At 38.5% G+C, this 72089-nt stretch overlaps 1 protein-coding gene, 1 long non-coding RNA gene and 2 other non-coding genes across 7 annotated transcripts; 1 reads left to right on the top strand and 3 right to left on the bottom strand.

Annotated features, from left to right (window-relative positions):
• The first annotated feature begins 19890 nt into the window (after positions 1 to 19890).
• LOC112711501 (small nucleolar RNA R71) lies at positions 19891 to 19994 on the top strand. The gene has a single exon (XR_003157508.1). It is a non-coding gene; the product is annotated as a small nucleolar RNA R71 (small nucleolar RNA).
• A 27236-nt stretch (positions 19995 to 47230) lies between these two features.
• Positions 47231 to 48490, bottom strand: LOC140173424 (uncharacterized). 2 transcript variants are annotated; one of them, XR_011862179.1, is made up of 3 exons: positions 48287 to 48490; positions 47849 to 48050; positions 47231 to 47742 (listed from the first exon to the last, which is right to left on the bottom strand). It is a non-coding gene; the product is annotated as an uncharacterized lncRNA (long non-coding RNA). The 2 variants fall into 2 exon arrangements; XR_011862178.1 differs by having other exon boundaries at positions 47849 to 48029; positions 48287 to 48467.
• A 333-nt stretch (positions 48491 to 48823) lies between these two features.
• On the bottom strand, positions 48824 to 53547 carry LOC112801129 (uncharacterized). 3 transcript variants are annotated; one of them, XM_025843708.3, is made up of 4 exons: positions 53154 to 53542; positions 51090 to 51442; positions 49033 to 51004; positions 48824 to 48927 (listed from the first exon to the last, which is right to left on the bottom strand). In XM_025843708.3, the coding sequence occupies exons 2-3, from the start codon at positions 51437 to 51439 to the stop codon at positions 49048 to 49050; spliced, it is 2307 nt and encodes a 768-aa protein (XP_025699493.1). In that variant the 5' UTR covers positions 51440 to 51442; positions 53154 to 53542; the 3' UTR covers positions 48824 to 48927; positions 49033 to 49047. The 3 variants fall into 3 exon arrangements, with proteins under 3 accessions (XP_025699493.1, XP_025699485.1, XP_025699501.1); XM_025843700.3 differs by lacking the exon at positions 48824 to 48927 and having other exon boundaries at positions 48940 to 51004; positions 53154 to 53547; XM_025843716.3 differs by lacking the exon at positions 48824 to 48927 and having other exon boundaries at positions 48940 to 51004; positions 51094 to 51442; positions 53154 to 53510.
• Positions 53548 to 62617: 9070 nt separating this feature from the next.
• Positions 62618 to 62725, bottom strand: LOC112717126 (small nucleolar RNA R71). The gene has a single exon (XR_003160581.1). It is a non-coding gene; the product is annotated as a small nucleolar RNA R71 (small nucleolar RNA).
• Positions 62726 to 72089: the final 9364 nt, after the last annotated feature.

Genomic DNA, 72089 nt, shown 5'->3' with positions numbered 1-72089 from the left:
TGTGCGTTTCTTATGTTCTGCTTGTATGTCAGGTACAAGGAGAACCATACCCACCTTTCATGAACAAGACGAAAGAACTCTTAGGAGGTTAAGAAGAGCTGAAAGGGAGAAAAATATTGTTGGAGAAGAGGAATCCGAAGAAGAATTCCAAGATATGGAGGAACATTCAACCAATCCACCAGGTGGAGCAGACAACAACAATAACAACCCAACCCAGAGGAGAGTTTTGGCCTCCTATACTTTTGCAAATCCCAGACACTGTGGAAGCAGCATCTTAGCTCCAAATGTCAATGCAAACAATTTTGAACTAAAGCCACAACTCATTACTTTGGTTCAAAACAATTGCTCTTTTGGTGGAGGACCACTTGAAGACCCCAACCAACACTTGTCCACCTTCTTGAGGATTTGTAACACTGTCAAAACTAATGGTGTGCCTCCTGACAGCTACAAGCTATTGCTATTCCCATTTTCTCTCAGGGACAAGGCCACTCAATGGTTGGAATCTTTTCCAAGAGACAGCATCAACAATTGGGATGATTTGGTAACCATGTTCCTTGCCAAATTTTACCCACCTCAAAGGATCATAAGGTTGAAGACAGAGGTACAAACATTTACACAAATGGAGGCTGAACCCATCCATGAGGCATGGGAGAGATACAAGGCTCTAATCAGGAAATGTCCTCCTGAAATGTTCACTGAGTGGGATAAGCTGCAGAATTTCTATGAGGGCTTAACATTAAAATCCCAGGAAGCTTTGGATCATTCAGCCGGAGGTTCTTTGCAACTCATGAAAACTGCAGAGGAGGCTCAAAATCTCATTGATATGGTGGCTAACAACCAATATTTCTTCGCTTATCAAAGAAACCGCCAACCATCACAAAGGAGAGGAGTAATGGAGCTAGAAGGAGTGGAAATCTTGGCTCAAAACAAAATAATGCAGCAGCAAATTCAACAACAATTTGAGCAAATGACTAAGAGGATTGATAGCCTCCAAGTTGCAGCAGTTAACACTAGCCAACCATCAAACACATGGGGGCAGAATGAAGAAATTCAAGAGGAGCAACAGCAAGAACAAGTCCAGTACATGCATTCTAGTCTGAATGAAGTCTATGGTGATACTTACAACCCCTCATGGAAGAATCACCCCAACCTCAGATGGGGAGATAGTCACAACCAAAACCAACAAACATGGCAGAGGAACTCAAACCAAAATAATTCAAGAAACAATCAAAACTACAACCAGCAGCAAACTAACCAAAACACTTACAGAAAACCTCAAAACAACCAACCCACCTACCAAAATGCCTACCATCCACCACTCACATCTCACAACCCACCACAAGCACCACCTGAATCCCAAAGACTCACTAACCTAGAGACCTTGATAGACAAAATGTTGAAACACCAGGAAATGACAACCAAAAACCATGAAGCTTCCATGAAGAGCCTAGAGAGGCAGATCGGGTAAATCTCCAAGCAAATTTCTACTGAGAGACCTTCAAGCTCACTGCCCAGTGACACAATCCCAAATCCTAAGGAGGAATGCAAGGCAATACAATTAAGAAGCGGGGGAAACTTGATGAGCAACAATGACACTACAAAGAAGCAAGCAGGAAGCAGCAAGAGGCCAACAGAAGAGGAGGAGCAAATAAAGGTAGATGAAGCCAAGGATCAAGAAGTGATGCCAAGCAAGAGCACTGAGAAACTCAAAGAGAAGGACAACCAACCACACAGTTTAAAAGAAGTGACTCAGGGACAGCAGCAAGTAGAAAAGAGCATCACACCTCCACTGCCATATCCCCAGAGGTTCAACAAAGAAACTAAGGACCAACATTTTCACAAATTCTTGGAGATCTTCAAGAAGCTGGAGATCAATATTCCCTTGGCTGAAGCACTTGAGCAAATGCCTCTGTATGCCAAGTTCTTGAAGGAGCTTATCAATAAGAAAAGAAGTTGGGATGAGAAAGAAACTATACTGCTTACTGAGGAATGCAGGGCCTTGATTCAAAAAGGGCTTCCTCCTAAGCTTGAGGACCCAGGGAGCTTCTTGTTGCCCTGCACCATTGGGAAATTGACCATCACTAAAGCAATGTGCGATTTAGGAGCAAGTATTAACTTAATACCGTCTTCCTTGGTGAGAAAACTGCGTATAGAGGAAGTTAAACCGGTACAGATGTCTCTAGAACTGGTAGATAAGTCAATGGTATACCCCAAGGGTGTGATTGAAAACCTTTTGGTCAAGGTGGACAATTTCATATACCCTGCTGATTTTGTGGTTCTAGATTCAGATGAGGATGATGGTGACTCTATTATACTGGGAAGGCCATTCTTGGCCACTGCTAGGGCTATCATAGACGTGGAGGAAGGAGAATTAACTCTCAGAATGCATGATAAGAGTGTCACTCTGAAGGTGTTACCAGAAGCACAGTTTAGTAATGAGAAGAGAGACTATATGGAACTTGACAAGGAAAATCACAGTTAAAGGAAGAGAGTGACAAGGTGATTCACAGCAACATCCCAAGGCAAAAGATTGTGTAGACTGATGAAGAAGTCCAAGAGAATATTGGAGTATTAGCCACTGAGAAGAGAGATTCCCAAGGTAAGCCTATGGCCAGAGAAGAAAAATCAACAAAAGAAAGGATGAAACACAGAAACAAAACAAAAAGGGGTTGGAAGAACAGGAAGATTCCAACAGAGGGGCTTTCCAAAGGTGACAAAGTGCAACTGATATATCAACAGCTGGGAGCAAGCCAACAGACTGATGACTATTACACTGTCAGCAACATACTCTCATTAGAGCACGCTGAAATTGAACACCAGAGAACAAAGAGGAGGATCACAGTCAGGGGAGAAAAGTTGAGGCACTACAAGCACCAACCACCATAAAAGAAAGCCCCAATGTCAAGCTAGTGACAATAAAAGAGCGCTCCATGGGAGGCAACCCATGATTTAAGATTCATGTCATTTTAAATCCAATAAGCTATGATCATTTGAGCATGAATTTTTTTTCTTTTCATGAACATACCTACTGAATGCATGCACTGTTTTGAAACATATGCTGAGAATTCTGAGTTTGGTGTGTGCTGCCTTCAAGCACACTAAACCAGTGTTACAAACAATTTCGTGCTATATGCTTAAGTGTCTTGGTAAAGCATATGGCCAAACACTAAGTTTGGTGTCTGCAAGGGTGGACACTCTCAGAGGATTCAATTCATTTCTTTTCTCCTCATGAAAATTTAAAAATTCATGCATCAATGATCATACGATTGTTATTTTCTAAAACTTTACAAATGAAAAAATCATATTCTGTGATGAAGGCATCAATTGTGATTAATTGCTAGCATCTCACATTTACCCCTTAACAGGAAACAAGTTTGGTGTTCATCAAACCTTGATGCACCGATTTAGGGACACAATTGATCCTTCATAAAAAAAAAAGAGAAAAAGAAAATTATGATGAAAGCAATTCTTATAAACATTTAACTATGAGTGACATTGGGATTTCACTAGTTGGAGGAAGAAACACATATTTTTTTCACTATATGACCAAACATTAAGTTTGGTGTCCTCCAAGGAAAGTCACGGTTCAAACGGATATAAGAATTGATGATTTATATAGTGTTAATGAAAGAAACACTCTTGCCACGGTTTGATAAAGCTAATGTGTGTTGTCTTGTTATGATGACTAGGTGGTCAAAGAACACTCTATGAAAGAGACAAGACAAAGGAAAGCATAGCATGAGGACAAAATCTCATCACATGCCTCAAAAAGAGAATCTGCCACTCCTTGAGATGATCACGGCAAAGACAATTGAAGAAGCAAGCTTTGTCTCCATTCATCCTTACATGCACACCTTTGATTCACATAGTATCTAATTGCATCCTAGCCCTTCATTGTTCATTTAAATAACACACCACCTTCAAGCCATGCATATGACCGAATCCTTGCACTCCAACCATTTAAACTCCATTCCCTTCATCACTTCTCAACATAATAAGCTCAACCTCGAACTTCTTCTTGCTTCAAACACACATCAAAATCTCCAACACTCCTCACACTCCCTCTAACCTCAAGAGGCTCAACCAATCAAGTGATCATGGCCTCTTCCTCAAGAACCAAACGAAGAAAAGGCAAAGAGCCCGTGGTGGAGGAGAGCACCCCTGAGTATGACCGATGGAGATTCAAATCTTGTTATCATCAGATGCAAATTGAATGGATAAACGAGAAGAAGATATATCCTGAAGTTCCACTCTTACTGCCGGATGATGGATGCCAAGAAATGAAGGATAAAATTCGAAAGAGGAGGTGGGAGGAACTCATATCACCAATCACCCGGATCAATGCCAATATCATAAGAGAGTTCTACGCCAATGTCTCAAGGCTTGACATGCGTGAGGCCCCAACGTACAAGAGCTATGTGCGGGGAGTGGAAGTAGACTTTAGCTCGGATGCAATCAAGAAAGTTTTGGGACTAAAGTCAGTTCGCTTTAGTGAACCGGGATACCACCAAAGGGTAAATGGAGATCCGGATTATGATGGGATTGCTAGAGATATTTGTATGGAGAACTCAGAGTGGGAAGGAGATGACAAGAACAAATACAAGTATCTGAAGAGAGGTAACCTTACCCCGGAAGCAAAGGGATGGTATGAGTTATTGAAAAGATCAATTCTGGGCACAGTAAACACTTCAGAAGTTAACAGGAAGAGAGCTGTTATGTTGCATTGCATCATTGTGGGAGGAGAGGTAAAAGTTCATGAAATCCTTGCAAAAGACATTCAAAAGCTTGCCGAGAAGAATTTGGCCGGATCTTGGTTGTACTACCCAAGTACCATTTGGAGGTTGTGTGCAAAAGCTAAAGTGCCAATGGATGAGGAGAACCCAACATGGTTGAGCCAAGGCATGCCTATAACCATTGAAAGAATGATGATGGCACCCGAAGTGCATCAAGGCTGAAGACCACACGGAAGAAGGCAAAGAGAAGAACCAATGGAGGAAGATGAATTACAAGAGGAAGAAGAACCACAAGAGGAAGAGGAACAGCAATACATTCCTCCACATAACAACATGGATATGACTCAAATGCAGGAAGCAATTGGAAGATTATCACAACAGTACATGAGAATTCAAGAAAGGCAAGAGGAGTACCATTCACAATACATGAAACATCAACAAGAGCAAGAAGAATGGCAGCTGAAAATAATGAACCAACAAAGTGAGTTTGAGTCAAAATTCCTTGTGATGCAAGAAGAGCATGCTTTTCAATCTCACGAAGCATTTGGAAAGTTGGCACAAATGCAAGCCAAAACTATGAGGGCTCTCAATGAGTTTACAACCCTCCAAGATGCAAGATATGAAGTCCAAGCCGATTACAACATTAATAGTCAAATCAAACTGAACTATATTGGAGAACATCTGCACAACATGGATCCGGCATTCCCAACTTTCGATGAATTCTTCAAAAAGAGAAGTGAGGTAGAAGTAAGCAATGCTATGAGACTTGAAGATAGAGTAGAGGAGGCGATAAATAAAGCTGGGTTCTGGCGGGGTCAACAGACAACAAACATGGACACAGGGAACACCAGCAACCAAGTATATGAAAGAAGAAAGAAAAAGCATGACAAATGAAGGGTGGACTTGCTCCTTGTTCATCACTGCAAAGAAAAAGCATGCATTTTATCTGTTTGAAGTGTCTTTGCATCTTTAAGTAGTTATTTTAATTAATAGTCTTTGCATTATGTTTGTTTCTCTTAAAATAAGTAAGCTAGTCTATGTGTGTGCTTGTGTGTTTACTTTCACTTGACAAAAAGCATGTTCTGTCCCCTGCACCTTTAATTCAATAAAAGAAATGTTTGAAGGTGAAGTGAAATAGTTCTCTGTTAGATAGAAGTATAATAAAAGTAAGTGGTGGTATGTGTGTGTAATTGTATAATAGCTCACTTTTAGTGAATAAAAAAAAACTAGGATATCTCCTTCTAAGTATAAAGTGGCCTACTGTCTATGAATCTCAATCAAATAAAAATCCCTGGTTAGAAAGAAAAACAAAAAGAAAGAAAAAAAGGGGAGAAACAGAAATAGCCAAAGAGTGGCAGTAGAACAAAAGAAAACAAAAAGAAACAAAGCTGGACACCAATAGCTTGAACCTTAGAATATATGCCTGTGGTGTCTTTGTACTAGGATCTGCTTGGATTAGTAAGATCTTTGGAGTGCATCAACACTCGGTGACTTGGGTTAACTAACCCGGGATCATCAGCTGAAAGTCCACTATCAAGAGCAACCTAACTACAAGGCATTTAGTAACCCAAAGAGGTGTTGGGCATCAATGTTTTAAGAAGGAATGTGAGCCAAGTGTCTATAGTGAATAATGTGTCAAGTATAAAGAAAAGAAAATGAACTTGCTACACATGACACTCAAATAAAGCTTACGAACAAAATAATAGCCAAGGATAAAGGAATAATGAGAGGTCATAGCAGTATGTTACTTGAAGCTTGAAGGAGACTTTCTAGGCTTAAGAGTCAATAAGAAGTGAGTGTTTGCATACCCACATAAAGCCCCATGAACTACCAATAATACTTTGCTAGCATGAACATCCTCTTCCATTTCATTCTTTCTTCTCAATAAATCTTTTCTTGCTTGGGGACAAGCAAGTTTTAAGTTTGGTGTTGTGATGACAAGTCATCTTAGCCTAGTTTCACTAGTCTTTTTCTTTTATTTTCAATTGAATTATGCACTTTCTTGAGCCATAAGCAAGCCAATTGGGTAGATTTTCATGTTTCCTTTGATTTAATCAACCATAGATGAATTAATGCAATTTCATGAGGTTTTATGCCATTATTATCATATATTATGAAAGAATGAATATCTCATGATTTTGAGCATAGCTTTGATGTGTTTGGTTGATTAATGATAGGTGAAGAAAGCTTGGAGAAAGGTTGAAGCAAGAAGGAATGGCTAGGAGGAAGAGAGAACAAAAAGTTTGAGCAAAAGTTTGCCTCAAACTTTAGCTCAAACTTTTGGAATAAGTGAAAACGAACCAGGGAGCAAAAAGCTTGCCTCAAACTTTTGCGCAAACTTTTGGGAGAAAAGCTTGAGCCAACGTTTGCCTCAAACTTTTTGGCAAACGTTGGCCTCACAAATCAACACCCTGGAGAGCAAACGTTTGCGCCAACGTTTGCCTCAAACTTTTTGGCAAACGTTGGCGCCATCAACAACACACCCTGGAGAGCAAAAGTTTGCGCCAACATTTGCCTCAAACTTTTTGGCAAACGTTGGCGCCATGAGTGTACATGAGGGGGCCAACGTTTGAGCAAAAGTTTGACCCCAAACTTTGGCTCAAACATTGGTAGCAGCAAAGAGAGGGTGGCTGATGTGAAAAGTTTGAGTAAAAGTTTGCCTCAAACTTTTACTCAAACTTTTACTCAAGCTTTCATGATTCTCAACCCGGTTCACTTCGGTTCTTCTCCAAACTCCAAGAGCAATCAACCAAGGCCTCTATCAACCCAATTCCATCAAGAGCAAAGGCCCAATTCAAGGCTTGAAGACCATTTGAAGAAAGTGTATAAATAGCTTAGGATTTAAGTTTTAGGGAGTTTTTTTCCCTTGGAGAATTCGTAGTACACTTAGTAGAGAGCTCACTTTACATTTTAGCATTGTTGTTTTTAATTCAAGGGAATTTGGGAAGAGAATTGATCTCTCTTCTTCCTTGTTCTTGCTTGAATACTCTTTACTTTTCTTGCTTCGGATCTTGGGTGGAGAATTGAAGAACTTCTGTTTCAATCTCACCTTGGGATCTTCTTTAATTTTACTACACAATTGAATTTCCGTTTCGGTTAATTGCTTCTTCATCTACTTTTTCTACAATCTTCATTTCCTTTGCAATTGTTCTTGGTGGATCTAGGAAGGCATTGAGATCTAGACTTGGTTATCTAGTCTCTTGGGTCCTGAGATCTGAATTCCAATTTTACATTCTCTGTTTAATGCTTTTCAATCTCATTTACATTTCTGTTTTTAGATCCGATTCAATCCAAGTTATCTTCTACTTCTCTGTTTGTTGCAATTTACTTTTCCTTGTTTAATTTCTACAAATCCAATTTCCAATTCCCTTTATGATTCAAGCCATTTACATTTCTTGCAATTTAAGATTCTGCAATTTACATTTCTTGCATTCTAAGTTTCTGCCATTTAATTTCTTGTTCTTTAAGATTCAGCACTTTAAATTTCAGTTCTCTTTAATTTCATGCAATTTACCCATTCCCTTTACTTTCCATGCAATTTAAATTCTGTTAATCACAAATCTCTCAACCGAATCTTGATATGCTTGACTAAACCAACCACTAAACTAAAATTGCTCAATCATTCAATCCCTGTGGGATCGACCTCACTCTCGTGAGTTATTATTACTTGATGCGACCCGATGCACTTGCCGGTGAGTTTTGTGTCGGATCGTTTTCCGCACATCAGCGATCGCGCGAGTGGGCTTTAGAAGAACGTAACGCAGCCGCGTGAGGCACACGGTCGCGTGAGATGGACTGCGCGTCCAGCGCCAGTCCAGCGCCACTCCAGCACAACTTTCGGCTGTGCACCATTATTACGTCGAAATCCAAGGCACGCGGCCGCGCGGGTGACCAAAGTTCCCACATGACACGGTCGCGTGAGCGACGCAGTCGCATGGAGCGATTTGTGCCAAAGGCACGCCTCCAGCCACGCTCTCGCGTGACTCTCTGTTCGATTTATTTTCTTCCCTAATGCACCAGTGACGCGGACGCGTCAGCGATGCTGCCGCGTTGCGTGCGTGCTTTTTTTTATGCAGATATGTGATTATGCAGTATGTAGAATGCAAAATGATATGAATGTTATGAGTAATTCCAGGTTCAATGAAAAATAAAATAAAACTTGAAAACAATTAAAACTAAATAAAAATAAAAAAGGAATGATCATACCATGGTGGGTTGTCTCCCACCTAGCACTTTTAGTTAAAGTCCTTAAGTTGGACCTTTGGTGAGCTCCTTGTCATAGTGGTTTATGCTTGTACTGATCCAGGAATCCCTACCAATATTTGTACTTCCAGTAGCCTCCGGGGTCCCAAACTAAGTATGTAAAGCCCTTAAGAAGCTTCAAACAGATTCTTAGGCTCCCGGGGTGACAAATGTCAGAACAGATTCTAGGATCCCAAACCTTACTTTTACACCTATTTTTGTCTCGATCTGCATTTTTCCAGCCGGGTGAAAGGTGATCTGAATTCTCACTGCAGCGACCAAACAGCTTCCTAGACCCATTCAGTTGAGCTTTACACCAACCTTTGCGTTTAAACTTAGAGCTTCCAACCATAATGAACCTTGCAGGACAATTCTTACCACTGGCCATCTTCCGCTTACTCTTAATGTCACAAAGAGTTCTAAGTTGACCATCCGTCTCCAGTAGCCCATATTCAAGTGGAATTAGAAAGCTCAGGGATATGAATTTTACCCACTTGAATGTTGTGAAGGATGATGGCAACTTAGGGGGAGGTATTTTTAATGAAATTGCAAGCTCCACTCCCTTGTGCTCTTCTTTGATAACTACCACCTCTTTGCAAGTTTCATCAATTTCAACCTCTTCCTCCTGGTAGCTTTCTTCCAATTCAATCTCCTCTTCATTGCTTACCAAGGGCATAGGAGGGTGTGCTTCTTCTTCTTGAATCTCCATCTCTTGATCAACCTCTTCAAAGTCTTTAGCTATGATATGCCTTGGAGGTTGTACACCCTCCTCAACATCAATTGCAACTGTCTTGGAAGGAGGCTCTATGTCTTGACTTTTCCATGGAGGTTCAGCATCTCCTAAGTCTTCAACCATTTCTTCCTCTGCAACTATTATGGCTTCCTCCACTTGTTCCAATACAAATCCATGTTCCTCATTGTCCACCGAAGTTTCTAGTGTCTCCTTCATGCTTTGCTCTTCTTCTGATTCTCCACATGTAGCCATGGGAGTTCTTTGAGTGCTCAGATATTGGGAAGCTATTATATTTATAAACTCGCCTAAGGCGGCCGCAAAATTTAGCACACTCGTATTCATCCTTTCTTGCCTTTCTAAAGAACTTTGAAGAAAAACACGAAGTCTGTCATCCATTGGAGGTTGGGGTGGATATGAGGATTCATTGGTTGGGAGAGAGGGTTCATAATAGGAAGATGGTTCATCTTGATAATTATATGGAGATGGGGAATATTGAGGTGGTGGTTCATGAGAGTAGTTGTGTTGGAAAGGTGGTGGTTCTGTGTATGGTTCATTTGGCTCATAAGGTGGTTGGTATGGTGGGTGAGGGTTAGGGTCATATGGAGGTGAATGGTAGAAAAGGGCTTGTGAGTTTGGTGGTCCAAAGTTATGTTGAGGAGATGGTTCATAAGCATATGGCGGGACTTGTTGGTAACTACAAGGGGGTCCGCCATAGTCATCATTTTGGTATGCATCACAGAATGGTTGTTGGTTGTAGTGCATTGGAGGGGGTTGTTGCCAAGAGGGTTGATCAAATCCTTGTGGCTCCTCCCATCTTTGATTCTTCCAACCTTGATGCCTGTTGTCATTATAATCTCCTCTTCCTGCAACATAATTATAACCAGACTCATAGCCAAAGGGGTGAGAGTTCATAGTAGTAGGAGAAAATAAAAATAAAAATTAATAAAAAGAAAATATTTTGAAAAAGATATAATTTTTTTGAAAAAGGATAAGAAAAGATTTTGAAAAAGATATGATTTTAAAAAAATATTTACAATAACCAATAATAAGGCACACGTTTGCAATTCCCTGGCAACGGCGCCATTTTGACGTTGGAATTTTTGCCAGTAAAGAATTTCATAAAAACAGTCGCGTTGTAGATATAGTCTCTAAACCGACTGAAATCCCTTCGTACAAACGTTTTGGTTGTCATAAGTAACAAACCCCTTTAAAATTGATAACCGAGTATTTAAACCTCGGGTCGTCTTCTCAAGGAATTGCAGGGAGGTATGTTCTTATTATTGGTTATGGAAAGGTATGTTTTGGGGTCTTGGATTAAGGTAAAAGGTTAGTTGGACAAGTAAAATAAATTAACAATAATAAAATCTCTTGGCCAGGTATGAAGAACTGGAAGTCCTATCCTTATCAATTGTGATGAGAATTGGATTTTTAATCCCACTTTGTTAACCTTTACTAAACAAAGGAAAGTTAAGTGGACTGATTAGCTTGATTCTCAAGTCCTAGTCAACTCTTATGGAGAGACTAGCTTTAGAGCAATCCTAGTGCAATCAGAATCTGCCCATTTCAATCACTATTTATTTGACAGCTCAAGTGTTACCAATTACTTGACCCAAGCCAAAAGGGGAAAAATCTGGATTAAATTAAAAAGCATTCATAAATAAAACAATCATAAACTGAAATACCTCAAATAACATTAATTAAGAAAATCAATCCAAACATGGAACATTGAAAATAAATAAATACAAAGAACATTGAACCTGGGATTGAGAGTCACTCTTAAAACTAAGAGAAATCCTAAATCCTAAATCCTAATCCTAAAGAGAGAGAGAGGAGAGAACCTCTCTCACTAAAAACTACATCTAAAAATATGAAAAGTGAATTATGAGAGCATCTGAAGTGTCCCCTCATTCCTCCACTTTGCAGCCTTTAATCTGTGTTTTCTGGGCTTGAAACTGGGTCGGAAATAGCCCAGAATTCGCTGTTTGCGAAATCTGCCACGCTGATTTTCGCATATGCGACGCGTCCGCATGGATGACGCGTTCGTGTCGCCTATTTGTACGTTCACTATGGCAAATTATATATCAAATCGAAGCCCCAGATGTTAGCTTTCTAACACAAGTAAAACCGTGTCATTTGGACCTCTGTAGCTAAAGTTATAGCCGTTTGAGTGCGAAGAGGTCAGGCTAGACAGCTTAGCAGTTTCTCCAACTTCTTGTATTCCTTCCACTTTTGCATGCTTCCTTTCCATCCTCTGAGTCATTCCTGCCTTGTAATCTCTAAATCACTTAAAACACATATCAAGGCATATAATGGTAATAAGAGTGGATTAAACATAGGGAACTTAAGGCCAAAGAAGCATGTTTTCAATCAAAGCACATAATTAGGAAGGCAAATGTAAAACCATGCAAATAGTATGAATAAGTGGGTAAAGAGTTGATAAAAACCACTCAATTAAGCACAAGATAAACCATGAAATATGGGTTTATCAGCCAGCTACTTTACCACTTCTCAACTGAATAACCTTGCAATCTTCTCTTGGGTTCACCACTGTATCACCTGGTAATGTACTTGTAGACCTCTCAGGTATTTGCTTGCTCAGCTGGCCTATTTGCACTTCCAAGTTTCTAATGGAGACTCTGGTTTCCTGCATAAAACTCCTCATCATCTCCCAATTAGAATCTTCTTGGGATTTAGAGTTAGCCTGTTGAGGTGGTTGTTGCTGCTGAGACTGAAATTGGCAGTTATTGTAATTGTTCTGTTGGATGCCGCCCTGAGAATTATTATTGAAATTTTGAGGTCTCTAAGGTTGGTCTCTCCACCTAAAATTTAGGTGATTTCTCCATCCTTGATTGTATGTCTGAGAATAGGGGTCATTATTGGGATTTCTGGAACCACTCCCCATGTAATTGACCTGTTCAGAAGAGGATTGAGCTTAATCATAATTATCATTTTGCACTAAATTTCCTACCATGTCATAGGAGACCTCTTGAGGTGGATTTTGGGTGTTGATAGCTGAGACTTGCATGCCACCCATGTGTTGAGTAAGTAGACTTATTTGCTGAGACATAAGCTTGTTCTGAGCAAGAATAGCATTAAGAGCTTCTACTTCCATGACACCCTTCTTCTGAGGAGCCTCAGAGTTCACAGGATTCCTGTTAGATGAGTATAAATATTGGTTGCTAGCAACCAATTCAATAAGCTCAATAGTCTCCTCCGGTGTCTTCTTCTTGTGCAATGAACCTCTTGCAGAATTATCTAAGCACATCTTGGACATTTCACCCAAACCTTCATAAAAGATATCTAGTTAGGTCTATTTGGAGAACATGTCCGGAGGGCATTGCCTAGTCAGTAGCTTGTATCTCTCCCAAGCTTCATAAAGAGTTTCACCATCCTTCTGCCTGAAGGTCTGAACTTCCACCCTAAGCTTAGTCAGCTTCTTTGGTGGGAAAAATTTAGTAAGAAACTCAGTAACAACTTTGTTCCAAGTATCCAGACTCTCCTTGGGTTGGGAATCTAGCCAAAGCTTTGCTCTATCCCTCAAAGCAAACGGGAAGAGCATTAGTTTGTATATTTCTGGGTTCACTCCATTTGTCTTTACAGTATCACAAATCTGCAGAAAACTAGAAATAAACTGATTTAGGTCTTCGTGGGGAAGACCATGATACTGGCAGTTTTATTGCACCAGGGTGACCAGTTGTGGCTTCAACTCAAAGTTGTTCGCAGCTATAGGAGGCACCACAATGCTTTTTCCATAAAGATCTGCAGTAAGAGCAGAGTAAGAGCCAAGTACTCTTCTTTGTTGCTCATTCCCATTCGGATTTGCCACATTGGCATTATCAGCATTGTTAGGATCCATAGTGGATTCTACAGCCTTACAAAGTCTAGCTTGTTGTAAAGACGCCTGAAAGTCCTTTCAGGTTCAGGGTCAAAGTCTAAGAGATGTTATTTGTCTCTGTTCCTGCGCATAAACAAACAAAAGACAAGAAAAAAATGGAACTCTCTACGTCAGAGTGCAGAGAATTCCCACTGAGGTAACCTGAACTAGTAAACACCAAACTTAATTTCAAAAATTACTAAAAATATTAGTGCTATTAGAATATTTTTTTCAAAAATATTAAAAATAGATTTTAATAAAATTAAAAATAAAACGCCTAATCTAAGCAATCAAACAACTAATAGTCGTTAATCACAGTCAATCTCCGGCAACGGCGCCAAAAACTTGGTGTGGTAATTTACAACTGGTGCACGAAATTGTGATCATCAATGGCGCCATCAACATGGTACGCTCAATTACAATCTCAATTCTTTATCACAACTTCGCACAACTAACCAGCAAGTGTACTGGGTCGTCCAAGTAATAAACCTTACGTGAGTAAGGGACGATCTCACGGAGATTGTTGGTATGAAGCAAGCTATGGTCATCTTGTAAATCTCAGTCAGGCGAACGCAAATGGTTATGGAGGATAACATAAAACGTAAAATAAGGATAGAGATACTTATGTAATTCATTGGTGAGAATTTCAGATAAGCGTATGGAGATGCTTTGTCCCTTCCGTCTCTCTGCTTTCCTACTGTCTTCATCCAATCCTTCTTACTCCTTTCCATGGCAAGCTGTATGTAGGGTTTCACCGTTGTCAATGGCTACCTCCCATCCTCTCAGTGAAAATGTTCAACGCGCTCTGTCACAGCACGGCTATTCAGCAGTCGGTTCTCGATCATGTCGGAATAGAATCCAGTGATTCTTTTGCGTCTGTCACTAACACCCCACAATCGCGAGTTTGAAGCTCGTCACAGTCATTCAATCCTTGAATCCTACTCAGAATACCATAGACAAGGTTTAGACCTTCCGGATTCTCTTGAATGCCGCCATTAATTCTAGCTTATACCACGAAGATTCCGATTAAGCAATCTAAGAGATAAACATTCAAGCCTTGTTTGCTTGTAGAACGGAAGTGGTTGTCAGGCATGCGTTCATAAGTGAGAATGATGATGAGCGTCACATAATCATCACATTCATCATGTTCTTGGGTGCGAATGAATATCTTAGAACAAGAATAAGCTGAATTGAATAGAAGAACAATAGTAATTGCATTAATACTCGAGGTACAGCAGAGCTCCACACCTTAATCTATGGTGTGTAGAAACTCCACCGTTGAAAATACATAAGAACAAGGTCTAGGTATGGCCGAATGGCCAGCCTCCCAAGGAGGGTTCAATCATAAAAACATGCTCAAAAGATTCAAGTGATCAAAAGACCTATAATACAATAGCAAAAGGTCCTACTTATAGAGAACTAGTAGCTAGGGTTTACAGAAATGAGTAAATGACATAAAAATCCACTTCCGGGCCCACTTGGTGTGTGCTTGGGCTGAGCATTGAAGCATTTTCGTGTAGAGACTCTTCTTGGAGTTAAACGCCAGCTTTTGTGTCAGTTTGGGCGTTTAACTCCCATTCTTGTGCCAGTTCCGGCGTTTTACGCCAGAATTCTTGAGCTGACTTGGAACGCCTGTTTGGGCCATCAAATCTCGGGAAAAGTATAGACTATTATACATTGCTAGAAAGACCAGGATGTCTACTTTCCAACTCAGTTGAGAGCGCGCCAATTGGGCTTCTGTAGCTCCAGAAAATCCACTTCGAGTGCAGGGATGTCAGAATCCAACAGCATCTGCAGTCATTTTTCTGCCTCTGAATCAGATTTTTGCTCAGGTCCCTCAATTTCAGCCAGAAAATATCTGAAATCACAGAAAAACACACAAACTCATAGTAAAGTCCAAAAAAGTGAATTTTAACTAAAAAATATTAAAAATATAATAAAAACTAACTAAAACATACTAAAAACATACTAAAAACAATGCCAAAAAGTGTACAAATTATCCGCTCATCACAACACCAAACTTAAATTATTGCTTGTCCCCAAGAAACTGAAGATCAAATAAGAATAAAAGAAGAGAATATGCAATGAATTCCAAAAACATCTATGAAGATCAGTATTAATTAGATGAGCGGGGCTTTTAGCGTTTTGCCTCTAAACAGTTTTGGCATCTCACTTTATCCTTTGAAATTCAGAATGATGGACTTCTATAGGAACTCAGAATCCAGATAGTGTTATTGATTCTCCTAGTTAAGTATGATGATTCTTGAACATAGCTACTTTATGAGTCTTGTCTGTGGCCCAAAGCACTCTGTCTTCCAGTATTACCACCGGATACATACATGCCACAGACACATAACTGGGTGAACCTTTTCAGATTGTGACTCAGCTTTGCTAGAGTCCCCAATTAGAGGTGTCCAAGGTTCTTAAGCACACTCTTTTTGCCTTGGATCACAACTTTATTATTTCTCTTTTTTTTTTCTTTCCCCTTTTTTCATTTTTTTTAATTCAATGCTTTTTCTTGCTTCAAGAACCATTTTTATGATTTTTCAGATCCTCAGTAACATGTCTCCTTTTTCATCATTCTTTCAAGAGCCAACATTCATGAACAACAAATTTAGAAGACATATGCACTGTTCAAGCATACATTCAGAAAACAAAGTATTGCCACCACATCAAAATAATTAATCTGTTATAAAATTCAAAATTCATGCAATTCTTCTCTTTTTCAATTAAGAACATTTTTTTTAAGAAAGGTGATGGATTCATAGGACATTCATAACTTTAAGGCATAAACACTAAGACACTAATGATCATAAGACACAAACATAGATAAACATAAGCATGAAAATTCGAAAAACAGGAAAATAAAGAACAAGGAGATTAAAGAACGGGTCCACCTTAGTGATGGCGGCTTGTTCTTCCTCTTGAAGATCTTATGGAGTGCTTGAGCTCCTCAATGTCTCTTCCTTGCCTTTGTTGCTCCTCTCTCATGACTCTTTGATCTTCTCTAATTTCATGGAGGAGAATGGAATGTTCTTGGTGCTCCACCCTTAGTTGTCCCATGTTGGAACTCAATTCTCCTAGGGAGGTGTTGATTTGCTCCTAATAGTTTTGTGGAGGAGAGTGCATCCGTTGAGGCATCTCAGGGATTTCATGATGAGTGGGATCTCTTGTTTCCTCCACCCTTTTCTTGGTGATGGGCTTGAGGTCATGCCTTCTTAGTTGAACCGGCTTCCCTCTTGAATCTCTCTTCCATTGAGCGCCCTCTTCAATAATGTCTATGAGGACTTGGTCCAACCTTTGATTAAAGTTGACCCTTCTAGTGTAAGGGTGTTCATCTCCTTGCATCATGGGCAAGTTGAATGCCAACCTTACATTTTCCAGACTAAAATCCAAGCATTTCCCCCGAACCATTGTAATCCAATTCTTTGGGTCTGGGTTCACACTTTGATCATGGTTCTTGGTGATCCATGCATTGGCATAGAACTCTTGAACCATTAAGATTCCAACTTGTTGAATAGGGTTGGTAAAAACTTCCCAACCTCTTCTTCGGATCTCATGTCGGATCTCCGGATATCCACTCTTTTTGAGTTTGAAAGGGACCTCGGAGATCACCTTCTTCATGGCCACAACTTCATAGAAGTGGTCTTGATGCACCCTTGAGATGAATCTCTCCATCTCCCATGACTCGGAGGTGGAAGCTTTTGCCTTCCATTTCCTCTTTCTAGAGGTTTCTCCAGCCTTAGATGCCATAAATGGTTATGGAAAAACAAAAAGCAATGCTTTTACCACACCAAACTTAGAAGGTTTGCTCGTCCTCGAGCAAAAGAAGAAAGAAAAAAGCAGAAGAAGAAGAAGAAGAAATAGAGGAGATGGAGGTGGCTATGTGGTTCGGCCAAGGGGGAAAAGTGGTGTTTAGGTTGTGTGAAAATGAAAGAGTGAAGATGGGTTTATATAGGAGTGGAGAGGGGGTGTATGGTTTGGCTATTATGGGTGGGTTTGGGAGGGAAAGTGGTTTGAATTTGAATGGTGAGGTATGTGGGGTTTTATGAAGGATGGATGTGAGTGGTGAAGAGAATAGTGGGATTTGATAGGTGAGGGGTTTTTTGGGGAAGAGGTGTTGAGGTGATTGGTGAATGAGTGAAGAAGAGAGAGAGTGGTGGGGTAGGTGGGGATCCTGTGGAGTCCACAGATCCTGAGGTGTCAAGAAAAATTCATCCCTGCACCAAATGGCGAGCAAAATTGCTCTTTATGACAATTCTGGCGTTAAACGCCGGGCTGGTGCCCATTTTTGGCATTTAACGCCAACTTCTTACCCTTTCCTGGCGTTTAACGCCAGTCTGGTGCCCCTTTCTGGTGTTAAACGCCCAGAATGGTGCCAGACTGGGTGTTAAACGCCCATTTGCTGCCCTTACTGGTGTTTAAACGCCAGCAAGTTTCTCCTCCAGGGTGTGCTATTTTTCTTTCTATTTTTCATTCTGTTTCTACTTTTTCAATTGATTTTGTGACTTCCCATGATCATCAACATATAGAAAACATAAAATAACAAAGGAAAATAGATAATATAACATTGGGTTGCCTCCCAACAAGCGCTTCTTTAATGTCAGTAGCTTGACAGTGGGCTCTGATGGAGCCTCACAGATACTCAGAGCAATGTTGGAACCTCCCAACACCAAACTTAGAGTTTGAATGTGGGGGTTCAACACCAAACTTAGAAGTTGGTTGTGGCCTCCCAACACCAAACTTAGAGTTTGACTGTGGGGGCTCTGTTTGACTCTGTTTTGAGAGAAGCTCTTCATGCTTCCTCTCTATGGTTACAGAGGGATATCCTTGAGCCTTAAACACAAAGGATTCTTCATTCACTTGAATGATCAATTCTCCTCTGTCAAAATCAATCACAGCCTTTGCTGTGGCTAGGAAGGGTCTGCCAAGGATGATGGATTCATCCATGCACTTCCCAGTCTCTAGGACTATGAAATCAGCAGGGATGTAATGGTCTTCAATCTTTACCAGAACATCCTCTACAAGCCCATAAGCTTGCTTTCTTGAATTGTCTGCCATCTCTAGTGAGATTCTTGCAGCTTGTACCTCAAAGATCCCTAGCTTCTCCATTACAGAGAGAGGCATGAGGTTTATGCTGGACCCTAGGTCACACAGAGCCTTCTTGAAGGTCATGGTGCCTACTGTACAAGGTATTGCGAACTTCCCAGGGTCCTGTCTCTTTTGAGGTAATCTCTGCCTAAACAAGTCATCCAGTTCTTTGGTGAGCAAAGGGGGTTCATCCTCTCAAGTCTCATTACCAAATAACTTGTCATTTAACTTCATGATTTCTCCAAGGTATTTAGCAACTTGTTCTTCAGTGACATCTTCGTCCTCTTCAGAGGAAGAATACTCATCAGAGCTCATGAATGGCAGAAGTAAATCCAATGGAATCTCTATGGTCTCAGTGTGAGCCTCAGATTCCCATGGTTCCTCATTAGGGAACTCATTGGAGGCCAGTGGATGTCCATTGAGGTCTTCCTCAGTGGCGCTCACTGCCTCTTTCTCCTCTCCAAGTTCGGCCATGTTGATGGCCTTACACTCTCCTTTTGGATTCTCTTCTGTATTGCTTGGAAGAGTACTAGGAGGGAGTTCAGTAACTTTCTTACTCAGCTGACCCACTTGTGCCTCCAAGTTTCTAATGGAGGACCTTGTTTCAGTCATGAAACTTTGAGTAGTTTTGATTAGATCAGAGTGGCTCTGCTTAGAATTCTCTGTCTGTTGCTGAGAAGATGATGGAAAAGGCTTGCCATTGCTAAACCTGTTTCTTCCACCATTATTGTTGTTGAAACCTTGTTGAGGTCTCTGTTGATCCTTCCATAAGAGATTTGGATGATTTCTCCATGAAGGATTATAGGTGTTTCCATAGGGTTCTCCCATGTAATTCACCTCTTCTATTGAAGGGTTCTCAGGATCATAAGCTTCTTCTTCAGATGAAGCATCCTTAGTACTGCCTGGTGCAGCTTGTATTCCAGACAGACTTTTGAGAAATCATATTGACTTGCTGAGTTAATATTTTGTTCTGAGCCAATATGGCATTCAGAGTATCAATCTCAAGAACTCCTTTCTTCTGATTCGTCCCATTGTTCACAGGATTCCTTTTAGAAGTGTACATGAATTGGTTATTTGCAACCATTTCAATGAGTTCTTGAGCTTCTGCAGGCGTCTTCTTCAGATGAAGAGATCCTCCAACAGAGCTGTCCAATGACATCTTGGACAGTTCAGACAGACCATCATAGAAGATACCTATGATGCTCCATTCAGAAAGCATGTCAGATGGACACTTTCTGATCAATTGTTTGTATCTTTCCCAAGCTTCATAGAGGGATTCACCTTCCTTCTGTCTGAAGGTTTGGACTTCCATTCTAAGCTTTATCAATTTTTGAGGTGGAAAGAACTTTGCCAAGAAGGCATTGACTAGCTTTTCCCAAGAGTTCAGGCTTTCTTTAGGTTGTGAGTCCAACCATATTCTAGCTCTGTCTCTTATAGCAAAAGAGAATAGCATAAGTCTGTAGACCTCAGGGTCAACCCCATTGGTCTTGACAGTGTCACAGATTTGCAAGAATTCAGCTAAAAACTGATGAGGATCTTCCAATGGAAGTCCATGGAACTTGCAATTCTGTTGCATTAGAGAAACTAACTGAGGCTTAAGCTCAAAGTTGTTTGCTCCAATGGCAGGGATAGAGATGCTTCTCCCATAGAAGTCAGGAGTATGTGCAGTAAAGTCACCCAGCACCTTCCTTGCATTGTTGGCATTGTTGTTGTTTTCGGCTGCCATGTCTTCTTTTTTGAAGAATTCTGCTAGGTCCTCTACAGAGAGTTGTGCCTTAGCTTCTCTTAGCTTTCGCTTCAAGGTCCTTTCAGGTTCAGGGTCAACCTCAACAAGAATGCTTTTGTCTTTGCTCCTGCTCATATGAAAGAGAAGAGAACAAGAAAATATGGAATCCTCTATGTCACAGTATAGAGATTCCTTGAGGTGTCAGAGGAAAAGAAAGATAGAAGGAAGAGGTAGAAGAATTCGAACTTAGAAAGATAGAGTTTGAATTGTACATGTTAGTCCATAAATAGAAGGATGTGAGAAGATGGGAAAAAATAAATTAAAAAGATTTTAAAAAACATTTTGAAAATTGATTGATGATTTTCGAAAACTAAGTTTGAGAAAGAAGTAAAGTGATTTTTGAAAAAGATTTTGGAATTAGAAATCAAAAAGATATTATTGAAAACTATTTTTGAAAAAGATGTGATTAAGAAGATATGATTGAAAAGATATAGTTTTAAAAAGATATGATTGAGAAGATATGATTTGGAAAAACAATTTAAAAAGATTTGATTTTTAAAATCAATGACTTGGCTAACAAGAAAAGATATGATTCAAACATTAAACCTTTCTCAACAGAAAAGGCAACATACTTAAAATGTTGAATCAAATCATTTATTGTTAGCAAGTATTTTTGAAAATAGAAAGAAATTGATTTTGAAAATATATGATTGAAACGATATGATTTGAAAAAGATTTGATTTTGAAAAATTTTGAAAACTTGAAAAAAATTTGAATTGAAAACAAAATCTTCCCTCTTGTGCCATCCTGGTGTTAAACGCCCAGAATGGTATACTGATGAGCGGATATTTTATACGCTTTTTGGAGGTAATTTCATGTAGATTTTAGTATGTTTTAATTAGTTTTTAATAGAATTTTATTAGTTTTTGAGCAAAAATCATATTTCTGGACTTTACAATGAGTTTGAGTATTTTTCCGTGATTTTAGGTATTTTCTGGCTGAAATTGAGGGAGCTGAGCAAAAATCTGATTTAGGCTGAAAAATGACTGCTGATGCTGTTGGATTCTGACGTCCCTGGACTCGGAATGGATTTTTTGGAGCTACAGGAGTCCAATTGGCGCGCTCTCAATTGGGCTGGAAAGTAGACATCCAGGGATTTCCAGCAATATATAATTGTCCATACTTTGCGCAAAGATAGACGATGTAAACTGGCGTTCAATGCCAGTTCCATGCTGCTGTCTGGCGTCCAGCGCCAGAAACAGGTTACAAGTTGGAGTTCAACGCCCAAAACACGTTACAACCTGGCGTTCAACTCCAGAAACAGCCCAGGCACGTGAGAAGCTTAAGTCTCAGCCCCAATACACACCAAGTGGGCCCCAGAAATGGATTTCTGCACTATCCATCTTAGTTTACTCATTCTCTGTAAACCTAGGTTACTAGTTTAGTATTTAAACAACTTTTAGAGGATTATTTTGGACCTCATGACATTTTCAGATCTGAATTATATACTCTTTGACGGCATGAGTCTCTAAACTCCATTGTTGGGGGTGAGGAGCTCTGCAGCGTCTCGATGAATTAATGCAATTATTTCTGTTTTCCCTTCAAACATGCGTGTTCCTATCTAAGATGTTCATTCGCGCTTAATTATGGAGAAGGTGATGATCTGTGACACTCATCACCTTCCTCAATCCATGAACGTGTGCCTGACAACCACCTCCGTTCTACATTAGATTGAATGAGTATCTCTTAGATTCCTTAATCAGAATCTTCGTGGTATAAGCTAGACTGATGGCGGCATTCAAGAGAATCCGGAAAGTCTAAACCTTGTCTGTGGTATTCCGAGTAGGATTCGAGGATTGAATGACTGTGACGAGCTTCAAACTCCTGAAGGCTGGGCGTTAGTGACAGACGCAAAAGAATCACTGGATTCTATTCCAACCTGATTGAGAACCGACAGATGATTAGCCGTGCTATGACAGAGCATTTGGAACGTTTTCACTGAAAGGATGGACGGTAGCCATTGACAACGGTGATCCCCCTACACACAGCTTGCCATGGAAGGAACTTTGCACTTTTGAAAGTGAGGAAGCATTATGTTACACGAATTCAGAGGACAAAACATCTCCAAAACTCCAATATATTCTTAGTACTGCATTACAAGTAATTAATTCACGCTCTTTTATTTTTCTAATAATTCAAACTGATAATTTTAATTGAAATCCTGACTAAGAATAATAAAATAAACATAGCTTGCTTCAAACCAATAATCTCCGTGGGATCGACCCTTACTCACGTAAGGTATTACTTGGACGACCCAGTGCACTTGCTGGTTAGTTGCGCAGATTGCAAAAGTGTGATTGCAATTTCGTGCACCAAGTTTTTGGCGCCGTTGCCGGGGATTGTTCTAGTTTGAACAACTAAAGGTTTATTTTGTTGCTTAGATTAGGAAGATTTTGTCAATTGGGTCAGAGTCTTTTATTTTCTTTTCAAAAATATTATTTTTCTTTATTAATTTTTAATTTTTCTTTGAGTCTAGTGTCATGTTTTAAGTTTCGTGTCCATTGCATGCTTCTTGTTGTCTTCAATTTTTCAAAAATACCTCTTCTTTTTTTTGTTCATGCATTTGTTGAATGTATCTATTTTCTTGGTAATTGGGTATCTTTATTTCAAAACTTCTTTTAAAAATAATTTTTCTTGCTTTAATCTTGTGCCAAACTTCAAGTTTGGTGTTTTCTTGTTAATCTTCCTTTAATTTTCGAAAATTTATCCTGGTTTTCTAAAAATTTTAAGTTTGATGTTCTTTCTTTTGTTCTTGTAAATCTTCAAGGTGTTCTTGAGTCTTTCTTGTGTTTTGATCTTAAAATTTTTAAGTTTGGTGTTCCTTGGTGTTTTTCCTCCAAAATTTTTGAAAATAAGGAGCATTAAATCTAAAAATTTTAAGTCTTGTGTCTTTTATGTGTTTTTCTCTTTCATCATAAAATTCAAAATTCAAAAAAATATCTTTTCTAACTAATTTTAAACTAATTTTTCGAAATTTTTTTTATAAAAATTCAAATTTCAATTTCAAAACTTTTCAAATCTTATCCCTTTTAAGAATTAAAAAAAAATTATATCTTTTTCAAAAATATCCTAACCATTTTCTCCCTCCTTACTTTTTCGAAAATCTTCATAAATTTTTTTCAAATATTTATTAATTTTAATTGTTAATTTTATTTCTTTATTTATTTTATTTTTATTTCGGTTTTTATTTTATTTTATTTTATTATTTCAAAAATCAATTTTCTTTATATAATAAATTAAATAAAATAAACAATATCAACATCTATACTATCTCCCTTGCTCCATCATGGAACTAAGTGGAAATGAACAGTCCAGGAGGACTCTGGGGTCATATGCTAACCCCACTACTGCTTCATATGGGAGTAGTATCTGTATACCCTCTATTGGAGTTAGTAGCTTAAAGTTGAATCCTCAGCTCATTATCATGGTGCAGCAAAGCTGCCAGTATTCCGGTCTTCCACATGAAGAACCTACAGAGTTTCTGGCACAATTTTTACTAATTGCCGACACAGTACATGATAAAGAAGTAGATCAGGATGTCTACAGATTATTACTGTTTCCATTTGCTGTAAAAGATCAAGCTAAGAGGTGGTTAAATAACCAACCTAAGAACAGCATAAGGAAATGGAAACAGCTGTCAGAAAAATTCCTGAATCACTATTTTCCTCCAAAACGGATGACACAGCTAAGGTTGAGCATCCAAGGCTTCAAACAAGGAGACAATGAATCTCTTTATGATGCTTGGGAGAGATACAGAGAGATGCTAAGAAAATGCCCCTCTGAAATGTTTTCAGAGTGGGTGCAATTAGACATCTTCTACTATGGGTTTACAGAAAAAGCTCAGATCTCTCTAGATCACTCATCTGGTGGATCTATACATATGAGAAAAACAATTGAAGAAGCTGAAGAGCTTATTGATACAGTTGCCAGAAATCAGCATCTATACCTAAGTAGTGAATCTTCCATGAAAGAAGAAGCTAAAACAGTAACTGCTAAACTCAGTCCTGTAGATCAGGCTAATGAATTCAATCAGCAATTAGACTTTCTAACAAAACAGCTAGCCGAGTTCAAGGAGATATTACAAGAAACAAGAATGGCTAATATGAATATGGAAGTACAGTTGAAGCAAACAGAAAAGCAACTATCAAAACAAATAACAAAAGAATGCCAAGCAGTTCAATTAAGAAGTGGGAAAACACTAAATACCTCACTTCAAGGCAGCAGGAAGCCAAGAAATGAACAAATGGCTACCCAAAATCCCTTTGAGGACAATCAGAGCCCAGAGAGGAATAATACTGGCGCTGAACGCCCAAACCATGTTCATTCCTGGCGTTGAACGCCCAAAGGGAGCCCAGTTCTAGCGTTCAGAAGCCAGAAACAGGCAAGGAGCTGGCGTCTAATGCCACTCCAGCTTCCACCCCTGGCATTCAAATGCCAGTGGGGGATCAGACACATACAAGTGCTGATAACAACCCTTCTAAAAAGGCTTCCCAACTCACTTCTGTGGGTAATAAACCTGCAGCAACTAAGATTGAGGAATACAAAGCCAAAATGCCTTATCCTCAAAAACTCCACCAAGCGGAACAGGATAAGCAATTTGCCCGCTTTGCAGACTATCTCAGGACTCTTGAAATAAAGATTCCGTTTGCAGAGGCACTTGAGCAAATACCCTCTTATGCTAAGTTCATGAAAGAGATCTTAAGTCATAAGAAGGATTAGAGGGAAACTGAAAAAGTTTACCTCACTGAAGAATGCAGTGCAGTCCTTTTGAAAAGCTTACCTGAGAAGCTTAAAGATCCCGGGAGCTTTATGATACCATGCACATTAGAGGGTACTTGTACCAAGCAAGCTCTATGTGATCTTGGGGCAAGTATCAACCTAACTACATCTATTATCACAAAGCTTGGTTTGACTGAAGAAATCAAACCAATCTGGATATGTCTTCAACTTGCTGATGGCTCCATTAAATACCCATCAGGCGTGATTAAAGACATGATTGTCAAGGTTGGGCCATTTTCCTTTCCTACAGACTTTGTGGTGCTGGAAATGGAGGAGCACAAGAGTGTAACTCTCATTCTGGGAAGACCTTTCCTAGCAACTGGCCGAACCCTCATTGATGTTCAAAAAGGGGAAGTAACCCTGAGAGTCAATGAGGATGAGTTCAAGTTAAATGTTGTCAAAGCCATGCAGCATCCAGACACCCAAAATAACTGCATGAGCGTTGATATTATTGACTCTCTGGTAAAAGAAGTCAATATGGCTGAGAGTCTCGAATCAGAGCTAGAGGATATCTTTAAAGATGTTCAGCCTGATCTAGAGGAACCAAAGAAAATAATAGAACTTCTGAAAATCCCTTAGGAAGAGGAGAAACCTCCCAAACCCGAGCTCAAACCATTACCACCATCCCTGAAATATGCATTTCTGGGAGAAGGTGATACCTTTCTTGTAATCATGAGCTCTACCTTAGAGCCACAGGAAGAGGAAGCACTAATTCAAGTGCTAAGGACACGCAAGACAGCTCTTGGGTGGTCCATCAGTGATCTCAAGGGCATTAGCCCAGCCAGATGCATGCACAAGATCTTACTAGAGGGTGACGCCAAGCCAGTGGTTCAACCACAAAGGCGGCTGAATCCAGCCATGAAGGAGGTGGTGCAGAAAGAGGTCACTAAATTACTAGAGGCTGGGATTATTTATCCTATTTCTGATAGCCCCTAGGTAAGCCCTGTCCAAGTCGTCCCTAAGAAAGGTGGCATGACAGTGGTTCATAATGAAAAAAATGAACTGGTTCCTACAAGAACAGTTACAGGGTGGCGTATGTGTATTGATTATAGAAGGCTCAATACAGCTACCAGAAAGGATCATTTTCCTTTACCATTCATAGACCAGATGCTAGAAAGACTAGCAGGTCATGAATACTACTGCTTCTTGGATGGATATTCAGGTTATAATCAAATTGCAGTAGATCCAAAAGATCAAGAGAAAACGGCATTCACATGTCCATCCGGAGTATTTGCATATAGAAGGATGCCATTTGGCTTGTGCAATGCACTTGCAACCTTTCAAAGGTGCATGCTCTCAATTTTCTCTGATATGGTGGAAAAATTTCTGGAAGTCTTCATAGATGACTTTTCAGTATTTGGAGACTCATTCAGCTCCTGTCTTGACCATCTAGCACTTGTTCTAAAGAGATGCCAAGAGACCAACCTAGTTTTAAACTGGGAGAAATGTCACTTTATGGTGACTGAAGGAATTGTCCTTGGGCACAAAATCTCGAACAGAGAAATAGAGGTGGATCAAGCTAAGGTAGAGGTAATTGAAAAATTACCACCACCAGCCAATGTTAAGGCAATCAGAAGCTTTCTGGGGCATGCAGGATTCTATAGGAGGTTTATAAAGGATTTTTCAAAAATCGCCAAACCTCTAAGTAATCTGCTAGCTGCTGACACACCATTTATCTTTGATAAGGAGTGTCTGCGGGCGTTTGAGACTCTGAAAGCTAAGCTGGTCACAGCACCAGTCATCTCTGCACCAGACTGGACATTACCATTTGAATTAATGTGTGATGCCAGTGACCATGCCATTGGTGCAGTGTTGGACAGAGATATGACAAGCTTCTGCACGTCATTTACTATGCCAATCGTGTTTTAAATGACGCACAGAAGAATTACACAACCACAGAAAAAGAGCTGCTTGTAGTGGTTTACGCTATTGACAAGTTTAGATCCTATTTAGTAGGATCTAAAGTGATTGTGTACACTGATCATGCTGCTCTTAAATATCTACTCACAAAGCAGGATTCAAAACCCAGACTTATCAGATGGGTGTTGCTTCTGCAAGAGTTTGATATAGAAATAACAGACAGAAAAGGGACAGAAAACCAAGTAGCAGATCACATGTCCCGAATAAAACCAGTAGAAGGGGCGTCCCTCCCTCTTATTGAGATCTCTAAAACCTTTCCGGATGAGCAACTCTTTGCCATCCAGGAAGTGCCATGGTTTGCAGACATTGCAAACTACAAGCCAGTAAGGTTCATACCCAAAGAGTACAGTAGGCAGCAATCAAAGAAGTTGATCACGGATGCAAAGTACTATCTTTGGGATGAACCATATCTCTTCAAGAGATGTGCAGATGGAGTAATCCGTAGATGTGTGCCTAAAGAAGAAGCGCAGAGGATCCTATGGCACTGCCATGGACCACAGTATGGAGGACATTTTGGAAGTGAGCGAACAGCCACAAGAGTCCTCCAATGTGGCTTCTACTGGCCTACTCTCTATAAAGATTCCCGAGTGTTTGTGCTTAATTGCGACAGTTGCCAAAGATCTGGCAATCTGCCTCACAGTTATGCCATGCCTCAACAAGGGATCTTGGAGATTGAGTTGTTTGATGTATGGGGTATTGACTTCATGGGACCTTTCCCACCATCATACTCAAACACTTATATTCTGGTGGCGGTGGATTATGTATCCAAATGGGTAGAAGTTATTGCTACACCCACTAATGACACTAAGACAGTGTTAAAATTCCTCCAGAAACACATCTTCAGCAGATTTGGCACCCCTAGAGTACTAATCAGTGATGGGGCACTCATTTCTGCAATAAACAGCTCTATTCTGCTTTGGTTCGTTATGGAGTTAGCCACAGGGTGGCCACTCCATATCACCCACAGACTAATGGGCAAGCTGAAGTCTCAAATAGAGAACTCAAAAGAATCCTGGAATGGACTGTAATTAACCATAGAAGGGATTGGGCAAGAAGCTTGGATGATGCTCTGTGGGCATACAGAACAGCATTCAAGACCCCTATAGGGACCTCTCCATACCAGCTTGTGTATGGAAAGGCATGTCACTTGCTAGTGGAACTGGAACATAAGGCCTACTGGGCAACCAGATTCCCTGAACCTTGATGCCAAGTTAGCTGGAGAAAAACGATTGCTCCAGTTAAATGAGCTAGAAGAATTTAGACTCAATGCTTTCGAGAATGCAAAAATATACAAAGAGAAAGCGAAAAGATGGCATGATAAGAAATTGTCATCCAGAGTCTTTGAGCCAGGGCAGAAAGTTCTGCTATTTAATTCTAGGCTCAAATTATTCCCCGGGAAATTAAAATCCCGGTGGAGAGGTCCGTATGTGATTACAAGTGTATCACCATATGGATACGTAGAGCTTCAGGATAATGACTCTAACAAAAAATTCATTGTTAATGGACAGAGAGTCAAACATTATCTTGAAAGCAATTTTGAGAAAGAATGCTCAAAACTGAGACTTGATTAAAACTCAGTAATAAGTCCAGCTAAAGACAATAAAGAACGCTTGTTGGGAGGCAACCCAGCCATTTACAAAATTTAATTTTATTTGTTTTTGTTAAATTAATTGATTTTTACAGGTATATGTCAAAGTATCTTCAACAGGTAAAATAGCAATTGCTTGAATTCACAGAGTTACAGGGGAATTTGGAAGCTCACTGGCGTGAAAAAGCCAGTAAGAAATGTTTTGGGCGTTGAACGCCCAAAAGAAGCATCCACTAGGTGTTCAACGCCAGTAAGGATAGCCATCTGGGCGTTGAACGCCAGAAAGGAGCATCTTCTGGGCGTTGAACGCCAGAAAGAAGCTCCTTCTGGGCGTTTAACGCCAGAATTACAACGTCCTGGGCGTTCAGAAAAATGCCCAGTGACAAAGGACTTCCTGGCGTTCAACGCCAGAAAGAAGCAACAGCTGGGCATTGAACGCCCAGGAGAAGCAGCAATTGGGCGTTAAACGGCCAAAACATGCAGCATTTGGGCGTTTAACGCCAGGATGGTGGGAAGGAGGTAATTTCGTTTTAAATTCAAATTTTTTCCAATTTTCATGTTTCAATTCATGATTTCTTGCATAAACATGTTACAAACTCTCATCTTTCAACTTCAATTTCAAAAAAAAAAATTTTTTCCTAAACATATTTCTTGATTTTTCTTTAATTTCTTTTCAAATATTTTTCAAAATTCATCTATCTTTTTGAATTCTTTTAAATCTTTTTAATTTCTTCTCATATCTTTTTCAACTCATCATATCTTTTGAATTTCGAGATTCCCTCTCCTTCTATTCCTCTCTTTTCCTTTCTTTTGCTTGAGGACAAGCAAACCTCTAAGTTTGGTGTGGTTTGCCATGATCACCGAGCTAAAACTCATCAAGATCATGGCACCTAAGGGAACAGGAAGAGCAAGGGCGTAACTTAAAGGAACTGAAGCATCAAAACGTATCTCTTGAAGGACCAAGCACCCCACAGACTAGAGGAACATCCACTTCCCAAAATACAGGTTGTTAAGTTCTAACTTTAGCTTTAACTCTGTGATAGTATTATTATAGAAATTTACCTTAGAAGTTATATAGGAGTAGTAGTAATTAGCATGTCTATTTTGATTTTATTTCCAATTAAGTTATAATTTGATTCTCTCATCATCATCAAACATGAATAAAATAGTAGATTTTTAGAATAAAGAGGCAATTTAATTTTTTTGAGTTCTTAATAAGGAAAATTTTAATTATTTATATGTGGTGGCAATACTTTTTGTCTTCTGAATGAATGCCTGAACAGTGCATATTTTTTATATTGAATTTTATGAATGTTAAAATTGTTGGCTCCTGAAAGAATGATGAACAAGAGAAATATTATTGATGATCTGAAAAATCATGAAATTGATTCTTGAAGCCAGAAAAAGCAGTGAAAAAATAAGAAAAAAATATTTTTCCAAAAAAAAAGAGAGAAAGAAAAAGCAAGCAGAAAAAGCCAATAGCCCTTAAAACCAAAAGGCAAGGGTAAAAAGGATCCAAGGCTTTGAGCATTAATAGATAGGAGGGCCCAAGGAAATAAATCCAGGCCTAAGCGGCTAAATCAAGTTGTCCCTAACCATGTGCTTGTGGCATGCAGGTCCAAGTGAAAAGCTTGAGACTGAGTGGTTAAAGTCGTGATCCAAGGCAAAAGAGTGTGCTTAAGAACCCTGGACACCTCTAATTGGGGATTTTAGCAAAGCTAAGTCACAATCTGAAAAGGTTCACCCAGTTATGTGTCTGTGGCATTTATGTACCGGTGGTAATACTGGAAAACAAAGTGCTTAGGGCCACGGCCAAGACTCATAAAGTAACTGTGTTCAAGAATCAACATGCTACACTAGGAGAATCAATAATACTTTCTGAATTCTGAGTTCCTATGGATGCCAATCATTCTGAATTTCAAAGGATAAAGTGAGATGCCAAAACTATTCGGAAGCCAAAAAGCTACCAGCCCCGCTCATCTAATAAGAATCTGAGCTTCACTTAAAACTCTGAGATATTATTGCTTCTTAATTTCTTTTCATCCTATTTGCTTGAGGACAAGCAACAGTTTAAGTTTGGTGTTGTGATGAGCGGATACTTTATACGCTTTTTGGGGGTAATTTCATGTAGATTTTAGTATGTTTTAATTAGTTTTTAATAGAATTTTATTAGTTTTTAAGAAAAAATCATATTTCTGGACTTTACTATGAGTTTGTGTATTTTTCTGTGATTTTAGTTATTTTCTGGTTGAAATTGAGGGAGCTGAGCAAAAATCTGATTTAGGCTGAAAAAGGACTGTTGATGCTGTTGGATTCTGACCTCCCTACACTCGGAATGGATTTTTTGGAGTTACAGAAGTCCAATTGGCGCGCTCTTAATTGGGCTGGAAAGTAGGCATCCAGGACTTTTCAGCAATATATAATAGTTCATACTTTGCGCGAAGATAGACGACGTACACTGGCGTTCAACGCCAGTTCCATGCTGCTGTCTGGCGTCCAGCGCCAGAAACAGGTTACAAGTTGGAGTTCAACGCCCAAAACACGTTACAACCTGGCGTTCAACTCCAAAAATAGCCCAGGCACGTGAGAAGCTTAAGTCTCAGCCCCAATACACACCAAGTGGGCCCCAGAAATGGATTTCTGCACTATCCATCTTAGTTTACTCATTCTCTGTAAACCTAGGTTACTAGTTTAGTATTTAAACAACTTTTAGAGGATTATTTTGGACCTCATGACATTTTCAGATCTGAATTATATACTCTTTGACGGCATGAGTCTCTAAACTCCATTGTTGGGGGTGAGGAGCTCTGCAGCGTCTCGATGAATTAATGCAATTATTTCTGTTTTCCCTTCAAACATGCGTGTTCCTATCTAAGATGTTTATTCGCGCTTAATTATGGAGAAGGTGATGATCCGTGACACTCATCACCTTCCTCAATCCATGAATGTGTGCCTGACAACCACCTCCGTTCTACATTAGATTGAATGAGTATCTCTTAGATTCCTTAATCAGAATCTTTGTGGTATAAGCTAGACTAATGGCGGCATTCAAGAGAATCCGAAAAGTCTAAACCTTGTCTGTGGTATTCCGAGTAGGATTCGAGGATTGAATGACTGTGACGAGCTTCAAACTCCTGAAGGCTGGGCGTTAGTGACAGACGCAAAAGAATCAATGGATTCTATTCCAACCTGATTGAGAACCGACAGATGATTAGCCGTGCTGTGACAGAGCATTTGGAACGTTTTCATTGAGAGGATGGACGGTAGCCATTGACAACGGTGATCCCCCTACACACAGCTTGCCATGGAAGGAACGTTGCACTTTTGAAAGTGAGGAAGCATTATGTTACACGAATTCAGAGGACAAAGCATCTCTAAAACTCCAACATATTCTCAGTACTGCATTACAAGTAATTAATTCACGTTCTTTTATTTTTTTAATAATTCAAACTGATAATTTTAATTGAAATCCTGACTAAGAATAATAAAATAAACATAGCTTGCTTCAAACCAATAATCTCTGTGGGATCGACCCTTACTCACGTAAGGTATTACTTGGACGACCCAGTGCACTTGCTGGTTAGTTGCGCAGATTGCAAAAGTGTGATTGCAATTACGTGCACCATATACATTCTGGCGTTTAACGCCCAAAACGCTACCCTTTTGGGCGTTAAATGCCCAGCCACGCACCCTGGCTGGCGTTTAAACGCCAGTTTTCCTTCTTCACTGGGCGTTTTGAATGCCCGGCTTTTTCTGTGTAATTCCTCTGCTGTATGTTCTGAATCTTCAATTCTCTGTATTATTGACTTGAAAAGACACAAATTAAAATTTTTTGGATTTTTAATGATGAGGAAAAATCAAAATGAAACTAAAATCAAATAAACAATGCATGCAAGACACCAAACTTAGAAGTTTGTATACTATTGACACTAACAAATTGAGAATGCATATGAGAAACAACAAAACACACAAAATAAGAGAATTTAAAGATCAGAGCAATGAAATCATCAAGAACAACTAGAACATCAATGAAGACACATGATAAATGCAAGAAGAACAGAAACATGCAACTGACACCAAACTTAAAATGAGACACTAGACTCAAACAAGAAATATTTTTGGTTTTTATGATTTTGTAATTTTTTTGGTTTTTTTTCCGAAAATTATATGGAGAAGAAAATAAAGAGATTCAAAATTTTTAATAAGAATTCCAGGAATCATGAAATGTTAGTCTAAAGCTTTAGTCTAAAGGAATTAGACATGGCTAGCCAAGCTTCAGCAGGACATTGCATTCAAGAGCTAAATTGATGAGAATCAATCAGCTTTGGTGATGATGAAAACATCACCTTGAAACACTAGAATTCATTCTTAAAAATTCTGAAAAATACCTAATCTAAGCAACAAGATGAACCGTCAGTTGTCCAAACTCAAACAATCCCCGGCAACGGCGTCAAAAACATGGTGCACGAAATTGTGATCATCAATGGCGCCATCAACATGGTACGCTCAATTGCAATCTCAATTCTTTTTCACAACTTCGCACAACTAACCAGCAAGCGCACTGGGTCGTCCAAGTAATAAACCTTACACGAGTAAGGGTCGATCCCACGGAGATTGTTGGTATGAAGCAAGCTATGGTCATCTTGTAAATCTCAGTCAGGCGAACTCAAATGGTTATGGAGGATAACATAAAACGTAAAATAAGGATAGAGATACTTATGTAATTCATTAGTGAGAATTTCAGATAAGCGTATGGAGATGCTTTGTCCCTTCCGTCTCTCTGCTTTCCTACTGTCTTCATCCAATCCTTCTTACTCCTTTCCATGGCAAGCTGTATGTAGGGTTTCACCATTGTCAATGGCTACCTCCCATCCTCTCAGTGAAAATGTTCAACGCACTCTGTCACAGCACGGCTATTCAGCTGTCGGTTCTCGATCATGTCGGAATAGAATCCAGTGATTCTTTTGCGTCTGTCACTAACGCCCCACAATCACGAGTTTGAAGCTCGTCACAGTCATTCAATCCTTGAATCCTACTCAGAATACCACAGACAAGGTTTAGACCTTCCGGATTCTCTTGAATGCCGCCATCAATTCTAGCTTATACCACGAAGATTCCGATTAAGAAATCTAAGAGATAAACATTCAAGCCTTGTTTGCTTGTAAAACGGAAGTGGTTGTCAGGCACGCGTTCATAAGTGAGAATGATGATAAGCATCACATAATCATCACATTCATCATGTTCTTGGGTGCGAATGAATATCTTAGAACAAGAATAAGCTGAATTGAATAGAAGAACAATAGTAATTGCATTAATACTCGAGGTACAGCAGAGCTCCACACCTTAATCTATGGTGTGTAGAAACTCCACCGTTGAAAATACATAAGAACAAGGTCTAGGCATGGCCGAATGGCCAGCCTCCCAAGGAGGGTTCAATCATAAAAACATGATCAAAAGATTCAAGTGATCAAAAGACCTATAATACAATAGCAAAAGGTCCTACTTATAGAGAACTAGTAGCTAGGGTTTACAGAAATGAGTAAATGACATAAAAATCCACTTCCGGGCCCACTTGGTATGTGCTTGGGCTGAGCATTGAAGCGTTTTCATGTAGAGACTCTTCTTGGAGTTAAACGCCAGCTTTTGTGCTAGTTTGGGTGTTTAACTCCCATTCTTGTGCCAGTTCCGGCATTTTACGCCAGAATTCATGAGCTGACTTGGAATGCCTATTTGGGCCATCAAATCTCGGGCAAAGTATAGACTATTATACATTGCTGGAAAGCCCAGGATGTCTACTTTCCAACGCAGTTGAGAGCGCGCCAATTGGGCTTTTGTAGCTCCAGAAAATCCACTTCGAGTTCAGGGAGGTCAGAATCCAACAGCATCTGCAGTCCTTTTTCAGCCTCTGAATCAGATTTTTGCTCAGGTCCCTCAATTTCAGCCAGAAAATACCTGAAATCACAGAAAAACACACAAACTCATAGTAAAGTCCAGAAAAGTGAATTTTAACTAAAAACTAATAAAAATATAATAAAAACTAACTAAAACATACTAAAAATAATGCCAAAAAGCGTACAAATTATCTACTCATCAACAACCACAAACTAACCGGCAAGTGCACCGAGTCATACCAAGTAATACCTTAGGTGAGTGAGGGTCGATCCCATGAGGATTGATGGATCAAGCAACAATGGTTGGTTAAACCACTTAGTTAGGCAAACAGAAAAGAGTGTTGGGTGTTCAAAGAGTATTAAACAGTAAATTAAGAGTTTGAAGACAGCATGTGAATAAGTTGGGAATAAAATATGGGAGAAAATAGTTAAGGCTTCAGAGTTGTCTATTTTCCGGATTGACTTTTCTTATTAACTATATTTTAATCATGCAAGATTTAATTTATGGCAAACTATATGTGACTAGACCCTAATTCCTTAGACCTTCCTAGTCTCCTTTAAAATTCATTAACTGCCAATTCCTTGGTCAATTAATTCCAATTAGAGGGTGATGATCAAATTCCAGTTTGTATGCCATAAAAATTCTAATTATCCTAAAATAAGAGGATTATATGTCATGTATCCCGTTAAATCCAAATAATTAAAATTCAAGAGAAATTGTTTTCAAGCTGTTGTTCAAGTAAAGAGCTTTTCCAAGTTATACAAGAACTCAATTAGAACATGGGTCATACTTTTGTTCCACCCAAATTCATAAAATAAAGAATGAAAATAATTCTTGAAATATAAATCAAAACATGAATTAAAATAGAAAATAATAGTATCAATCCATACAATAGACAGAGCTCCTAACCTTAACAGTGGAGGTTTAGTTGCTCATGACCCAGAGAAGAAAACTAGGATTCAGGTAAATTCTGAAGTACGGGATGTAAATTGGTATAGAATGGAATTATCTTTTATATCTAATCCTAATTAATTTAAAATCTAACTTCTAACAAAAAATATCTTTTCCTATAATATTTAAATTTAAATCAGAATTAATTATGGCAATCAGCAAGTCTTCAAGTGATGGATGGGGACCACTTGCTTCGTAGGACCCACGCCTAACTTGGGAAGTAACAGGAAGTGTTCTCTTGAGTCTTCCATTCTGCAACCTCTAATCTATGTTTCCTGGGCTGAAAACTGGGTCAAAAATAGCCCAGAAATCGCCCCCAGCATTTTTTGCACGTAGCGCATGTCACGCGTGCGCGTCAGTCACGTGTACGCGTTAGTCACGCGTACGCGGCTATGGTCTTCTTTGCGTGTCACGCGTACGCGTCAGGTACGCACACGCGTCGCCGTGAAAATCTTCAAATCACGTGTACGCGTCATCCACGCGCCCGCATCACCATGGAAAGCTCCAAATCACGCGCACGCATCAGGTACGCATGCGCGTCGCTCCTCGTTGTCATCTCCTTTAATTCTTGTGCTGCAGAAGCTCCATCAAATCTAGCCGAATGCTACCTAAAATAAACAGAATTGCACAAGACTCAAAGTAGCATCCATAGTGGCTAAAAAGCAATTAATTCTTGATTAAACTTAACAAATTGATTGCAAATTCACTAGGAAAAGACAAGAAAGATGCTTTCGTATCAACATGTCATTTCCATCCATTTCTTTCTTCATTTTCCTATTCAAAATAAGACACAAAAATTAAATTCAACTGGTGGCGGAAAAATGAAATATGTAGCTAACTAATTTTTGAATTTTCATCAAATAACCAACTAAAACAAACTAAGTATTACTCATGAATCAAAATCAACTTGACTCCTTATGACTATGCATATAACATTGGTGAACACCAAACTTAGTTTTTGGTCATGTGTTGCAAGGAAAATTGATTAAACTCCTAGGAAATACATATTATGAATCCTCTGTATCATCCTAGGTGCCTTGCACACCAAACATGTTGTCCACTATATGGTTTACACAAGAATTCAATGAAATACTTGTCACTGTTGAATTGCTTATTATGAGTACTACTTTATTATCTATTATAAAAAATAAACTAAAAAGGATATAAAGCATGGGTTGCCTCCCATGAAGCGCTTCTTTAACGTCATTAGCTTGACGGTTGGCCCTTGTCAAGGAGGTTGGTAGTGTCTCAAGTCTTCTCCTCTCATGGTGAATCTATCTCCACTTTATTCTTTGAGAATCTCTACATGCTCCAAGGAGAGGACTCTATTGATTGTGTACACTTGAGGCAGCTGAGATAGGGGATTATAGGAAAGTGAGGTGGGATTAGTGGCTGGTGGATTAATATTACTTTGTCCCTTGGAGAGAAGTCTTCTGTAAGGATTTTCTTGTTTTTCCACCCCCTTGGCACCTTCTTCTCAAATCTCTTCTCTCCTTCAGGTGGTGCTTCAGTGATTCTTGTATCAAGAGGGTCCTTGTTGATTTTTCCTTTTGAATATTGTGGTTCCAGCTCCTCCTTGGATTTTTTTTATTGTTGTACCACTTGGATTTCTTGTTTTTCCTCCAAAGATGCCTTCAGAGGCTCTGCTTGTGATTTACTTCTTGCCTCCTCCACAATTGCTTCCTCATGAACATCCTTCAGATCTCTATTCTCTTGTTCAGACTCATGTGAGGGTTTGAAGACATGAAAGGTGAGTTGTTCGTCATGTATTCTCAATATCAGATCCCCTTTCTCAACATCTATGAGTGCTTTGGCTATAGCCAAGAATGGTCTCCCCAAAATGATTGGATGAAGATAGCTTTCTTCCATATCAAGAATAACAAAGTCTGTAGGGAGGAAGTACCTCCCTACCTTCACCAACATATTTTCGATCACTCCTAATGCTTGTTTCTGGGTCTTGTCAGCCAGCTGAAGGGTTATGTTTGTGTATTTTAACTCATTGATTTGCAGCTTCCTCATGAGAGATAGGGGCACTAAATTTATGCTCGCTCCAATATCACAAAATCCTCTGTCAATCATTGTATCCCCTATAGCATAAGGGATGTAGAAACTCCCTAAGTCCTTCTTCTTTATAGGTAAATTCTTCTGGATAAGGGCACTGCACTCTTTAGTCATCACTACTGTCTGTCCATCCTTCAGGAGATTATTCTTGGTTAGCAACTCTTTCATGCATTTGATATATGAAGGCATTTATTGGAGGGCTTCAATGAAAGGAACGTTGATATGAAGAGACTTAAATATGTCTAAAAACCTAGAATACTTCTTCTCTTTGTCACCACACTTGAGCCTCTGAGGGAATGGTGCTTGTGGCACATATGATTTCAAGACTTCCTACTCCATTGGATCTTCCTTCTGTGCAATGTTATTCCCTTGTTTTGGCTCTTCCAAAATTTCCCTTGGGGGCCTTTGGTTGTGCTCTCTTGGGTGATCGCTTCTTTCTCTAAGATCTCTTCACTATTTAGATTAATTGCCTTACATTCTTCCCATCTCACATTCTTTGTTTCTCCTCTTGGATTCTTCTCAGTATAACTTGGGAAGCTATCTGTGGGTTTAGGAATTTGCTGAGAGATATCCTACTTGGGATTCAAGCTTTTTGATGGCAGCTCCCTAGTTTTGCATATTTGATCTTACTTCCTCCTTGAATGCCTTGTTGTCCTTAAACTCCTTGCAAAGTTCTTCAAGCAAGGCCTCAATCCGGGAGATTCTATCCTCAGATGCTTGTGATGGTAAGTTAGAATTTGGAGGTTGAGGATGGTTATTTTGTGTTTGGTATGGAGGCTGGAAGGAAGTGTTATGTGGGCTTTGATATGGTCTTTGGTTGGGGTGTTGATAAGTGGAATTGTTGTAATGGTTGGAGTTTTGAGGCCTATGGTCTTGGGTTTGGTTTTGCTGACTTCCCCACCCAAAGTTTAGGTGGTTCTTCCAACCAGGATTGTAGGTTTTGGAGTGTGGATCATAGGGTTGTCTTGATGAGTTTCCAACATAATTGGCCTGTTTCCAATCACATCTTTCCTCTGTGTTCACCCCTTCTTGAGTTGATGATTGAGTATTGACTGTTGCAACCTGATTTCTCTCCATCTGCGTGGTGAGTTCTACCAATTGGCTGGTAATTAACTTTTTTTGAGATAGCAATACATCCATATGGCTCAACTCCATCACTCCTCTGTTAGTGCTCCATTTTGAGGCATAGAAGTACTCATTATTAGCCACTGTTTCAATGATGTCTATGGCCTCTGCTATGGCCTTTTTCTTATTGAGAGAGCCTCCTGAAGAGTAGTCCAAGGCCTTCTTTGCTTCTCTATAAAGGCCTTAATAGAAAATGTGTAGTTGCACCCATTCGTTGAACATATCAGGGAGACATCTTCTTGTTAGCTCCTCATATAAAGTTTCTCCATCCAGCTGCTTGAAGGTTTGCACCTCCGTTCTCAACTTGATTATCCTCTGTGGAGGGTAAAACTTTGTTAAAACTTGTTGACAACATCCTCCAATGTGGTAAGACTCTCCTTAGGAAAGCACTCAAGCCACTTAGAGGCTTTATCCCTAAGAGAAAAGGGGAACAAGAGCAATCTATAGGTGTCAGGATGAACACTATTGGCCTTCACAGTGTCACATATTCTCAAGAATATAGTTAGATGTTGGTTGGGGTCTTCCTAGGCACTTCCTCCAAATGAACAATTGTTTGGAACCAGGGTGATGAGCTGAGGTTTTAGCTTAAAGTTGTTGGCATGGATGGTTGGTTTTATGATGCTACTTCCACAATTCCATGGGTTTGGGTTGATGAAAGAGCCTAGAACTCTTCTCTCCTGCCCAACATGATTGCCAGCACCCTCTCCAACATGATTATGTGCTTCCTCCTCCATGGTAATGTCTAGATCTTCTGCCACCTCTTCCTCACTAGCTATTCCTTTACATCTTGCTTCCCTCCTTAGTCTAAGGAAGGTCCTCTTAGATTCACTATCAAAGAAAGTTGAAGCTCCTCCTCTTCTACTTGTCATACATGCAGCAAAACAAGCAAAAGAAAATAAGTGAAGGAATCACTCTTGTTAAGAGTTGTGATTAGAGTGATTGGTGCAATTTGTCAAACAGTTAGTAGATTAGTGTGGAAGAATGTAAATAAGCAATGAAAAAAATTGAAATTGTTGAGAATGAAAGTAAACAGGCTGAAATGAAACTATTCAACAAAAGAAAAGAAAAGTGTTCAATCTAGTTATCCTCCAATTTAATAATTATCAATGCAAAATCAATCCCCGACAACGGCGCCATAAACTTGATGCGAGAAATCTGTATCGCTACAAATTTTCTTTGGCAGGTATACCAAATTTGTCATCAAGTAAAAATTCATAGTAGAGTGAGGTCGAATCCCACAGGGATTGATTGGTTGAGCAATTTTAATCAGAAGAATGTTCTAGTTGAACTAAACAGAATTGAGTTGAGAATTGCAGAAATTAAATGGCAGGAAACGTAAATAGCAAGAAATGTAAATGACGGAAAAGTAAATGGCAGAATGTAAATGGCAGAAAGTAAATCACAAAAAGTAAATTGCAGAAAAGTAAATGGGGATGGGAATGATGAACATCAAAGTAAACAACAGAATATAGAGAATGGGAAGATGAGAATAGGGAAGCTCATTGGGTTTCGGAGATGTTGCATTCTCCTGATCAAGTTCATTCTCATCTCTTCCTCAACCCATGCAAGTCATTGAACTCTTGGCAATCTTAGATGATTGAATCCCAATTTCTTGGCAATTCAATCTCTCTAAGCTTGAACAATTGCCCAATTTCTTGATCTAATTGCTCATGGGAAGAGATGAAGTGCGATCACTGATTATACCACATGTTTTTCTAGATCAAAGTATCAGGAGGATTATATGTCTCTATATCCATCTAACCCCCAATCTAGTCCAACATGAGAAAGCATTTCTAGCATGAATCCCTCATTCCTCTTCCAAGGTTCTGAGGGTTCCAAGTATGAACAATTTCTCTTCCGAGACGATTGCTCAATTGGATGAAGATCACAAGCTTTCAAGCAAATCAAAGATAATGAATAGAAGAAGAACAATAAGAACTATGATTGATCCATTGAATTACAACAGAGCTCCCTCCCCCAATGAAGTGGGGTTTAGTTGATCATAGCTCTCAAAATTAAAAATGGAAATGTAAAGTGCATTGAAAGTAAATTGAGTACAGAGAAAAGTGAATTGTGAGTGTTTACAATCCTGGATCCCCCCATGTCCCAATCCCCTTCTAGTTCAAAACTGCCCCTATATATACTACTTCTCTGCTCCTCAGTTGAGTCTGCAAGTCTTTGGATGTGGGCCCTTGGCCTTAGTTGAAGCAGTTAACAAAATCATTGGGCTTTGCTCAGCTTGCTGGAAGAGTTTAAGTTAGGCAATAGTCACGTTAGTCAGGCCGTTAGTGGGGGTAACATGTGTAAAGTCCTGGCTCGAAGATGTTAGTAACACCAACGTCGTCACTAACGTCCCCAATCTTCCTTAAATCACGTTACCCCTACCGTTAGTGGCACTAACGTGGCCACTAACGGCATCACTTTTGCCTTAAGCCCACGTTAATGTCCATGTTAGTGGCATTAACGTGGCCACTAACGTTGCCTTCCTTGTCCTTGCTTCTTCCTTCGACCACGTTAATGGTGTTAACTTCACCATTAACATCCCAAACTCCCTTCTTCCACGTTAATGGCTCACGTTAGTGGCACTAACGTGGCTTATTCTTCCCTGAGCCTTCCTTCGATCACGTTAGTGGCACCAACGTTGCCACTAATGGTCCTCATCTTGCTTTGCTCTAAGTTAATGCCCACGTTAGTGGCACTAACGTGGGTCTTCTTTGCTTCTTCTTATTTGAAATCAATCAAACAATTTGCATCAAAGCCTTGCTCTAATCATAAGATAATGCATCATTCATTACATAATTCAATCCTTGCATTATTCTCATGAAAATGTTTAGAATTCACAATGTTTTATTGAATCAAGATATAAATGCATATTCAACCAAATACTTGCTTATTGCCTAAGAAAATGCATGAAACTAACCTAAAACATACTAAAAATGGCTTGTGAAACTAGCTAAGATGCCCTGGCATCATCTATACAAAGCGAGGGCAAATACAACTATCACTACTGCTACTATTATAACTACTATTGGTCATCGATCACTGGTAGCTGAAGAAACACAGAAGTATTGTATGGAAGTAAAAGAAGTCACTCTGACCCTCCGGTAATGCTACTGCTGCTCGCCAGTCCCAAGGCTGGAAACTCAAGGAAGATCTCGCTGGTTTGCATCTGCAGAATGGGAAAGTAAGGGGTGAGAACCTAAGGTTCCTAGCAGGGTACTACACAAGAAAACCTAAGGGGTTTCGCAGCCTAAGTCTAAGACTTCGTGCAATTAGGTCAGTAAGTCACACAAAAAAATACAAGAAGCAAAAAAATACAAGAAGCAGGGATAAAACACAATCACATGTACAAGTAAGCAATCACAAACATAGAGAATGCAGTAACCAAGTATGATGCATGCTTGGTCCTATGTAGGCCATGAGCTCATGCGTCGGTTGACTATTCGCAATCCGATGTTACCTAGGAACTAGTCCTAGATATGGTTTTCCAATTGCGTCAGTCCGTGTATACATGTCGATGTGGTTAAGCATACAACCAATCCTTGACAACAGGCAATCGTCGCAAAGCTTGACGCCATAATATACGCACAAAGGAGAAACATAGTTTTAGCAATCATTGAGTAAATACCCGCCTCCAAACAATCTCTAGCACCCTGGAATTTACAGTTCTTTTTCCGCGGCACATCTCAATAAACTTTATCTATAAGGGACTTCTCTGTCCTTCTTTTTCCTTCTTTTTAAACAAAATTTGTGTCTGGTCTTTTCTCAAAATATCTCAACCTTGTAACATATTTTACTATTTTATTCTTGAAATTTTTGTACATTTCTAATTTTACCCTTTTGTATATAACTTTGTTTTTCTAGTTTTCTTTAGGTTTTTAGTGACGCTTTTACCACTAGTGTTATTACTTTACTATTTTACCCTCATATCTTTTCCTAATAAACCTTTTCTCCTTCATTGAGTTAATTAATTATTTTTAAGTTGACTTTATACCTGAAATTACTAATATGTCCCTAAGTATTCTAGTTTTACTGTTTAACCTGATTTACCATCAAAATGTTACCGGGTTAATCCTAATATTTTTCTATGACAAAATTATCCATAATACTTTTAACTAATGCCAATTCTACCGTTAGGGACCTAAAAAATCATTTTACCCTTTATTAATTTATTTACTTATTCTAGTTACCACTTTTTACCATTTTACTTCTAACTTTTACTAAAACTTTTATTTAGACCCAAAACTTTATTGTAAATATATTCTTGATCGATTAATTTATATAATTACTAATTTATCCTTGATGACACTAAGTTCATAATTTTACTTATCTTTTCATTAAATTATATTTTTAACCCTCTTTTTATCCAAAAATGACCATAACACCCTTCTTACTTTTACACCTTTGTTCCATAGGATTAAAATCAGTTTTCTAACCTCTTTTTAACCCTTATACATGTGAATTTCATGATCATTTAGTGGCTGAATTTTTAGGAGTGTAATTTTTTATTTTTATTCACATTTAGTGACTCTTAAGGCTTGAAACTTAAACCCCAAGTGCTCTAAATAATTTCAGTGATTTCATATAATTTTTAAAGGTAAATAAGCTTCATATATCACTCAAATAACAGTCCAAAAATAGAAAAGCATCACTGAATTTCTAGAATTATGAATCAAGCACAAAATCACCACAAAGTGGCTCATATGAACACCGAAAACAAGCACAAATATATTCTAACTAATGGCGAAAAAGAATAAGAGGATGAGAAGTTTTGAATTATACAGAATATATTAGAAAACAGCACCAAAATATTTTAACCGTGACACAGAAGTTTCTCAGTTTTGACATCGAAATTTCTTAACCCTGACACAAGTTCTTGTTAAGAGAGTGAAATAAAAATTATGAGAATGTGAGAAGAAGAAGAAAAAGAAAAAGAAGATGAAGATGATGATAATGATGATGACAATGATGATTATAATGATGATGTAGAAAAAGAGGAGGAGGAACGTGAGTTTTGAATTGTGCAGAAAATAATATCAAAATTTCTTAATTTTAAAACTAAAATTTTGCTACCAAAAACATAGAAATATCTTCTTTAGTGCTATATTTTTTCTACTTCTTATTATTCCTCTTTCTTTCTTTTTTTCTTTTACGTTGCTTTTACTTCTTCTTTTAGGATCATTGTTTCTTGTATTAGACTTGAATGAACATATCTATAATGTATTGCAATCTTATTTAGTTGAATAAATGTAGATTCATATTTATTGGATTGAATTCTTGCTAGAAATAAAAATAGTACTAAAATTTGCTTAAAGTGATATCAGAATTTAAATACAATGATACAGAAGGTAGAAAGTAAATTGTATGCTAAAAGATCACATTGACTCTATAAAATGAAATAAGATAGCACCGAATTAATACCAGAAGTTCAATAACACAACATAAAAAAATATTAATTTTTTTAAAAAAATATTACACATTCAATTAATTGAATGCTTATCTCATATAAAATAACATGTAAAAATCTAAAAAATAAGACTAAAATGTCTTCATCCTAACACCAAAATTTCTAACAAAATGATGTGATAGAACTAAGAACTTATTTCATGAAGACTAAAATTGTATATTCACAAATTTTAATAAAAAAGAGAATAACTAGAAAAATCAGTAGATAACACAGCGAAATTAAGAAGAACAAGTGCAAAAATTCAAAAGAGAATGAACAGTGACATTTACGTATAAGACGACAACGTATCTGATATATAAAACAACACATAAATTTCTAAAGAATAATACCGAAATATCTTCACTCTAACACCGAAATTTTCAACTAAACGATATAATGGAACTAAGAATTCATTTCATGAAAACTTGATTTGTAAATTTAAAAATTTTGATAGAAAATAAAATAAGTGAAAAAATCTATAAAGAGAATGAACAATGTTATTTATATATAAGAAGCTCAAATGAGAAAAGGAGGAGGATGAGGAGATGGAGGAAGTGGTGGTAGTGACGATGATAACAAAAGAGAAAGATATGAAAAAAGGAGGAGGAGAAGAAGAAGCACAGCAGCAGGAGAGGTGGAAGAGGAGGAGGAAGAAAAGGAAGTGGATCCTCTTCAGTGAAAAAAAAAAACTGGATGGCGTCCAGTGTTTAATCTCACCCTTTATTACTTTCTCTCCCCTATATATTTTTGGTCCCACTTTTATAGAACTAAAGGTAAGAGATCACATTTTATTCTCTCAAGTGTTAAAAAAATGGAGAGAATCCATTTCCGGAAGAAAAAGCAACGAAAGATGCGTATGTAATGTGAAAAATGATTACAATAACTTAGTTGGATTTGATTAATATTTTATTTAATTGTAAAACTTTATTCATTCAAGTAAAGTAAGTGATTTGCTTTGTTTATTGTTTAAAAAAATATAAAAAAAATCAGTCTACGATAATTTTTAGTATTAATTTTTTTATTTATTCCTTTGATCTAAGCTATCAATAGAAAGTTTTTTAATGATCTAATATGAAAAATGCTTCCGGTAACTTATATTGCTAATAAGTAATAACAGATCTCTTAAAAAGTTTAATAGAAAAAATAGGATTTATTTTTAGTAAGCTCAAGTCTTTTAAATGTTTTTCATGTGGACAAAAAATAATTTACAAATATGATCTATATGAGGTTTAATATAATTATTATTTTTTTTATATTTATCACAAATATTTTTAAAATTTATCCGGTGGAATCCTAATTTCTTGAATTAAGCCCCGCCATGATTTCTAAGATTGGCGAGTTGCACTGATTTGGTTCCTAATTTTTTAATTGCTACAATTTAGTCCTCTATATTCAAAAAGTGCACCAATATAGTCCTTCATGTATCTTCTGTCACCAAAACTCAACACTGTTAGTGACATAGCTCAAGTCTTGCTACGTTAGATATATTAAAATGACGTCGTATGCGTTTTGACGCTAAAGAAGGTATTAAACGACGTTGTTTGAGGGTTTGAACAATACTAAAACCTTACCCATCCCTTTTAGGTATTGTTCAAACCCTGAAATGATATCCTTTAGTGCCTTTTTAGCGGCAAAATCTATACAACGTCATTTTAATATGTCCAACCTGATAAAACTTGAATTACGTCACTAACGGCATTGAGAAGAGACTATAGTGGTGCACTTTTTTTAATCTGGAGGACCAAATTATAGCAATTGAAAAATTAGTGACCAAATAAGTGCAACTCGCCAATTATCTATCCATAGAACCCTTGCCACCTACTCTACTTTTCTCTGGTCTCTGTCGTTGCCGTCCAGCGCAACACTCGCTGCCGGTCTCAGCCCATCTCTCGGCATCGTTCTTAGGCTGTCTCTTCCCATCGTTCATTCTTAGTATCTCTCTTCTCTCTTCTAACTTCTCTCTTATCTCTTTGAGTCGTTATCAGCACCGGAGTGCTCCGTCTCCCTTTCATTCTCCACTTCCAGAGTTCCAATGTAGCCTCAGGTATAAATTTACTTAATTGATTTTATTTTTTTCTGCCTTTTATGTTCTTGTTTTATAAATCTGCTTCATTGAACTCATTCAATTGTTTTTTTGTTCTATTTATTTTTTGTTTAGGTTTTTTGTATGAATTTGTTTCATTGATTTCGTTCAATTATTTTTTTGTTTTGTTTATTCAGATTTGGTGCTGCCATTTGAGTTGAGGAGTTACTAAGAGAATTTTGTTTTCTATGGCTAGAATGGAAATGTATTTTGTTTGTTGGACTGAGAGTGTGTTTGTTTTGTCTAATTTTCTCGAAAATAATCAGAATATTTGAAACAATCATGTTCTAATGTCCCAAAAAAAAAAAAATCATGTTCTTGGCCTTTGTAAAAGCCGAAAATTGTAGCTTCTTAGGTCAATTAGTATTCAGCTTTTTCTTTCCATACAAAAAGATTTTAGTTGTAAAACCACTTTAAACAGAAGTTTGAAACAAGCACAAAACATGTTTTGCTCAAAATTTTACTAGGTTTTTCTTGTTACACAGGCAACAATCAATGTTGGTGGGCACATGTTGAATCCAACAAACAAAATAGAGCATTTTATTCTAAGACTTCCTTACCATTGGAAATTTGTAAGTCCTTTGTTCACTTAACAGTTTACTAGATGTTCTATAGATGAGAATAGAGAGTTAACCATTATCTTGCTGCTAAATTCCAAAGCAGACTTCTCAAAGGGAGCGAAAAATCATGAAATGACAGCAAGAAGCATGTTTGGACTGGAATCGTCAGGACCCTTGGTGACATTTGCTCTCTCTTATGGTACCTTGTCCTCTTCTGCTGTAAGTAGATGACTGGTTTATTTTACAAAGTATTTTCTTGATTTTCTATAACTTCATAGCTAAGGCAATGTTCCATTCATGATTTGCATATCTGTATATACACCCTTAACTATCTTTCTGGTTTATAGATAAAATAATGATTCCAGATTCACAACTAACTTGGTCTATATTTGTTTCGGAATACATTTGTTTCCAGAAAATTGTTTATTAACCTAGAACAATAAAATGGATACGTAAATTCTTTTCTTGTGTTACATTTGTCGCACTATTACAATGAAGATGGAGGTTTACTTGTGCAGCAGTAGCCACTTAAACTAGTTAGCGTTGTTTTCATTTCCTATTACATCCTTCTTTGATAAACCAAGCTACTAGAATTTTACAAAAGCATTCTCTAGTATATTACACCAGAGATTATTAATTAGGAACTGCTTCAACATACGAGGCTAAGGTATGAACAGGCTCATATGCGAATTCCTACACGCAGAAGAAACCAATAACTGAGTCCTACTACCAAGCAAACAAAGGAAACACAAGGAACTGGCGCAAGCATCGGAGTCATGTGGTCACTGCTTTTGAAGCTAGCAATTAAAGAGCCTTAAAATATTGAGCTCTTTTCCTTTCGGTTGTAGTAGAGATGTGCACAAACACCCTCTTGCAACCTGCAAATGCACACAACACATAGTCAAAATAGAACAACAATGATGGATGTGATGTAGATTACTCAAAATCAAACAAAATGATTTGATTAGTTTTGAGTGTTATTACCATTGTCAACGCATTCATTTATGTAAAGATTCAACTAGTTTGCCCCACCAAGCCACCAGCAGATGCAGAACCAACCCAATCTGTTGGCCTAGTAATCAAATCTTCCAACTCAAGATAATATTTGAGTCATTCACATCAATTTCTTCATTAGCAACACCATCATTTTCCCCCAATAGGTTCTCTGACATACATGTTGTTAATCCTCCAAAAACAATTGATTTTCAAATATGTTACAACAAAAACTCAAATGCGAACAAATGTTGAAAGTGTTAATCCAGTTCATAATCTGAAATTATTCACTGTTCTAGGTTACGGAGTCCATTGTAATCGTTCTTTAACAAAAAAAAAAAATGAAAAGTCATGGATTTTGAGAGAGGAAGTGAAAGGAACGAAAGAAAATGAGTGAGGAAGAACCGAAGAAGATTAATAGGTACTCACTAGTCATTTTCCTCATCGTCGACAATCATGCAACCAAGAACGAAAGAGGAAGAGCTGTTGCCGGAGTTATTCCCTAAGGTTGTCGAAAGGATTTTTTTTTTTGCTAGGAAAGGTCTTCAGTGGCAGCAACCTTTGCCGAAACTAGAGTTTTATTGTTGAATCTCTATCAAATATTTGGGACAAATTTAAAATATCAAAAGACTTATTCTTTTAGTATAATTTTTAATGAGTTATTTATGGATTAAATTTGAACTATTAGATCTTTTATCAATTTAATCCAATACTTTAAATTTTATGGTGCATTAGATAAGCTCAAAAATTTTAGACGAACCCGGGAAAATAACTATCAATCCCTTATCTCTGTCTTATTGTTTCCATAGTCTCTTTTGTTTCCGTTGCTCTTTTTTTTTCCCCCTCTGTCGCCATCCTTCAGAAAAGGACGCCAAATCCTTGGCCATCAAAGTTGTACAAATTCGCTAATAGTTCTTAAGACTAGAATTTTAGTAATAATACTACCGCAGAAAGAATCATGGCTAGTTTTGGCTACCATAAAACTAGTATGTTTCCCTTATTTCATTGAACAATTTATTTTTTGCAGTCCATTCAAGAGTTCCCTGTGCCGCCCATAATGTGCTGAAACTCTGTCAAGAAAATTAGAAGAAAAATAGTTAAATTAATTCTCAATAGAGTAGAGTGAAAGACAGTAAGGGCAGTGAACTAGATACAAGACCGAATCTTCTCTACACCTAGGGTATCTAACACTATGATTGCTCCTTGCAAGTGGACTTGTTGTGCCCTAATCCTTTGCATCGGCTGCATTGGAGTTGGCGCTTGACTACATCTTCAGAGCCATATCGCTTTGTTGCCGGTCGGCCTGGTGGTCGTCGGGTAGAAGGGGGTGTAACTGTTACCAAAAGCTGAGAATCTTTTGCAGCAGGCGCATCTACATATTGAATTGGCAGCACAGCCTCTGAATAAGTCAATCTGTATATCTCGCTTGTGAAAAATCTAGAGCAAAAATCATACACACTCCGGTTGACACCGCTGATAACAGCAATAGCATGGCAGCATGGTATACCAGTCAGCTGCCAGGCTTTACAACTACATTCCCATCGGTCAAGATCGACCACCTCATTGGTGTCACCGCAAACTTCATACGTGCTGCTGCCACATAATACAAATTGAAGTGAATGAGCTTTCCGGCTTTCCGCACTAAGCTTTTCCTCCATGGATGGAGTCAGCCTAGTCACCCATTGATCAGATGCTTCTCTTCTGGCAACAATCAACTCCATGATCTTACTTCTTATCACATCAACCATCTGTGTTATTGGTAATTCATCTGCATCTGAAGCCCAACTATAGAACAGTTCACCAAAGTTTGATGTCATGTGATTATACCTAGTACCCTGAAAAAATGAATTCGCCCAATTCTCAGGTCCACTTTGCACAATCCAATTATAAGCATCTACAGAAATACTTTTAATGTTATCCAAACTGGTTTGGAAGCCTTCAGGTTTGGCTGCATAAGCAGCAGCATATAAATCCTCGACCATTAACCGTTTTATCTCATGAGAAAACTGTCCTTTCAAGTCTCTAAATAGTTGCTCAGTTAAGTATCGGAGGCAGTATCCATGAAACGAGCCTTCAAATATCTCGGCAATTGAATCTTTTAGCCTGTGCTCACTGCCTGCAACAAACGTTATGGGACAAGATGTTGACAGCACTGATTGGAGCTGAAGTAAAAACCAATGCCAGTTATCATCAGATTCAGCATCAACAATGGCAAAAGCAACAGGGAATACACCATCATCAGCATCGGCAGCTGTTGCTGCTAACAAGGTTCCTTGGTATTTTGACTTCAATGGAATGCTATCAAGGAAAATCAACGGTCGGCAACCCTGTTGGAAACCATGCAAAGAAGCATGAAATGATAGAAAGAGACGATGGAAGCTCGAGTCTTCCTTTGTAGTGTACAAAGCTAGACTTCCGGGATTGGCCTCCATTATTTTCTCACAAAAGAAAGGTAACTGACTATATGCTGCTTTATATGAACCCTGAAGCTGCTCCCTTGCAATCTCCTTCCCCCGCCAAGCCTGGAAGTAGTTAAGCTGAATTCCATATTCTTGTTTGATGTCATTAACAATATCCTTGGGCTTATAGTTAGGATAAGCTTTCAGTTTCTCCTTTATTATACTGGCCACCCAACTCCTAGTTGCTTGATGCCCTGTCGTTCCCACAGCCCCTTCACAAGTATGAGTTGGATGCATTTTCTTGATACATATCAACTGAGTAGTTGACAATCTTGACGCATGGATTCTCCAAAGGCAACCTTCTGCTTTACATTTGACAGTCACACGATGGCTATCATTTTTTTTATATTTAAAGGCAAATTGGTGAGCAATTGCATATTTCCGCAATGATTCCCGAAACTCATGTACACTGTTGAACCTTTGACCCACACCCGTTATAGTATTCTGCCATTGTTGTGCCCATTTAGCACGCTTTTCATCATTTGAGGATTCAATGGGGAGAACACGAGAAACTTCAATAGGAATGTCTATATGCATATCCATTTGATTGCTATCATCAACACCGTCAGGTGGAGCATCGATTGGAATCATTGGCTGGATGGTGTCATCTATGACATCATGCATAACATCAAGTGTTGGAGAGGTATTGATTGGCACCACTGTTTCAGACAAAGTAGTTCTGCTTGACCTGCACATGCAACAATTCCAAATTTAAAAATCTAGATCGCTCCATAAATACATTGAGACACTAGCTTAGAAACAAAGAAATCTACCTACTGGCAGGCATGTTGTTTGACACCTCATGGGCAACTAGCTCATCTATAAGGATATAGATGTCAACAATACTCGAATCCCCATGAAACTTAACCATTCTTTGGAGATCCTTGTCATTGGAAATTGAAATAAGAATCTTCCTATTTCCGGGAAGGAAATATTTTACGGACATGCTATCAGCATTGACATTAAACATTTCTGATACTTCCCCTTTGAACTCGTTGAATTTCATTTGATCATCAATGTCAATAGCATGAGCATCACCGCCTTTATATGACAAACAACCATCTTTGTCAGTTTTAAACTGACCTCCATACTGACATATTGCAATTATCTTCTTGGTAGCCATGACCTGCCACAACACAAAACATTATCACTTATTCATTTATCAATGAAAAATGACCCAGGAATAAGTGAAAAGAGTGAAAATAAGTGGGTGAAATGCATATAATCACCACACATTTTCCAAAACTCTAAAGCACAAAGTAAAACTGCTTTTGAGTCTCATCATTGCCAGAAAGAAAGGATATCATAAATTTCAATCATTTAGGGCTTCCAATAGATGAACAAATATACCAAAAGCCTAATCATCATCAGATAATAACATCATTGCAATCCAAATTAAAAACCAGAATAAGGACATCATTAGGGGCTAAAAAGCTTGCTATGCTAAGAATCTGGCATCACACCTATTCATTCCACTATGTTGACAATGCAGAGAACAGAAACAATTCCTTACACAGCTCCCAGTAAGCCAATTAGCAAACAAATCATGCTTTATCTTACATTTCAAAACTGACAGTGAGGAGTCACTTGCACTAAAACCACAACACAGCACTTGAAATAATTTATTTTGATATTTGTATTGTATAATGTCATCAATTTCATTTCTGTCTTCTAAAAATTTATTTCTTTGTTTTAAATTAGGTTCAAACTCATACACTGATTAAATATCAGGTCAACAAATCTGAACCAGACATCTTTCATGTTACAATCAAGTTGTGCCCAGGTATTAAAAAATGGCTTCATAAGAAAAGATTGGGCCAGGTTTGAATCTAGCTCATCCATCCCAACCAACCCATACCATCTACACCCATAAATGGAAGAGAGAGTGAACTGAGACAGAGGAATGCCACTTGAAAGGATGCCATAATGATAAACTCTAATTGGTAACTATATTCAAATTAAAATTGACATGAAACAAGATTAGAAGGTTTGATCTAACTAACATACGTAGCATTACGATATCGAAGTGATAACCAAGAAGGGTATTCAAACTCAGTACAGGACTCTAGCAAAGTGCTCCAAAATCTAAACTCCAGTCCTAGTAAACCAAAACAAAGGATGCATGCGACAATGATATGCAGAGGGAACAACAAGGATAGTGCTTCTTACCCCCACCAACCAAAAATAAACAAATAAACAAAAATGATGAAAAATTTGTTTTGTATTTCAGTGATAGTTGATGTGGCATTGTAAGAGAACTTAATCCTATTATTTTAAGTACACTGTATCGTTCAATTTACCTTAAAACACAATAAAGATAAGAATAGAACAATGCACAGTGACTAGGGATACCATCTCTTCGTGGTAGCATAACAAAGTTTAATGGTACTCAGTGGCACGTTAACTAATTTTCAATTTCACGATAATCTTGGCTTCAGTTTTCTTAAGCATGAAAACTTGAAGCTAAAACTAGTTACTTGGACATTATTCATGTGTGTTCAGAATTATATACCAAGCAATAATGATACAAGTTTGCTGTTTATGGCAGTGACCATCCCTCTCTAAACTTTATTTCCATTAAATCAAATCATCACAATGCTTCTTTCAGTTTCTAATTCTTGATAACCTTCTTTCTTTCTATTATTTTTCTTCTAGGAGATAAGAAAGGGAACACTTTTGTTCTAAACAAACTCAAATGCACCTGATAATCATATAAAATAATTCGTGCGTACGGTGTGCCTGGGATTATGGCAACACTAATAATTAGCTAGCGATCATGTTTGAGGTCCTCCCATCCAAATACATGAACCCCAAATATGATAAATTACATCAATTACCTCTTCCGTAGAGTGATGAGGTCGTCACTACAGCCAAATCATCGTCGTCGCTCCTCAATCGACGGTGGAGTTGGGGCGGGTGGCGGTTAGGGTTCGGAATGTGGAGGGCAGCAGAGGGACGAAGGAGCCAAGGGAGGGACAGCTGAGCCTGAGGGTTGAGAGGGGGATGACCGGCTGGGAACAGGGAAATAGGAAATGGACCGGCGCGGTGTGTTTTGGGGCGTCGGTTATTTTGGCTTCGCCTGCTAACGCTAGGATTTAGGGGGTATTTTGGTACATACTCGGTAATATCATGCAAACTACTAAACGGTAATATACAAGGTTTTGAAAGTCTGTGGTCATCCAACCACTCTAACTAAAGGTGTCCCCCATGCATCTAGATCAGTTTTGACTCAAATTCCTTGGATTTGAATATTAATTTTATTTGTGGTATAATTTAGATTAGATTATTTTTAGAAAAAAAATTTCGATCGAATCTAATTTTAAACGATTTGGATTGGATTGAATTGAATTGGATTTACAGTTTTATAAATTAAAAAAAAATATATATATATATATATATATATATATATATATATATATAACAAATTTTAACTTTACATTAATAACTAACAATGACATTACACAAAAAATTGCTGCATGTGAATATTGGAAAAAGACAATACAAGCTGAATTGACAGTTTTAGGTCAAAACAAGACTTGGTGTTTCACTAAACTCTCAAAAAGCAAGAAGGCAGTGGATTATAAATGAATTTTCAGGTAAAATTCAATCTTGATAGAACCATAGAAAACACAATGTCAGGCTAGTTGCAAAAGGATTCATTCAAGTGTAAGAGTGGATTATGAAGATACTTTTAGTCAAGTTATCAAAATGATTATTCTACGAGTAATGTTAGCATTAGCAGCGGCAAAAAATTGGCATTTGAAATAGCTGGGCGTTAATACTGTAACATCCTACCAAACAGAGTCTTATGCTTAAGTCATAAAATAGAGATGGCGAAGTATTATGACCTTTAAAAGTAAAATAGTATATATAAGTATGAAGGAGTTTTATCTAGGAGCCTTTGAAACAAAAGTTAAATCAAAAGCGTTAAACAGAAAAGCGTATCACTCACATAAGAGATAAACGTAAACGAAAAGAGATAAGAATAAAGCAAAACATAGATATATAAAAGAAAAGTGCCAAGATACAGATAACAAAGCTTCTGACATGACTCGAGAAGTTAAGTCTGGCCAGCGCATATATACATATATACATATATACATGTGAAACCCAAAAATACCCAAAATACTATTTACAGAACCTGTTTCTCCAAGTCAACCTTTAAGAATGACAAAACATAACATATATACAGTGGAGATATATAAATATGTACATATGCATTTAAAACCAAAATAAAACCCCAAACGGGTAGAGTTCTTCGCTTGCAGAAAGCTTCCAGTATGCCTTAGTGAGGGAGCCTCGCGTCCTGCATCTGAAAACCACAAAATACGTATCGGGTGAGAACCAGAGGTTCTCAGCATGGTAACGGTGCCCACATAACTAACATATAATGTCCCAGAAAAGTCAGAGGTGGTTCTAGAACTTCCGACACTCAGATTGAAACCTTAAAGATTAAACTGGAAACCATAAACAAGGCAATCTTCTAAGGCTCTTAATTCTAACTCAATTACTAACATAATTCCAATTCATTCTCTCAACCTCTCGACTTCTCCTAATCTTTCAAAACTCTGGTAAAACTGCCCTCGTCACTCCTCCGCCAATTTTTGGGCCAAAACTTTTAAAATTAGTGTTAAAATTCATATTTTAATTATTTCTACCTCAGTAAATTATAAAATTTAATTTTCTAATTTTTTATAATAATTAATTTATTAGTTAATTATTTACTAATTACTCGGGGTTTACATCCTACCCCATAACAAAAATTTTTGCCCTTGAAAATTCGCTCTCAAATCCCCATATACGCTCCCTCATATTCAACCGACATCTTATCATTGATTTTGCCATTCTCCAACATCAATTTAACACCCTATTCCCAATTCAAGCCTAGGTCATACCCATTTATTTCACTCTTAGTTTCGTCTAGCTCTTTCTCAATGACTACAAACTTTCTTACCCTTCAAGAGTTCTTAAACATCAATTCCTTCTCGACTATATCAAACACCAACCAATTCCTCAATCTCTTAATCTGGGTCAATCCATTATAACCTAAACTATGCACTCACACTTTCTATTTCTCGATCCTACATCAATCCTCAAAACCATCCCATATTCCAAGTCTCCTTTCCCTCGTCACTACTACCCTAGAGCCATCAAAATCACCGTGCTTCTATAGCGCCACTCTGATTATAAACCACTATGAACTCAAATCTTCACTCGCTTCCACCAAAACATCTCCTTGAATCTTTTTACCTCTCTAACTAAAAGCCATTGACCTTTACTCTAGCTGCACGAGTTCAAATTCCTTGGGTGGCTCCACCACCAAGTCTATTACTGCCTCCTTCGTCATTCCTAGTTTGTTCACTCCATCCCTTTAGCAGTAGCTCACACAATAGCAAACATATTATCCAAAGCAGCTTTAAAATCAACCGTATAACCTCGCTCGCGTCAAAGACACCCTTTGGGTCTTGTCCACACCAAACAATTAATATTAAGGTGACCAGTCTTAATATCTCAAGTCTAGTGCTTCAATTCTCCAAAAGTATGCTCATGAACGTTTATGCTATATATGTCAAGCAGACATCCTAAATAGCATATACACATAGCCAGAGTATGCTTAGAAGCATAGTCAGTCCATCCTTCAAGTTCTATAGGAATGAACTATTCTGATACCATAATGTAACACCCTATCACACACAGTCTTATGCTTAAGTCATAAAATAGAGGTGGCGAGGTATTACGACCTCTAAAAGTAAAATAGTATATATAGGTATGAAGGAGTTTTATCTAGGAGCTTTTGAAACAAAAGTTAAATCAAAAGCGTTAAACAGAAAATCGCATCACTTACGTAAGAGATAAACATAAACCAAAAGAGATAAGAGTAAAGTAAAACATAGATATATAAAAGAAGAGTGCCAAGATACAGATAACAAAGCTTTTGGCTCAGCTCGCGAAGTTAAGTCTGGCCAGAGCATATATACATGCGGGAAAAAAGACGACCAGTCTACTGAAAAACCTAGAAAATACCACAACTACACTCCACTAAGAGTGTCCCTTGTAGATATATATAGCGAAATATGCAACACTGAGAAGATCCCACCACTGCACCCTATCAAACACAAAAGAGGAGGGGGAAATCGGACAGAGTATTACGAATACCACCGAATCTACGGACACTCTACCAACGAATGCTTCGACCTAAAGATGTCATAGAGAAATTGGCAAGAGAAGGGCGACTAGATCGATATCTAGCTAATAAAGTGGATGAACCAAGAAAAAGAAAAAGGGATGAAGAGGTCAGACGAGGTGAACACCCACCTCACACCCCTGAGAGACATGTTCATATGATAAACGGAGGAGTCATAGGAATGGGATCTCTAAATCATCTCACAAAAGACACCTTAAAGAGGTATATCATGTCGGAGAAGGGGGGAAGTCACTTGACCTCCCCACTATTACCTTCACCCAAGAGGACGCAACAGGAATCATCTCGAGGCATGATGATCCCATGGTCATTACTATCATACTCGCCAACGCTAATCTCCACCGAATGTTGGTAGACCAAGGGAGTTTCGCAGACATCTTGTTCAAAGCTGCCTTCGACAAGCTCGACCTACAAGAAAAAGAGCTCAGAGCGTATCCAAATAGCTTGTTCGGACTGGGGGACACCCCAATTCAACCACTAGGATACATCTCACTGCATACAACTTTCGAAAAAGGAACCCGGTCGAGGACACTAAGCATAGACTACATTGTAGTCAACGTGAGCTCAACTTATAACGCCCTCAAAGGTCGGACAACGTTAAACCAACTCGCCGCAGTTGTCTCCACTCCACATCTATGCATGAAGTTCCTAACTCTAGAAGGAATCGCCACGATAAAAGGAGATAAAAAACTCGCGCGACGCTGTTACAACGAAAGTTTGAACCTTAAAGGCAATCCTAGAGGAGAAGAAATCAACACCATTGAACTAGGGGGAGTTCGAGCTCGCGAGGAACTTTGACCGTGACCTGAATGCAAGATCGAAGAAGTTCATATCGGGGATGCCCACGATAAAACAACAAATATTGGGGCAACCTTAAAGGGAGACCTAAAGGAGCCACTGATACAATTTCTAAAGGATAATGCTGATCTCTTTGCATGGAAGGCAGCAGACATGCCCGGCATAAATCCCAAGCTAATGTTCCATAAGCTGGCAGTATACCCGGGATCTCGGCCCGTGCAACAGAAATGTAGGAAGCTCGGGCCAGAAAGATCCCAAGCTGTGGAAGAGCAAGTGCAAGCTTTACTAGAGGCAGGGTTTATAAGGGAGGTCAAATACCCATTATGGATAGCCAACGTTGTCTTGGTGAAGAAGTCAAATGGCAAGTGGAGAATGTTTACTGACTACACCAACCTCAATAAGGCATGCCCAAAGATCCCTAGCCGCTCCCAAACATAGATACTCTAGTGGATGCCTTTTCCGAATACAAGTACCTATCTTTCATGGATGCCTATTCAGGATACAACCAAATCTCAATGTACCCACCTGATCAAGAGAAGACCTCGTTCCTAACCCCAAAGGCAAACAATTGCTATATAGTTATGCCCTTCGGACTCAAAAATGCAAGAGCTACCTACCAAAGACTGATGAACAAAGTCTTTGCTGACCATATCGGGAAACTCATGGAGGTTTACGTAGACGACATGCTGGTAAAAACACAAAGTGAGGAATCATTGTTGTTCGACCTCACCAAAGTATTCGACACCATAAGAAAGCACGGTATGCGACTTAATCCCGCAAAGTGCACCTTCGCAGTAGAGGCTGGCAAATTCTTGGGCTTTATGCTCACACAAAAAGGAATCGAGGCAAACTCAGATAAATGCCAGGCTATACTCGACATGAAAAATTCGACCTGTGTCAAAGAGGTACAACAGCTCAACGGAAGACTGGTAGCCCTGTCCAGATTTCTTGCCAAATCAGCCATAAGATCTCTCCCCTTTTACACAACATTAAGGAAGGGGAAGAGGTTTGAATGGACAACAGAGTACGAATAAGCCTTCTAAGATTTCAAAAAAAATTTGGGGCAACCACCCATTCTTACCCGACCACGGGAAGGAGAAGCACTCATATTATATCTCGTAGTGGGAAGTCGGGCAATAGCCTCAGCACTAGTCAAAGAAGACGAACGTGGGCAACAACCCATCTAGTTCATCAGCAAGGCTCTACAAGGGGCCGAACTAAACTATCAAAAGATAGAAAAATTCGCCTACGCCATTGATGAGCAGATAATTTATACGCTTTTTGGCATTATTTTTAGGTAATTTTTAGTAGGATCTAGCTACTTTTAGGGATGTTTTCATTAGTTTTTATGCTAAATTCACATTTCTGGACTTTACTATGAGTTTGTGTGTTTTTCTATGATTTCAGGTATTTTCTGGCTGGAATTGAGGGACCTGAGCAAAACTCTGATAAAAGGCTGACAAAGGACTGCTGATGCTGTTGGATTCTGACCTCCCTGCACTCAAAATAGATTTTCTGGAGCTACAGAACTTCAAATGACGCGCTCTCAACGGCGTTGAAAAGTAGACATTTAGAGCTTTCTAGAAATATATAATAGTTCATACTTTATTCGAGATTAGATGACACAAACTGGCGCTCAATGCCAGTTCCATGTTGCATTCTGGAGTCAAATGCCAGAAACACGTCACGAACCAGAGTTGAACGCCAAAAACACGTTACAACTTGGAGTTCAACTCCAAGAGAAGCCTTTGCATGTGTAAAGCTCAAGCTCAGCCCAAGCACACACCAAGTGGGCCCCAGAAGTGGATTTCTGCATCAATTACTTACTTCTGTAAACCCTAGTAGCTAGTCTAGTATAAATTGGACATTTTATTATTGTATTAGATGTCTTTTGACCATTCGGTCTTTTGACCATTCGGTCTTTTGACCACATCTTTGGACGCCTAGTCCTTAGACCAGGTCCTTCTCCCTATTTTCGAATTCATATCACATTTTGGGGGCTGGCCATTCGGCCATGCCTGGACCACTATCACTTATGTATTTTCAACGGTGGAGTTTCTACATACCATAGATTAAGGGTGTGGAGCTCTGCTGTACCTCGAGTTTTAATGCAATTACTACTATTTTCTATTCAATTCAGTTTATTCTTGTTTTAAGATATTCGTTGCACTTCAACATGATGAATGTAATGATCCGTGACACTCATTATCATTCTCACCTATGAACGCGTGACTGACAACCACCTCCGTTCTACCTTAGACCGAGCGCATATATCTTTGATTCCTTAATCAGAATCTTCGTGGTATAAGCTAGAATTGATGGTGGCATTCATGAAAATCCAGAAAGTCTAAACCTTGTCTGTGGTATTCCAAGTAGGATTCGGGATTGAATGACTGTGACGAGCTTCAAACTCGCGATTGTTGGGCGTGATGACAAACGCAAAAGAATCAATGGATTCTATTCCGACATGATCGAGAACAGACAAATGATTAGCCGTGCTGTGACAGAGCATTTGGACCATTTTCACTGAGAGGATGGGATGTAGCCGTTGACAACGGTGATGCCCTACATACAGCTTGCCATAGAAAGGAGTAAGAAGGATTGAAGGAAGGCAGTAGGAAAGCAGAGATCCAACAGGGACAAAGCATCTCCATACACTTATCTGAAATTATCACCAATGATTTATATAAGTATTTCTATCTTTATTTTCTGTTTATTTATTATTATTATTCGAAAACTCCATAACCATTTATTATCCGCCTAATTGAGATTTACAAGATGACCATAGCTTGCTTCATACCAACAATCTCCGTGGGATCAACCCTTACTCACGTAAGGTTTATTACTTGGACGACCTAGTGCACTTGCTGGTTAGTTGTGCGAAGTTGTGAAGAAAGTGCTGAGTTATAAACGCGCATACCAAGTTGAGCGCCATTGTTAGAAATCACAATTTCGTGCACCAAGTTTTTGGTGCCGTTGCCGGGGATTGTTCGAGTTTGGACAACTAACGGTTCATCTTGTTGCTCAGATTAGGTAATTTTCTTTTGTTTTATTTTCAAAAATTTTTCAAAAATCTTTCAAAAAAATTTCTCACCTGTTTTCGAAAATTTTTCAAAATTCTTAAGAATGGATTCTAGAGTTTCATGAAGCATGTTGAAGTCTGGCTGGCTGTAAAGACATGTCTAAATTCTTTTGGACTGAGGCTTCAACTAATCACCACAATGCATGTAATGCCCTGCTGAAGCTTGGCTGGCTATTAAGCCATGTCTAATTCCTGGACCAGAGCTTTAGACTAACATTGAAAGATTCCTGGAATTCTTCTTAAAAATTTTGAATTTCTTATTTTCTTTTTCCTATATGTTTTTCGAAAAACAAAAAAATATATATGAAAAAAATTTAGAAAATCATTAAATCAAAAATATTTTGTGTTTTTTGTTTGAGTCTTGAGTCAATTTTTAAGTTTGATGTTAATTGCATGTTCATCTTTTTCTTGCATTTTTCGAAAATTCATGCATTGTATTTTTCATGATCTTCAAGTTGTTCTTGATGAATTTTCTTGTTTGATCTTCATATTTTATTGTTTTGTGTTGTATGATGTTTTTCATATACATTTTTGCATTCATAGTGTCTAAGCATTGAAAATTTCTAAGTTTGGTGTCTTGCATGTTTTTCTTTTCTTGAAAATCTTTCAAAAATAAATCTTGATGTTCATTTTGATCTTCAAAGTGTTCTTGGTGTTCATCTTGACATTCATAGTGTTCTTGCATGCATCATGTGTTTTGATTCATAATTTTTATCTTGCGAGTCAATTTTGTGTTTTTCTCTCTCCTCATTAAAAATTCAAAAATAAAAAATATCTTTTCCTTTTTTCTCTCAAAATTTCGAAAATTTGAGTTGACTTAGTCAAAAATTATTAAATTTAGTTGTTTCTTGTAAGTCAAGTCAAATTTTCAATTTTAAAAATCTTATCTTTTCAAAACTTTTTCAAAAATCAAATCTTTTTCATTTTTCTTATTAATTTTCAAAATTTTTTAAAAATATTTTTCAAAAATTTTTTTCTTAATTTTATCCTTATTTTTCGAAAATTATACTAACAATTAATGGGATTGATTCAAAAATTTGAAGTTTGTTACTTTTTTGTTAAGAAAGGTTCAATCTTTAAATTCTAGAATCATATCTTTTAGTTTCTTGTTAGTCAAGTAATCAATTTTAATTTTAAAAATTAAATCTTTTTCAACCATATCTTTTTAATCATATCTTTTTATCATATTTTTTAAATCATATCTTTTTCAGAAATTTGATTTCAAAATATCCCTTCTAACTTCTTATCTTCTTATCTTTTCAAAATTGATTTTCAAATCATTTTCAACTTACTCATTGACTTTTTGTTTGTTTCTTATCTTTTTCAAAACCACATAACTACTTTTCCCTCTCTAATTTTCGAAAATTTCTCACCCCTTTTTAAAATTCTTTTAATTAATTAATTGTTTCAAATTTTAATTTTAATTTTATTTCTTCTCTTAATTTTCGAAAATCTCTAACCCTTTTTTAAAATTATTTTCGAATTCTCTCCCCCTCATCTTCTTCTATTTATTTATTTATTTACTAATACTTCTCCTCATCTCAAGAATCTGAACCTATCTTCACCCTTGTGTTTGGATTCTTACTTTTTCCTTCTTCTATTCCTTTCTTCTTCTACTAACATAAAGGAATCTCTCTACTGTGGTAAAGAGGATCCCTATTATTATTTTCTGTTCCCTTCTTTTTCATATGAGCAGGAGCAAGGACAAGAATATTCTTGTTGAAGCAGATCCTGAACCTGAAAGTACTCTGAAGAGGAAACTAAGAGAAGCTAAATTACAACAATCCAGAGACAACCTTACAGAAACTTTCGAAAAAGAAGAGGAGATGGCAGCCGAAAATAATAATGCAAGGAGGATGCTTGGTGATTATATCACACCTACTTCCAAGTTTGATGGAAGAAGCATCTTAATCCCTGCCATTGGAGCAAACAATTTTGAGCTGAAACCTTAACTAGTTGCTCTAATGCAACAGAACTGCAAGTTTCATGGACTTCCATCAGAAGATCCCTACCAGTTTTTAACTGAGTTCCTGCAGATCTGTGAGATTGTTAAGACTAATGGAGTAGATCCTGAAGTCTACAGGCTCATGCTTTTCCCTTTTGCTGTAAGAGACAGAATTAGAACATGGTTGGACTCATAGCCTAAAGATAGCCTAGACTCATGGGATAAGCTGGTCGCGGCCTTCTTGGCTAAGTTCTTTCCTCCTCAAAAGCTGAGCAAGCTTAGAGTGGATGTTCAGACTTTCAAACAAAAAGATGGTGAATCCCTCTATGAAGCTTAGGAAAGATACAAGTAGATGACCAAAAGGTGTCCTTCTGACATGCTTTCAGAGTGGACTATTCTAGATATATTCTATTATGGTCTATCTGAGTTCTCTAAGATGTCACTAGACCATTCTGCGGGTGGATCCATTCACCTAAAGAAAATGCCTACAGAAGCTCAAGAACTTATTGACATGGTTGCAAATAACCAGTTCATGTACACTTATGAGAGGAATTTTGTGAATAATGGGACGCCTCAGAGGAAGAGAGTTCTTGAAATTGATGCTCTGAATGCCATATTTGCTCAGAACAAAATGTTGACTCATCAAGTCAACATGATTTCTCAAAGTTTGAATGGATGGCAACATGCATCCAACAGTACTAAAGAGGCATCTTTTGAAGAAGAAGCTTATGATCCTGAGAACCCTGCAATGGTAGAGGTAAATTATATGGGTGAACCTTATGGAAACACCTATAATTCATCATGGAGAAATCATCTAAATTTCTCATAGAAGGATCAACAAAAGCCTCAACAAGGCTTTAATAATGGTGGAAGAAATAGGCTCAGCAATAGCAAGCCTTTTCCATCATCTTTTCAGCAACAGACAGAGAATTCTGAACAGAGCCCCTCTAACTTAGCAAACATAGTCTCTGATCTGTCTAAGGCCACTTTAAGTTTCATGAGTGAAACAAGGTCCTCCATCAAAAATTTGGAGGCACAAGTGGGCCAGCTGAGTAAGAAAGTCACTGAAACTCCTCCTAGTACTCTCCCAAGAAATACTGAAGAGAATCCAAAAAGAAAGTGCAAGGCCATAGACATAATCAACATGGCTGAACCTAGGGAGGAAGGTGAGGACGTGAATCCCAATAAGGAAGACCTCATGGGATGTCTCTCAAGCAAGAAGGAGCTCCCTATTGAGGACCTAAAGGAATCTGAGGCTTATATAGAGACCATAGAGATCCCATTAAATCTCCTTCTGCCATTCATGAGCTCTGAAGACTATTCTTCCTCTGAAGAGGATGAAGATGTAATTGGAGAGCAAGTGCTCAATATCTAGGAGCCATCATGAAGCTGAATGCCAAGTTGTTTGGTAATGAGACTTAGGAAGGTGAACCTCCCTTGCTCATTAGTGAACTAGATACATGGGTTCAGCAAACTTTACCTCAAAAGAGACAAGATCTTGGCAAATTCTTAATACCCTGTACCATAGGCACCATGACCTTTGAGAAGGCTCTGTGTGACCTAGGGTCAGGCATAAATCTTATACCACTCTCTGTAATAGAGAAGCTGGGAATCATTGAGGTACAGCCTGCCACATTCTCTTTAGAGATGGCAGACAGATCACAAAGACAAGCTTATGGATTAGGAGAGGATGTGTTAGTGAAGGTTAAAGGCCTTTACATCCCTGCTGATTTCATAATCTTAGAGACTAGGAAGAATGAGGATGAATGCATCATCCTTGGAAGACTCTTCCTAGCCACAGCAGGAGCTGTGATTGATGTTAACAGAGGAGAATTAGTCCTTCAATTGAATGGGGACTACCTTGTGTTAAGCCCAAGGCTATCCTTCTGTAATAATGGAGTGAAAGCATGAAAAGCTTCTCTCAATACAGAGTCAAACAAAGCCCCCACAATCAAACTCTAAGTTTGGTGTTGGGAGGCCACAACCAAACTCTAAGTTTGGTGTTAAAACCCCACATCCAAACTCTAAGTTTGGTATTGGGAGTCTACAACATTGACCTGATCACCTATGAGGCTCCATGAGAGCCCACTGTCAAGCTAGTGACATTAAAAGAGCGCGTATTGGGAGGCAACCCAATTTTTATTTATCTAATCTTATTTTTATTTTATTTTTCCTTTATGTTTTATTAGGTTCATGATCATGTGGAGTCACAAAATAAATACTAAAATTAAAAACAGAATAAAAAATAGCAGAAGAAAAAGCACACCTTGGAGGAAGGGCTTACTGGCATTTAAACGCCAGTAAGGAGCATCTGGCTGGCGTTCAACGCCAGAACAGAGCATGGATCTGGCGTTGAATGCCAGAAACAAGCAGCATTCTGGCGTTTAAATGCCAGAAATATACCCTGAGGAGAGATGGCGCTGAACACCAGAAACAAGCATGGAACTGGCATTCAACGCCAGAAACATACTGCAAATGGGCGTTGAACGCCCAAAACAAGCATGAAGCTGGCGTTCAACGCCAGAAACAAGCATCAATCTAGCGTTGAATGCCAGGATTGCATGCAGAGGGCGTTTTACATGCCTCATTGGTGCAGGGATGATAATTCTTGACACCTCATGATCTGTGGACCCTATAGGATTATCAGGATTTGTGAACCCCACAGGATCCCCACCTACCTCAACTCACCTTCTCTCCTCTTCACACAATCCAATAACACTCTTCCCAAAAAAAAAATCCTTCACCAATCACCTCAATTTCTTTTCCTCATCACCTCTTCACCACTCTCATCCATCCATCCTTCCCACCCAAACCCACCCTAAATGGCCAAAACACAAACCTATCTCCCTCTCCTCCATCTCTTTCACTTCTTCTTCTATTCTATCTTCTCTTTGCTCGAGGGCAAGCAATATTCTAAGTTTTATTTTTCCATAACCACCTATGGCACCTAAGGCCAGAGAAACCTCTAGAAAAGAAAAAGGAAAGGTAATTGCTTCCACCTCTGAGTCATGGGAGATGGAGAGATTCATCTCAAGGGTCCATAGCTCAGTAGTAGAGTATTTGACTGCACATCAAGAGAACATGAGGAATTCCCTCATCAAGAAATCTATGAGATACCTCAGGGGAGACATTTTCCTCCACACAATTATTGGGAGCAACTAAGGATAGGAGCATCAAAATCACTAGGGATCAAGCAACAGAGGCAAGGAAGAGACATAGAAGAGCTCAAGGACATCATTAGTCCTTCAAGAAGAAGATGCCACCATCACTAAGGTGGACTTATTCCTTGTTCTTATTTCTCTGTTTTTCGATTTTTATGCTATATGTTTATCTATGTTTTGTGTCTTTACTACATGATCATTAGTATTTAGTAACTATGTCTCAAGGCTATGAATAATTCCATGTATCCTTCACCTCTCTTAAATGAAAAATGTTTTTAATACAAAAGAACAAGAAGTACATGAGTTTCGAATTCATCCTTGAATTTAGTTTAATTATATTGATGTGGTGACAATACTTTTTGTTTTCTGAATGAATGCTTGAACAGTGCATATTTTTTATCTTGTTATTTATGAATGTTAAAATTGTTGGCTCTTGAAAGAATGATAAACAAAGAGAAATGTTACTGATAATCTGAAAAATCATAAATCTGATTCTTGAAGCAAGAAAAAGCAGTGAATAACAAAAGCTTGCGAAAAAAAAATTTGGCGAAAAAAAATAGAAAGAAAAAGAAAAAGCAAGCAGAAAAAGCCAATAGCCCTTAAAACCAAAAGGCAAGGGTAAAAAGGATCCAAGGCTTTGAGCATCAATGGATAGGAGGGCCCAAGGAAATAAAATCCAGGCCTAAGCGGCTAAATCAAGCTGTCCTTAAACATGTGCTTGTGGCATGCAGGTCCAAGTGAAAAGCTTGAGACTGAGTGGTTAAAGTCATGATCAAAAGCAAAAAGAGTGTGCTTAAGAGCTCTGGACACCTCTAACTGGGGACTTTAGCAAAGCTGAGTCACAATCTGAAAAGGTTCACCTAGTCATGTGTCTGTGGCATTTATGTACCCGGTGGTAATACTGGAAAACAAAGTGCTTAGGGCCACGGCCAAGACTCATAAAAGTAGCTGTGTTCAAGAATCAACATACTTAACTAGGAGAATTAATAACACTATCTGAATTCTGAGTTCCTATAGATGCCAATCATTCTAAACTTCAAAGGATAAAGTGAGATGCCAAAACTGTTCAGAAGCAAAAAGCTACAAGTCCCGCTCATCTAATTAGAACTAATATTCATTGATATTTTGGGATTTATAGTATATTCTCTTCTTTTTATCCTATTTGATTTTCGGTTGCTTGGGGACAAGCAACAATTTAAGTTTGGTGTTGTGATGAGTGGATAATTCACATGCTTTTTGGTATTGTTTTTAGGTAATTTTTAGTAGGATCTAGCTACTTTTAGGGATATTTTCATTAGTTTTTATGCTAAATTCACATTTCTGAACTTTACTATGAGTTTGTGTGTTTTTCTGTTATTTCAGGTATTTTCTGGCTGGAATTGAGGGACCTGAGCAAAACTCTGATAAAAGGCTGACAAAGGACTGCTGATGCTGTTGGATTCTGACCTCTCTGCACTCCAAATGGCGCGCTCTCAACGGCGTTGGAAAGTAGACATCCAGAAATATATAATAGTCTATACTTTATTCGATATTAGACGACACAGACTGGCGCTCAACGCTAGTTCTATATTGCATTCTGGAGTCAAATGCCAGAAACACGTCACGAACCAGAGTTGAACGCCAAAAACACGTTACAACTTGGCGTTCAACTCCAAGAGAAGCCTCTGCACGTGTAAAGCTCAAGCTCAGCCCAAGCACATACCAAGTAGGCCCCGGAAGTGGATTTCTGCATCAATTACTTACTTCTGTAAACCCTAGTAGCTAGTCTAGTATAAATTGGACATTTTATTATTGTATTAGATGTCTTTTGACCATTCGGTCTTTTGACTACATCTTTGGACGCCTAGTCCTTAGACCAGGTCCTTCTCCCTATTTTCGAATTCATATCACATTTTGGGAGCTGGCCATTTGGCCATGCCTGGACCACCATCACTTATGTATTTTCAACGGTGAAGTTTCTACACACCATAGATTAAGGGTGTGGAGCTCTGCTGTACCTCAAGTTTTAATGCAATTACTACTATTTTCTATTCAATTCAGTTTATTCCTGTTCTAAGATATTCGTTGCACTTCAACATGATGAATGTGATGATCCGTGACACTCATTATCATTCTCACCTATGAACGCGTGACTGACAACCACCTCCGTTCTACCTTAGACCGAGCGTATATCTCTTGGATTCCTTAATCAGAATCTTCGTGGTATAAGCTAGAATTGATGGCGGCATTCATGAGAATCTGGAAAGTCTAAACCTTGTCTGTGGTATTCCAAGTAGGATTCAGGGATTGAATGACTGTGACGAGCTTCAAACTCGCGATTTTTGGGCGTGATGACAAATGCAAAAGAATCAATGGATTCTATTCCGACATGATCGTGAACCGACAGATGATTAGCCGTGCTGTGACAGAGCATTTGGACTATTTTCACTGAGAGGATGGGATGTAGCCATTGACAATGGTGATGCCCTACATACAGCTTGCCATGGAAAGGAGTAAGAAGGATTGAAGAAAGGCAGTAGGAAAGCAGAGATCCAACAAGGACAAAGCATCTCCACACACTTATCTGAAATTCTCACCAATGATATTCATAAGTATTTCTATCTTTATTTTCTGTTTATTTATTATTATTATTGGAAAACTCCATAACCATTTATTATCCGCCTAACTGAGATTTACAAGATGACCATAGCTTGCTTCATACCAACAATCTCCGTGGGATCGACCCTTACTCACGTAAGGTTTATTACTTGGACGACCCAGTGTACTTGTTGGTTAGTTGTGCGAAGTTGTGAAGAAAGTGTTGAGTTATAAATGCGCATACCAAGTTGAGCGCCATTGTTAGAAATCACAATTTCGTGCACCAGCCATTATACTCACTTCTCGACGACTCCGCCTATGCTTTTAAGCTCACACTATTAGGGTTCGGACCAACCAGATCATAAAAGGCATCCTACAAAAAACAGACTTTGCGGGAAGAATCCTACAGTGGGCAGTTGAGTTATCCGAATTTGATATTCAATATGAAGCTTGGACAGCCATCAAATCACAGTATCTGGCCGATTTTATTGCCGAGTATATCGACACCCCGGGAACTCCCTCAAAATGGAATCTCTACGTGGACGGTTCTTTGAAAAAGACCGGGAATGGCGCAAGTGTAATAATAGAAAGTGATCAGGAAACCCAAATCAAACTCTCACTAAAGTTCGAATTCCCTCCCTCAAATAACCAAGCTGAATATGAGGCACTATTGGCTGGTTTGAGGCTGGCTAGGGAGGTAGGAGTTCGAAAGCTTACCATCTTCAGCGATTCACAAGTAGTTACCTCCCAAATAGAAGGGAGCTACCAAGCTAAAGATCCTACCATGAAAAAATATCTGGACAAAATTAGAGAACAGCTCGGACAGCTCGGGGAATATGAAGTCCAACATATACCTCGAGAATAGAATGCCTGAGCTGATGCACTTTCAAAACTAGCCAGCACCAAACTAGGGGGCAACAATAGAAGCCTCATCCAAGAAACGTTACAAAGTCCATCGATCTCGGAGGAAGAAAAGGTCTTAGTCATATCAGGTCGGGATCAAGGATGGATGACCGATATAATCAACTACCTCAAATCTGAGGCACTTCCTACATATAAAAAGGAGGCAAAAAGGCTAGTACGAGAAGCACAGTACTACACCATAGTGGGTGACATCTTATATAGGAGAGGGATATCAACACCCCTCCTAAAATGTGTGCCAACCTCCAATACAAGGGAAGTCTTGGAAGAAGTACATAGTGGTATGTGTGGCAACCACCTGGGGGCACGAGCTCTTTCTAAAAAGGTACTTCGAGCCGGTTTCTTCTGGGCAACCTTGCAAAAAGAAGCAACAGAGTTCGTTAAAACGTGCCCACCATGTCAGAAGCACGCTAACTTCCATATCGCTCCACCAGAGGAGCTCATTAGTGTTACGTCGCCCTGGCCATTCGCAAAATGGGGGCTCGACTTCCTTGGACCCTTCCCCCAGGGGTCAGGACAAGTCAAATTCCTCATTGTAAGAATAGACTATTTCACAAAGTGGATTGAGGCAAGGCCCTTAGCTAATGCCACCGCCCAAAAAAGTTAGAAATTTCTATATAGGAACATTATCACAAGGTTTGGGGTCCCTTACTCCATTACCACAGATAATGGCACTCAATTCACGGATACAGGTTTTAGGAATTTGGTAGCTGACTTGAAAATAAAGCACAAATTCACATCTGTAGAACACCCACAAGCCAATGGACAGGCAGAAGCTGCTGACGTTAGGATTTTTGCTAGTAAAAAATTTTATAAAAATAGTTGCGTTGTAGATATAGTTTCTAAACCAACAAAAATCCCTTTGTGCAAACGTTTTGGTTGTTACAAGTAACAAACCCTTTTAAAATTGATAACCGAGTATTTAAACCTCGGGTCGTCTTCTCAAGAAATTGCAAGGAGGTATGTTCTTATTATTGGTTATGAAAAAGTGTGTTTTTGGGGTTGAGAGTGAGGAATGAATATGGCAAATAATTTAAATGGCAATTAAAATAAATAAATACTGTAAAGCAAATCCTTTGGCAAGGTATGAGAAATTGGAAGTCCAGACTTAGTTATTCTTGTCAATAATAATGAAAGTTGAATCTTAACTCCATTTAGTTAACCTTTGCTAAAGCAAAGGAAAGTCAAGGGACTAATTAGTTTGACCTTCGAATCCTATTTATTTCCTAAGAAAAAGTTGGGATTATTGAAGTTCAGTTCAATTAGCAAAGATAACAGTTATCAATTTTGTTGAGCTAAGATAACTCCTGAGTTACTGATTTCTTAACCAAGACCAAAAGGTGTAGAAAGCTAAATTAAAATCATCAATATCTGGAATACCTCAAATAACAATACATTCAAGCAATAAAATCTATTATGGAAAAGTTCATAAGCCAATTGGGCAACATAATTCAAATACAAATGAAAGCATTTAAGTATCTCAAAGTAGAAGAGAAGTCAAAATAAAGAAATATTGAATCTGATGTGAAGATGAGACAAATTCCTAATTCCTAAAAATCCTAATCCTAAATCCTAAGAGAGAGGAGAGAGCCTCTCTCTCTAAAACTACATCTAATCCTAAAATTATGAATTATCAGAAGCCTCCTGAGTCTCTACAAGTTCCGTGACTTTAATCTGTGTTTCTGTGCCGAAAACTGGGTTGAAATGCGGCCCAGAATCTCTGCCAGCGACTTTTGTAATTCTACAGATTGCGCACGTCACGCGATCGCGTCATCCATGCGGACGCGTCATTCGCGTTTTTCTCTGCCACGCGTTCGCGTCGTCCACGCTTCCGCGTCACTTGTGCTTTCCCAATCCGCGCGGTCGCGTTAGCCATGCAGCTGCGTCACTGCGAATTCCTTTCTTCCGCGTGGTCGCGTCGCTGACGCGTACGCATCCTCGCTGGTCATCTCCTCAATTTCTTGTGTTCCTTCCATTTTTGCAAGCTTCCTTCCCAATCTCTCACTCATTCATACCCTATAAAGCCTGAAACACTTAACACACAGATCAAGGCATCGAATGGTAATAAGAGAGGATTAAGATTAGCTAAATTAAGACCAAAGAAGCATGTTTTCAATCATGTAATAATTTTAGGAAGGAAATATAAATGCATGCTAATTATATGAATAAGTGGGTAAAGACCATGATAAAACCACACAATTAAACACATTGTAAACCATAAAATAGTGGTTTATCAATGTTGATTGGGATCCTCTTGAGCATTTCCTCCAAAGGAACAATTATTCTGAACTAGAGTGATGAGCTGCGGCTTAAGCTCAAAGTTGTTGGCATGTATATTAGGTCTCACGATGCTACTCCACAATTTCCAGGATTGGGATTTATGTTGGAACCTAGCACCCTCCTCTCTTGTGGAGCATGGTTGTTGCCAACAGCTTCTTCATGGTAATAAGAGAGGATTAAGATTAGCTAAATTAAGACAAGAGAAGCATGTTTTCAATCATGTAATAATTTTGGAAAGGAAATATAAATGCATGCTAATTATATGAATAAGTGGGTAAAGACCATGATAAAACCACAAAATTAAACACATTGTAAACCATAAAATAGTGGTTTATCAGCTGCCAATAAAGTCATACTGGCTGGGTTAAAAAGGAGACTATAGGACGCGAAGGGGGCTTGGGCTGAATAGCTCCCACAAGTCCTATGAGCATATCGGACAACTCCACACTCCACCACAGAAGAATCACCCTTTCGACTTGCTTACGGGATGGAGGCAATGATCCCAGTGGAAATAGAAGAAAGATCTCCCAGAACGATCTTTCATAATGAAGAGGCCAACTCACAAATTCAAAAAGAGGAGCTCGACCTACTTCCAGAAGTCTGAGAAAAAGCTCGGATTAGGGAAGAAGCGTTAAAGCATTGAATGGCTCTAAAGTATAACCAGAAGGTAGTCCAGTAAAGCTTCACCACCAACGATCTCATCTTAACCCGAAATGACATCGGAGCAGGTCGATTCGGAGAAGGAAAGCTAGTAGGTAATTGGAAAGGACCTTACTGAGTTATTGAAGTACTAGAGAAAGGTTACTA

Source organism: Arachis hypogaea, chromosome 1, assembly GCF_003086295.3.
Source record: "Arachis hypogaea cultivar Tifrunner chromosome 1, arahy.Tifrunner.gnm2.J5K5, whole genome shotgun sequence".
Lineage (NCBI taxonomy): Eukaryota > Viridiplantae > Streptophyta > Magnoliopsida > Fabales > Fabaceae > Arachis > Arachis hypogaea.
The sequence above is the reverse complement of the archived record's forward strand: the minus strand, read 5'-3'. Positions and strand labels throughout refer to the sequence as shown.

What these genes read in the sequence shown, in the direction of transcription:
- LOC112801129 (XM_025843700.3), bottom strand. Translation starts at nt 51,439, where the DNA reads ATGGCTACCAAGAAGATAATTGCAATATGTCAGTATGGAGGTCAGTTT. An exon ending in AACAACATGCCTGCCAGTAG is followed by an intron (nt 51,005 to 51,089) that starts GTAGATTTCTTT and finishes TTGCATGTGCAG; the next exon opens with GTCAAGCAGAACTACTTTGT.